The sequence below is a fragment of the Ambystoma mexicanum genome, chromosome 13, assembly GCF_040938575.1.
Source record: "Ambystoma mexicanum isolate Mex_15411 chromosome 13, UKY_AmexF1_1, whole genome shotgun sequence".
NCBI classification, from domain to species: Eukaryota; Metazoa; Chordata; class Amphibia; order Caudata; family Ambystomatidae; genus Ambystoma; species Ambystoma mexicanum.
This window is the reverse complement of record NC_090938.1, coordinates 273,908,819-273,980,437: the sequence shown is the minus strand read 5'-3', so window position 1 is coordinate 273,980,437 and position 71,619 is coordinate 273,908,819. Positions and strand designations below refer to the sequence as shown.

Sequence of the window (71,619 nt, the reverse complement as noted above, 5' to 3'; positions counted from 1 at the left end):
ATTTTTTTTTTTGGGGCCCTCTTTTGGTTGGGAGGTATTAGAATTCGCTTTTGAGTCTTTGTTAGGCTGTTTCCACTCATCCTTTTTCTGAGTTGCCCCAGAATCCTTATGAGTAGCCCGGTTGGCAACCCATAAGTCAGCAGCCTTAGCTAGATCCCGGGAATCCAATTCCTTCGAATCAGCCAAGTGCTGTCTGAGCTCAGGAGAACAGGCATCATAAATAGACTCCAACATAAAAAGATTCCTCATACCCTCATAAGTGTTCACTTTGTAACCCTTAATCCATCCCTCTAAGTTCTTCAACCCTTCACTCACCCAGGTAGCCCAAGGGGTACCATCATGCTTTTTGAGGGTTCTAAACCTCTTAAGATACTGGGAAGGGGTCTTCCCGAATCTAGCTATTAAAGCTAGTTTCACACTTTCGTAATCCATCTTATCTGCCTCCCCCAACTCCATTACCACATCAGTCGCAACAGGAGGGAGCCTAGAGAACAACCAGGGAAGTAAAGCATTCCCGGTGATGTCCTGGAGCCCATGATTGTATTCAAACAGTTTCAAGCAATCCACCACATCCAATCTCGGTTCATACATACCCACTAATTCCTTCGGCATCCGGGGTCTTTTGGGACTGGAGCTCCTAGAGGAACCAGAGGAGAGAGAAGCATTTTCCATAGACAACTTTTTCATCTCTAACTCGTGATTAAGTTCTATTTCCCTGAGTCTTAACTCAGCTTGCTTCTGCTCAGCCTGGGCATTCATCCGTCTGAACTTGAGCTCTTGGTTTCGTTCAGATTGAGCCAAGAACTGTTTGTATTCTAATTCGAGCTTCATTTTTTCAAGTTCAAAATAAGCAGGGTTACTCGTGGGACCTGGTATGGGCCCCGTAGGCACAGCTGGTAAGGCGGGTAGAGGAGCAGGGGAGACATTTTCGTTAGCCTCGCCGTCCTCATCAGCCTCTTCATCGCTATCATCAGAATTATGATTTAGATCAACACCATTACTGTTATCTACATTTGCTGGAGAGTTTGGTTCCTCTGAACCAGTACCCAGACTTTGGTTCGCCAGCAATCTCTCGATTAATTCTAACTTCTTGCCTCTTACAGGAAGATTCTCTTGAATACAGAGAGCTCGCAAACTCTCAGTATTTTCACCTGACAAGGACTCTTGACTGTAAGTTTCCATCGTAGACATGTTTTTTGAAAGTTGCTTTTTGTGCAAAGTTTTGTGGTTAGTTATCCTACAGTGTCGAAAAGCACTCTAAACTGTATACTCGATACAAATCCCACCGCTGTACACCAATGTTAGGCGGAAACCTGTGCAGTTCCCTCTGGGACCACTGCAAAAGATTTAGGACTACAGGTGTTTGGCGGTGAACCCACTTGGTAGCAGTCTGTACCACACAGATTCACTTGGTAGCTGTGGCTGAGCAGTCAGACTTCCCTCAAGAAGAGTTGAGCAGTATGTGGAGTATACAAAATAGGGCAATTCTTCCCAGCAAGACAAGCAAACACGCAACGAGGCTTAGTGTAAAGATATTAAGGTATTTATTTATAACGAAACATCTATGGAAAACGCTATGGCACTTTCACGGCAAACAAATCAAACACAATTACTCTACGAAGAAGAAACGATCAATCCCCCTAGCAATATTTCGACAAGTCTAGGTTCTACCGGTACCACTTATTTACAGACAGAGGTGTATACCTCAACCTAGATGACACTCTAATATTGGTTAGGACGGGAGAGAAAAAGATAGGCAGGTTACGAAATCAACACAGTTCCCTGCTGCACGGGCAAAATGTACGGTAAGAAGGCAAGAACCACAATAGATCATAAAGTTCAGAGGCCAGGCCCACTCGGAGAGAGGCAAGGCGATATGTCCCAAAAAGTCTCTAGTGGAGATGCATTCAAGTCATTGTAGCAAATTGTTATCGGCAGATTGAACCAGTTCAGAACAATAAATGAGAAAAGCTTGGAGGCGACCCAACAGAACGGAGAGGATTAAGACACCTCACTCGAACCGATCGAAAGGGAAGCCAGGCGGACAAGGTACCTTGTTGTGGAGGGCAGCTCCGGCGGGGGCAGTTGTTCCTGGTGGTGGATGCACGTCGGGTCTTTGCCAAGAGTAGAGAGGTTCTCGTCGTCGAAGAAAAGTAAAGTCCGGTGCACCACCAGGGAAGAGACCAGCCGCGGAGTGCTCCGTCACAAGGCACCACCTTTTGGTCACGGTAAACGGGTAGTGGCTATCCGGTTGCCGGGGTGCGTTGCACGGGCAATTCGACCACTGCGTCCTGAGGCGAATAAAAAGCAAAGGGGACTGGTTGTTCCCACCAGTCAGGGGAAGAGACTCTCCGCAGGGAGATCTCCTCTGTCGTCGGGAAGTGGTGAGTCGGTTCCGCAGGGCTCCACCGGAGGTGTCGTCGTGCAGGTCGGCTCAATGTTACCCTCGTTGGATTCTTAGGTCCTGTGGCGACTTCTGAAGATCCAGACCCAAAAGCCCTGCTTTTATGCAGAAAACCCCCATTCATTCAGCCTAGCTGTCAATCAACACATGCTAAGTGGTGAGCCGGAAAGGCTCACCACTTGGGCCAATCACTCCAGAGTGCGACCTGAGTTGGCAAGGCAACTCGGTCCAGGGTGCCTAAACCCCCTCCCACACCCCTGTGGTAACCAGACAGAATGGCACCACTTTGGAGGGTCTCTGTACAGAGCCCGCCAAAAGTGGAACAAAGGGCTCAACCTTTGGTTTAGGAGTCACAGAGACGAACACAGACGCCATTTTAAAAACCGAGTTCTGGCAGAAAATACCATCCGATAAACTTATTTACGATAAGTAGACCGGTGGTACGTTAGAGATTAACGAGGAAAAGTATCAATCTCCAACAATGGGACGAATCCCATAGGGTTATGTCCGTGGTCGAACATAACAAGTAGTTTCCATTGCCACCAGCCAAAACTCGACGAGGGGGGACGGGACAGTGCCCCCTCGAGTAACAGATCCAGGAGTAATCGAATTACCCCTACTAGTACGTCCACAATAAGATGGTTGGTACTAGTCCTGTTAGTAAATTTAGGTCTAGTAAAGCCAATGGTGACTTTACATGCCCGGGGAGACAGTAGTCAGTCCCCGGGTATGGAGTCTATGGTGGGGGTCCGCTAGGACGCCCCAGTGCTACGGCACATAGGGTGCGGTGTAACACACATAGAAAAACATATGAGACCCTATGGAGTAAAAGACCCCATAGCCCATAGAACACATTGACATTCAAAGGAATTACAAACATACATGTCCAAGAGTGGGAGGAAAAGAGTCTCACTCTTGGCAGGATGGAAAAAAACAAACTTCCGAAATCCAGCAAAGCTGCTGGGGGACTCACTAGGTTAGGAAATTCAGCCTAAACAGAGAATTCTCCCTAACACCCTGCACTGCTGGGGGGTGGGGGTGATGGGAGACATGAGTGGGGGCCTGGTGGAGGGTGCCCCTGGATGCTGGGGGGTGGGGGTGCTGGGAGACCTGAGTGGGGGCCTGGTGGAGGGTGCCCTGCACTGCTGGGGGGTGGGGTGATGGGAGACATGATTGGGGGCCTGGAGGAGGGTGCCCCTGCACTGCTGGGGGGTGGGGGTGGTGGGAGACATGAGTGGGGGCCTGGTGGAGGGTGCCCCTGCACTGCTGGGGGGTGTGTGTGGTGGGAGACATGAGTGGGGGCCTGGTGGAGGCTGCCCCTGCACTGCACGGGGGTGGGGGTGCAGGGAGACATGAGTGGGGGCCTGGTAGAGGCTGCCCCTGGATGCTGGGGGGTGGGGTGCAGGGAGACATGAGTTGGACATGAGTGCGGGCCTGGTGGAGGCTGCCCTGCACTGCTGGGGGGTGGGAGTGGTGGTAGGCATGAGTGGGGGCCTGGTGGAGGCTGCCCCTGCACTGCTGGAGGGTGGGGGTGGTGGGAGACATGAGTGGGGGCCTGGTGGAGGGTGCCCCTGCACTGCTGGGGGGTGGGGGTGATGGGAGACATGAGTGGGGGCCTGGTGGAGGGTGCCCCTGGATGCTGGGGGGTGGGGGTGCTGGGAGACATGAGTGGGGGCCTGGTGGAGGGTGCCCTGCACTGCTGGGGATTGGGGGTGATGGGAGACAAGAGTGGGCCCTGGTGGAGGGTGCCCCTGCACTGCTGGGGGGTGGGGGTGGTGGGAGACATGAGTGGGGGCCTGGTGGAGGGTGCCCCTGCACTGCTGGGTGGTGGGGGGGTGGGAGACATGAGTGGGGGCCTGGTGGAGGGTGCCCCTGTACTGCTGGGGGGTGGGGGGTTGGGAGACATGAGTGGGGGCCTGGTGGAGGGTGCCCCTGCACTGCTGGGGGGTGGGGGTGATGGGACACATGAGTGGGGGCCTGGTGGAGGGTGCCCCTGGATGCTGGGGGCTGGGGGTGCTGGGAGACATGAGTGGGGGCCTGGTGGAGGGTGCCCTGCACTGCGGGGGGTGGGGGTGATGGGAGACATGAGTGGGGGCCTGGTAGAGGGTGCCCCTGCACTGCTGGGGGTGGGGGTGGTGGGAGACATGAGTGGGGGCCTGGCGGAGGGTGCCCCTGCACTGCTGGGGGGTGGGGGGGTGGGAGACATGAGTGGGGGCCTGGTGGAGGGTGCCCCTGCACTGCTGGGGGGGGGGAGACATGAGTGGGGGCCTGGTGGAGGGTGCCCCTGAACTGCTGGGGGGTGGGGGTGATGGGAGACATGAGTGGGGGCCTGGTGGAGGGTGCCCCCGGATGCTGGGGGTGGGGGTGCTGGGAGACATGAGTGGGGGCCTGGTGGAGGGTGCCCCTGCACTGCTGGGGGGTGGGGTTGATGGGAGACATGAGTGGGGGCCTGGTGGAGGGTTCCCCTGGATGCTGGGGGCTGGGGGTGCTGGGAGACATGAGTGGGGGCCTGGTGGAGGGTGCCCTGCACTGCTGGGGGGTGGGGGTGATGGGAGACATGAGTGGGGGCCTGGTGGAGGGTGCCCCTGCACTGCTGGGGGGTGGGGGTGGTGGGAGACATGAGTGGGGGCCTGGTGGAGGGTGCCCCTGCACTGCTGGAGGGTCGGGGGGGTGGGAGACATGAGTGGGGGCCTGGTGGAGGGTCCCCCTGCACTGCTGGGGGGTGGGGGTGATGGGAGACATGAGTGGGGGCCTGGTGGAGGGTGCCCCTGGATTCTGGGTGGTGGGGGTGCTGGGAGACATGAGTGGGGGCCTGGTGGAGGGTGCCCTGCACTGCTGGGGGGTGGGGGTGATGGGAGACATGAGTGGGGCCTGGTGGAGGCTGACCTGCACTGCTGGGGGGTGGGGGTGGTGGGAGACATGAGTGGGGGCCTGGTGGAGGCTGCCCCTGCACTTCTGGGGGGTGGGGGGGTAGGGAGACATGAGTGGGGGCCTGGTGGAGGGTGCCCCTGGATGCTGGGGGTGGGGGTGGTGGGAGACATGAGTGGGGGCCTGGTCGAGGCTGCCCCTGCACTGCTGGGGGGTGGGGGTGCAGGGAGACATGAGTGGGGGCCTGGTGGAGGCTGCCCCTGGATGCTGTGGGGTGGGGGTGCAGGGAGACATGAGTTGGACATGAGTGGGGGCCTGGTGGAGGGTGCCCGGCACTGCTGGGGGGTGGGGATGGTGGAAGACATGAGTGGGGGTCTGGTGGAGGCTGGCCCTGCACTGCTGGGGGGTGAAGGTGGTGGGAGACATGAGTGGGGGCCTGGTGGAGGGTGCCCCTGCACTGCTGGGGGGTGGGGGTGATGGGAGACATGAGTGGGGGCCTGGTGGAGGGTGCCCCTGGATGCTGGGGGGTGGGGGTGCTGGGAGACATGAGTGGGGGCCTGGTGGAGGGTGCCCCTGCACTGCTGGGGGGTGGGGGTGATGGGAGACATGAGTGGGGGACTGGTGGAGGGTGCCCCTGGATGCTGGGGGGTGGGGGTGCTGGGAGACATGAGTGGGGGCCTGGTGGAGGGTGCCCTGCACTGCTGGGGGGTGGGGGTGATGGGAGACATGAGTGGGGGCCTGGTGGAGGGTGCCCCGGCACTGCTGGGGGGTGGGGGTGGTGGGAGACATGGGTGGGGGCCTGGTGGAGGGTGCCACTGCACTGCTGGGGGGTGGGGGTGCAGGGAGACATGAGTGGGGGCCTGGTGGAGGGTGCCCCTGGATGCTGGGGGTGGGGGTGGTGGGAGACATGAGTGGGGGCCTGGTCGAGGCTGCCCCTGCACTGCTGGGGGGTGGGGGTGCAGGGAGACATGAGTGGCGGCCTGGTGGAGGCTGCCCCTGGATGCTGTGGGGTGGGGGTGCAGGGAGACATGAGTTGGACATGAGTCGGGGCCTGGTGGAGGGTGCCCTGCACTGCTGGAGGGTGGGGGTGGTGGTAGACATGAATGGGGGCCTGGTGGAGGCTGGCCCTGCACTGCTGGGGGGTGGGGGTGGTGGGAGACATGAGTGGGGGCCTGGTGGAGGGTGCCCCTGCACTGCTGGGGGTGGGGGTGATGGGAGACATGAGTGGGGGCCTGGTGGAGGGTGCCTCTGGATTCTGGGGGGTGCTGGAAGACATGAGTGGGGGCCTGGTGGAGGGTGCCCTGTACCGCTGGGGGGTGGGGGTGCTGGGAGACATGAGTGGGGGCCTGGTGGAGGGTGCCCCTGCACGGCTGGGGGGTGGGGGTGATGGGAGACATGAGTTGGACATGAGTGGGGGCCTGGTGGAGGCTGCCCCTGCACTGCTGGGGGGTGGGGGTGCAGGGAGACATGAGTTGGACATGAGTGGGGGCCTGGTGGAGGGTGCCCCTGGATGCTGGGGGGTAGGGGTGCTGGGAGACATGAGTGGGGGCCTGGTGGAGGGTGCCCCTGGATGCTGAGTGGTGGGGGTGCAGGGAGACATGGGTTGGACATGAGTGGGGGCCTGGTGGAGGGTGCCCTGCACTGCTGGGGGGTGGGGTGATGGGAGACATGAGTGGGGGCCTGGTGGAGGGTACCCCTGCACTGCTGGGGGGTGGGGGTGCAGGGAGACATGAGTGGGGGCCTGGTGGAGGGTGCCCCTGGATGCTGGGCGTGGGTGTGGTGGGAGACATGAGTGGGGGCCTGGTCGAGGCTGCCCCTGCACTGCTGGGGGGTGGGGGTGCAGGGAGACATGAGTGGGGGCCTGGTGGAGGCTGCCCCTTGATGCTATGGGGTGGGGGTGCAGGGAGACATGAGTTGGACATGAGTGGGGGCCTGGTGGAGGGTGCCCTGCACTGCTGGGGGGTGGGGGTGGTGGTAGACATGAGTGGGGGCCTGGTGGAGGCTGGCCCTGCACTGCTGGGTGGTGGGGGTGGTGGGAGACATGAGTGGGGGCCTAGTGGAGGGTGTCCCTGCACTGCTGGGGGGTGGGGGTGCTGGGAGACATGAGTGGGGGCCTGGTGGAGTGTGCCCCTGGATGCTGGGGGGTGGGGATGCAGGGAGACATGAGTTGGACATGAGTGGGGGCCTGGTGGAGGGTGCCCAGCACTGCTGGGGGGTGGGGGTGGTGGTAGACATGAGTGGGGGCCGGGTGGAGGCTGCCCCTGCACTGCTGGGTGGTGGGGGTGGTGGGAGACATGAATGGGGCCTGGTGGAGGCTGCCCCGGCACTGCTGGGGTGTGGGTGTGCAGGGAGACATGAGTGGGGGCCTTGTGGAGGCTGCCCCTGGATGCTGGAGGGTGGGGGTGCAGGGAGACATGAGTTGGACATGAGTGGAGGCCTGTTGGAGGGTGCCCTGCACTGCTGGGGGGTGGGTGTGGTGGGAGACATGAGTGGGGGCCTAGTGGAGGGTGCCCCTGCACTGCTGGGGTGTGGGGGTGGTGGTAGACATGAGTGGGGGCCTGGTGGAGGCTGCCCCTGCACTGCTGGGGGGTGGGGGTGGTGGGAGACATGAGTGGGGGCCTGGTGGAGGGTGCCCCTGCACTGCTGGGGGGTGGGGGTGATGGGAGACATGGGTGGGGGCCTGGTGGAGGGTGCCCCTTGATGCTGGGGGGTGGGGGTGCTGGGAGACATGAGTGGGGGCCTGGTGGAGGGTGCCCTGCACTGCTGGGGGGTGGGGGTGATGGGAGACATGAGTGGGGGCCTGGTGGAGGGTGCCCCTGAACTGCTGGGGGGCGAGGGGGGTGGGAGACATGAGTAGGGGCCTGGTGGAGGGTGCCCCTGCACCCCTGGGGGGTGGGGGGTGGGAGACATGAGTGGGGGCCTGGTGGAGGGTGCCCCTGCACTGCTGGGGGGTGGGGGGGCGGGAGACATGAGTGGGGGCCTGGTGGAGGGTGCCCCTGCACTGCTGGAGGGTGGGGGTGATGGGACACATGAGTGGGGGTCTGGTGGAGGGTACCCCTGGATGCTGGGGGGTGGGGGTGCTGGGAGACATGAGTGGGGGCCTGGTGGAGGGTGCCGTGCACTTCTGGGGGGTGGGCGTGATGGGACACATGAGTGGGGGCCTGGTGGAGGGTACCCCTGGATGCTGGGGGGTGGGGGTGCTGGGAGACATGAGTGGGGGCCTGGTGGAGGGTGCCCTGCACTGCTGGGGGTGGGGGTGATGGGAGACATGAGTGGGGGCCTGGTAGAGGGTGCCCCTGCACTGCTGGGGGTGGGAGTGGTGGGAGACATGAGTGGGGGCCTGGCGGAGGGTGCCCCTGCACTGCTGGGGGGTGGGGGGGTGGGAGACATGAGTGGGGGCCTGGTGGAGGGTGCCCCGGTACTGCTGGGGGGTGGGGGTGGTGGGAGACATGAGTGGGGGCCTGGTGGAGGGTGCCCTTGCACTGCTGGGGGGTGGGGGTGCAGGGAGACAGGAGTGGGGGCCTGGTGGAGGGTGCCCCTGGATGCTGGGGGTGGGGGTGGTGGGAGACATGAGTGGGGGCCTGGTCGAGGCTGCCCCTGCACTGCTGGGGGGTGGGGGTGCAGGGATACATGAGTTCCGGCCTGGTGGAGGCTGCCCCTGGATGCTGTGGGGTGGGGGTGCAGGGAGACATGAGTTGGACATGAGTGGGGGCCCGGTGGAGGGTGCCCTGCACTGCTGGGGGGTGGGGTGATGGGAGACATGAGTGGGGGCCTGGTGGAGGGTACCCCTGCACTGCTGGGGGGTGGGGGTGCAGGGAGACATGAGTGGGGGCCTGGTGGAGGGTGCCCCTGGATGCTGGGCGTGGGTGTGGTGGGAGACATGAGTGGGGGCCTGGTCGAGGCTGCCCCTGCACTGCTGGGGGGTGGGGGTGCAGGGAGACATGAGTGGGGGCCTGGTGGAGGCTGCCCCTGGATGCTGTGGGGTGGGGGTGCAGGGAGACATGAGTTGGACATGAGTGGGGGCCTGGTGGAGGGTGCCCTGCACTGCTGGGGGGTGGGGGTGGTGGTAGACATGAGTGGGGGCCTGGTGGAGGCTGGCCCTGCACTGCTGGGTGGTGGGAGACATGAGTGGGGGCCTAGTGGAGGGTGTCTATGCACTGCTGGGGGGTGGGGGTGCTGGGAGACATGAGTGGGGGCCTGGTGGAGTGTGCCCCTGGATGCTGGGGGGTGGGGATGCAGGGAGACATGAGTTGGACATGAGTGGGGGCCTGGTGGAGGGTGCCCTGCACTGCTGGGGGGTGGGGGTGGTGGTAGACATGAGTGGGGGCCGGGTGGAGGCTGCCCCTGCACTGCTGGGGGGTGGGGGTGGTGGGAGACATGAATGGGGCCTGGTGGAGGCTGCCCCGGCACTGCTGGGGGGTGGGTGTGCAGGGAGACATGAGTGGGGGCCTTGTGGAGGCTGCCCCTGGATGCTGGAGGGTGGGGGTGCAGGGAGACATGAGTTGGACATGAGTGGAGGCCTGGTGGAGGGTGCCCTGCACTGCTGGGGGGTGGGTGTGGTGGGAGACATGAGTGGGGGCCTGGTGGAGGGTGCCCCTGCACTGCTGGGGTGTGGGGGTGGTGGTAGACATGAGTGGGGGCCTGGTGGAGGCTGCCCCTGCACTGCTGGGGGGTGGGGGTGGTGGGAGACATGAGTTGGGGCCTGGTGGAGGGTGCCCCTGCACTGCTGGGGGGTGGGGGTGATGGGAGACATGGGTGGGGGCCTGGTGGAGGGTGCCCCTTGATGCTGCGGGGTGGGGGTGCTGGGAGACATGAGTGGGGGCCTGGTGGAGGGTGCCCTGCACTGCTGGGGGGTGGGGGTGATGGGAGACATGAGTGGGGGCCTGGTGGAGGGTGCCCCTGAACTGCTGGGGGGCGAGGGGGGTGGGAGACATGAGTGGGGGCCTGGTGGAGGGTGCCCCTGCACCCCTGGGGGGTGGGGGGTGGGAGACATGAGTGGGGGCCTGGTGGAGGGTGCCCCTGCACTGCTGGGGGGTGGGGGGGCGGGAGACATGAGTGGGGGCCTGGTGGAGGGTGCCCCTGCACTGCTGGAGGGTGGGGGTGATGGGACACATGAGTGGGGGTCTGGTGGAGGGTACCCCTGGATGCTGGGGGGGGGTGCTGGGAGACATGAGTGGGGGCCTTGTGGAGGGTGCCGTGCACTTCTGGGGGGTGGGGGTGATGGGACACATGAGTGGGGGCCTGGTGGAGGGTACCCCTGGATGCTGGGGGGTGGGGGTGCTGGGAGACATGAGTGGGGGCCTGGTGGAAGGTGCCCTGCACTGCTGGGGGTGGGGGTGATGGGAGACATGAGTGGGGGCCTGGTAGAGGGTGCCCCTGCACTGCTGGGGGTGGGAGTGGTGGGAGACATGAGTGGGGGCCTGGCGGAGGGTGCCCCTGCACTGCTGGGGGGTGGGGGAGTGGGAGACATGAGTGGGGGCCTGGTGGAGGGTGCCCCGGTACTGCTGGGGGGTGGGGGTGGTGGGAGACATGAGTGGGGGCCTGGTGGAGGGTGCCCTTGCACTGCTGGGGGGTGGGGGTGCAGGGAGACAGGAGTGGGGGCCTGGTGGAGGGTGCCCCTGGATGCTGGGGGTGGGGGTGGTGGGAGACATGAGTGGGGGCCTGGTCGAGGCTGCCCCTGCACTGCTGGGGGGTGGGGTCGCAGGGATACATGAGTTCCGGCCTGGTGGAGGCTGCCCCTGGATGCTGTGGGGTGGGGGTGCAGGGAGACATGAGTTGGACATGAGTGGGGGCCCGGTGGAGGGTGCCCTGCACTGCGGGGGGGTGGGGGTGGGGGTAGACATGAGTGGGGGCCTTGTGGAGGCTGGCCCTGCACTGCTGGGGGTTGGGGGTGGTGGGAGACATGAATGGGGGCCTGGTGAAGGGTGCCCCTGCACTGCTGGGGGGTGGGGGTGATGGGAAACATGAGTGGGGGCCTGTTGGAGGGTGCCCCTGGATGCTGGGGGTGGGGGTGCTGGGAGACATGAGTGGGGGCCTGGTGGAGGGTGCCCTGCACTGCTGGAGGGTGGGGGTGATGGGAGACATGAGTGGGGGCCTGGTGGAGGGTGCCCCTGCACTGCTGGGGGGTGGGGGTGGTGGGAGACATGAGTGGGGGCCTGGTGGAGGGTGCCCCTGCACTGCTGGGGGGTGGGGGTGGTGGGAGACATGAGTGGGGGCCTGGTGGAGGGTGCCCATGCACTGCTGGGGGGTGGGGGTGATGGGAGACATGAGTTGGACATGAGTGGGGGCCTGGTGGAGGCTGCCCCTGCACTGCTGGGGGGTGGGGGTGCAGGGAGACATGAGTTGGACATGCGTGGGGGCCTGGTGGAGGCTGCCCCTGCATTCTGGGGGGTGGGGGTGCAGGGAGACATGAGCTGGACATGAGTGGGGACCTGGTGGAGGCTGCCCCTGGATGCTGGGGATGGGGGTGCAGGGAGACATGAGTGGGGGCCTGGTGGAGGGCGCCCCTGGATGCTGAGGGGTGGGGGTGCAGGGAGACATGGGTTGGACATGAGTGGGGGCCTGGTGGAGGCTGCCCCTGGATGTTGGGGGGTGGGGGTGCAGGGAGACATGAGTTGGACATGAGTGGGGGCCTGGTGGAGGGTGCCCCTGGATGCTGGGGGGTGGGGGTGCTGGGAAACATGAGTGGGGGCCTGGTGGAGTGTGCCCCTGGATGCTGGTGGGTGGGGGTGATGGGAGACATGAGTTGGACATGAGTGGGGGCCTGGTGGAGGCTGCCCCTGCACTGCTGGGGGGTGGGGGTGCAGGGAGACATGAGTTGGACATGCGTGGGGGCCTGGTGGAGGCTGCCCCTGCATTCTGGGGGGTGGGGGTGCAGGGAGACATGAGCTGGACATGAGTGGGGGCCTGGTGGAGGGTGCCCCTGGATGCTGGGGGGTGGGGGTGCTGGGAGACATGAGTGGGGGCCTGGTGGAGGGCGCCCCTGGATGCTGAGGGGTGGGGGTGCAGGGAGACATGGGTTGGACATGAGTGGGGGCCTGGTGGAGGCTGCCCCTGGATGTTGGGGGGTGGGGGTGCAGGGAGACATGAGTTGGACATGAGTGGGGGCCTGGTGGAGGGTGCCCCTGGATGCTGGGGGGTGGGGGTGCTGGGAAACATGAGTGGGGGCCTGGTGGAGTGTGCCCCTGGATGCTGGTGGGTGGGGGTGCAGGGAGACATGAGTTGGATATGAGTGGGGGCCTGGTGGAGGGTGCCCTGCACTGCTGGGGGGTGGGGGTGGTGGTAGACATGAGTGGGGGCCTGGTGGAGGCTGCCCCAGGATGCTGGGGGGTGGGGTGCAGGGAGACATGAGTTGGACATGAGTGGGGGCCTGGTGGAGGCTGCCCTGCACTGCTGGGGGGTGGGGGTGGTGGTAGACATGAGTGGGGGCCTGGTGGAGGCTGCCCCTGCACTGCTGGGGGGTGGGGGTGGTAGGAGACATGAGTGGGGGCCTGGTGGAGGGTGCCCCTGCACTGCTGGGGGGTGGGGGTGATGGGAGACATGAGTGGGGGCCTGGTGGAGGGTGCCCTGCACTGCTGGGGGGTGGGGGTGATGGGAGACATGAGTGGGGGCCTGGTGGAGGGTGCCCCTGCACTGCTGGGGGGTGGGGGTGCTGGGAGACATGAGTGGGGGCCTGGTAGAGGGTGCCCCTGCACTGCTGGGGGTGGGGGTGATGGGAGACATGAGTGGGGGCCTGGCAGAGGGTGCCCCTGCACTGCTGGGGGTGGGGGTGGTGGGAGACATGAGTGGGGGCCTGGCGGAGGGTGCCCCTGCACTGCTGGGGGGTGGGGGGGAGGGAGACATGAGTGGGGGCCTGGTGGAGGCTGCCCCTGCACTGCTGGGGGGTGGGGGTGATGGGAGACATGAGTGGGGGCCTGGTGGAGGGTGCCCCTGGATGCTGGGGGGTGGGGGTGCTGGGATACATGAGTGGGGGCCTGGTGGAGGGTGCCCCTGCACTGCTGGGGGGTGGGCGTGATGGGAGAAATGAGTGTGAGACTGGTGGAGGGTGCCCCTGGATGCTGGGGGGTGGGGGTGTTAGGAGACATGAGTGGGGGCCTGGTGGAGGGTGACCTGCACTGCTGGGGGGTGGGGGTGATGGGAGACATGAGTGGGGGCCTGGTGGAGGGTGCCCCTGCACTGCTGGGGGGTGGGGGGTGGGAGACATGAGTGGGTGCCTGGTGGAGGGTGCCCCCTGCACTGATGGGGGGTGGGGGTGATGGGAGACATGAGTGGGGGCCTGGTGGAGGGTGCCCCTGGATGCTGGGGGGTGGGGATGCTGGGAGACATGAGTGGGGGCCTGGTGGAGGGTGCCCTGCACTGCTGGGGGGTGGGGTGATGGGAGACATGAGTGGGGGCCTGGTGGAGGCTGCCCCTGCACTGCTGGGGGTGGGGGTGGTGGGAGACATGAGTGGGGGCCTGGTGGAGGCTGCCCCTGCACTGCTGGGGGGTGGGGGTGCAGGGAGACATGAGTGGGGGCCTGGTGGAGGGTGCCCCTGGATGCTGGGGATGGGGGTGGTGGGAGACATGAGTGGGGGCCTGGTCGAGGCTGCCCCTGCACTGCTGGGGGTTGGGGGTGCAGGGAGACATGAGTGGGGGCCTGGTGGAGGGTGCCCCTGGATGCTGGGGGGGTGGGGGTGGTGGTAGACATGAGTCGGGGCCTGGTGGAGGCTGCCCCTGGATGCTGTGGGGTGGGGGTGATGGGAAACATGAGTGGGGGCCTGGTGGAGGGTGCCCCTGGATGCTGGGGGGTGGGGGTGCTGGGAGACGTGAGTGGGGGCCTGGTGGAGGCTGGCCCTGCACTGCTGGGGGGTGGGGGTGGTGGGAGACATGAGTGGGGGCCTGGTGGACTGTGCCCCTGCACTGCTGGGGGGTGGGGGTGATGGGAGACATGAGTGGGGGCCTGGTGGAGGGTGCCCCTGGATGCTGGGGGCTGGGGGTGCAGGGAGAAATGAGTTGGACATGAGTGGGGGCCTGGTGGAGGGTGCCCTGCACTGCTGGGGGGTGGGGTGATGGGAGACATGAGTGGGGGCCTGGTGGAGGCTGCCCCTGCACTGCTGGGGGTGGGGGTGGTGGGAGACATGAGTGGGGGCCTGGTGGAGGCTGCCCCTGCACTGCTGGGGGGTGGGGGTGCAGGGAGACATGAGTGGGGGCCTGGTGGAGGGTGCCCCTGGATGCTGGGGATGGGGGGGTGGGAGACATGAGTGGGGGCCTGGTCGAGGCTGCCCCTGCACTGCTGGGGGTTGGGGGTGCAGGGAGACATGAGTGGGGGCCTGGTGGAGGGTGCCCCTGGATGCTGGGGGGGTGGGGGTGGTGGGAGACATGAGTCGGGGCCTGGTGGAGGCTGCCCCTGGATGCTGTGGGGTGGGGGTGATGGGAAACATGAGTGGGGGCCTGGTGGAGGGTGCCCCTGGATGCTGGGGGGTGGGGGTGCTGGGAGACGTGAGTGGGGGCCTGGTGGAGGCTGGCCCTGCACTGCTGGGGGGTGGGGGTGGTGGGAGACATGAGTGGGGGCCTGGTGGACTGTGCCCCTGCACTGCTGGGGGGTGGGGGTGATGGGAGACATGAGTGGGGGCCTGGTGGAGGGTGCCCCTGGATGCTGGGGGCTGGGGGTGCAGGGATAAATGAGTTGGACATGAGTGGGGGCCTGGTGGAGGGTGCCCTGCACTGCTGGGGGGTGGGGGTGGTGGTAGACATGAGTGGGGGCTTGGTGGAGGCTGGCCCTGCACTGCTGAGGGGTGGGGGTGGTGGGAGACATGAGTGGGGGCCTGGTGGACGGTGCCCCTGCACTGCTGAGGGGTGGGGGTGATGGGAGACATGAGTGGGGGCCTGGTGGAGGGTGCCCCTGGATGCTGGGGGGTGGGGGTGCTGGGAGACGTGAGTGGGGGCCTGATGGAGGGTGCCCTGCACTTCTGGAGGGTGGGGGGTGGAGGGAGACATGTGTGGGGGCCTGGTGGAGGGTGCCCCTGCACTGCTGGGGGGTGGGGGTGGTGGGAGACATGAGTGGGGGCCTGGTGGAGGGTGCCCCTGGACTGCTGGGGGTGGGGGTGATGGGAGACATGAGTTGGACATGAGTGGGGGCCTGGTGGAGGCTGCCCCTGCACTGCTGGGGGCTGGGGGTGCAGGGAGACATGAGTTGGACATGAGTGGGGGCCTGGTGGAGGCTGCCCCTGCATGCTGGGGGGTGGGGGTGCAGGGAGACATGAGTTGGACATGAGTGGGGGCCTGGTGGAGGCTGCCCATGGATGCTGGGGGTGGGATGCAGGGAGACATGAGTTGGACATGAGTGGGGGCCTGGTGGAGGGTGCCCCTGTATGCTGGGGGGTGGGGGTGCTGGGAGACATGAGTGGGGGCCTGGTGGAGGGTGCCCCTGGATGCTGAGAGGTGGGGGTGCAGGAAGACATGGGTTGGACATGAGTGGGGGCCTGGTGGAGGCTGCCCCTGGATGCTGGGGGGTGGGGGTGCAGGGAGACATGAGTTGGACATGAGTGGGGGCCTGGTGGAGGGTGCCCCTGGATGCTGGGGGGTGGGGGTGCTGGGAGACATGAGTGGGGGCCTGGTGAGTGTGCCCCTGGATGCTGGGGGGTGGGGGTGCAGGGAGACATGAGTTGGACATGAGTGGGGGCCTGGTGGAGGGTGCCCTGCACTGCTGGGGGGTGGGGGTGGTGGTAGACATGAGTGAGGGCCTGGTGGAGGCTGCCCCTGCACTGCTGGGGGGTGGGGGTGGTGGGAGACATGAGTGGGGGCCTGGTGGAGGGTGCCCTGCACTGCTGGGGGGTGGGGGTGATGGGAGACATAAGTGGGGGCCTGGTGGAGGGTGCCCCTGGATGCTGGGGGGTGGGGGTGCTGTGAGACATGAGTGGGGGCCTGGTGGAGGGTGCCCTGCACTGCTGGGGGGTGGGGGTGATGGGAGACATGAGTGGGGGCCTGGTGGAGGGTGCCCCTGCACTGCTGGGGGGTGGGGGTGGTGGGAGACATGAGTGGGGGCCTGGTGGACGGTGCCCCTGCACTGCTGGGTGGTGGGGGGGTGGGAGACATGAGTGGGGGCCTGGTGGAGGGTGCCCCTGTACTGCTGGGGGGTGGGGGGTTGGGAGACATGAGTGGGGGCCTGGTGGAGGGTGCCCCTGGATGCTGGGGGTTGGGGGTGCTGGGAGACATGAGTGGGGGCCTGGTGGAGGGTGCCCTGCACTGCGGGGGGTGGGGGTGATGGGAGACATGAGTGGGGGCCTGGTAGAGGGTGCCCCTGCACTGCTGGGGGTGGGGGTGGTGGGAGACATGAGTGGGCGCCTGGCGGAGGGTGCCCCTGCACTGCTGGGGGGTGGGGGGGTGGGAGACATGAGTGGGGGCCTGGTGGAGGGTGCCCCTGCACTGCTGGGGGGTGGGGGGGAGACATGAGTGGGGGCCTGGTGGAGGGTGCCTCTGCACTGCTGGGGGGTGGGGGTGATGGGAGACATGAGTGGGGGCCTGGTGGAGGGTGCCCCTGGATGCTGGGGGGTGGGGGTGCTGGGAGACATGAGTGGGGGCCTGGTGGAGGGTGCCCCTGCACTGCTGGGGGGTGGGGTTGATGGGAGACATGAGTGGGGGCCTGGTGGAGGGTTCCCCTGGATGCTGGGGGCTGGGGGTGCTGGGAGACATGAGTGGGGGCCTGGTGGAGGGTGCCCTGCACTGCTGGGGGGTGGGGGTGATGGGAGACATGAGTGGGGCCTGGTGGAGGGTGCCCCTGCACTGCTGGGGGGTGGGGGTGGTGGGAGACATGAGTGGGGGCCTGGTGGAGGGTGCCCCTGCACTGCTGGAGGGTCGGGGGGGTGGGAGACATGAGTGGGGGCCTGTTGGAGGGTCCCCCTGCACTGCTGGGGGGTGGGGGTGATGGGAGACATGAATGGGGGCCTGGTGGAGGGTGCCCCTGGATTCTGGGTGGTGGGGGTGACGGGAGACATGAGTGGGGCCTGGTGGAGGCTGACCTGCACTGCTGGGGGGTGGGGGTGGTGGGAGACATGAGTGGGGGCCTGGTGGAGGGTGCCCCTGGATGCTGGGGGTGGGGTGGTGGGATACATGAGTTCCGGCCTGGTGGAGGCTGCCCCTGGATGCTGTGGGGTGGGGGTGCAGGGAGACATGAGTTGGACATGAGTGGGGGCCCGGTGGAGGGTGCCCTGCACTGCGGGGGGTGGGGGTGGTGGTAGACATGAGTGGGGGCCTTGTGGAGGCTGGCCCTGCACTGCTGGGGGGTGGGGGTGGTGGGAGACATGAGTGGGGGCCTGGTGGAGGGTGCCCCTACACTGCTGGGGGGTGGGGGTGATGGGAAACATGAGTGGGGGCCTGGTGGAGGGTGCCCCTGGATGCTGGGGGGTGGGGGTGCTGGGAGACATGAGTGGGGGCCTGGTGGAGGGTGCCCTGCACTGCTGGAGGGTGGGGGTGATGGGAGACATGAGTGGGGGCCTGGTGGAGGGTGCCCCTGCACTGCTGGGGGGTGGGGGTGGTGGGAGACATGAGTGGGGGCCTGGTGGAGGGTGCCCCTGCACTGCTGGGGGGTGGGGGTGGTGGGAGACATGAGTGGGGGCCTGGTGGAGGGTGCCCATGCACTGCTGGGGGGTGGGGGTGATGGGAGACATGAGTTGGACATGAGTGGGGGCCTGGTGGAGGCTGCCCATGCACTGCTGGGGGGTGGGGGTGCAGGGAGACATGAGTTGGACATGCGTGGGGGCCTGGTGGAGGCTGCCCCTGCATGCTGGGGGTGGGGGTGCAGGGAGACATGAGCTGGACATGAGTGGGGACCTGGTGGAGGCTGCCCCTGGATGCTGGGGTGGGGTGCAGGAGACATGAGTTGGACATGAGTGGGGGCCTGGTGGAGGGTGCCCCTGGATGCTGGGGGGTGGGGGTGCTGGAGACATGAGTGGGGGCCTGGTGGAGGGCGCCCCTGGATGCTGAGGGGTGGGGGTGCAGGGAGACATGGGTTGGACATGAGTGGGGGCCTGGTGGAGGCTGCCCCTGGATGTTGGGGGGTGGGGGTGCAGGAGATATGAGTTGGACATGAGTGGGGGCCTGGTGGAGGGTGCCCCTGGATGCTGGGGGGTGGGGGTGCTGGGAAACATCAGTGGGGGCCTGGTGGAGTGTGCCCCTGGATGCTGGTGGGTGGGGGTGCAGGGAGACATGAGTTGGATATGAGTGGGGGCCTGGTGGAGGGTGCCCTGCACTGCTGGGGGGTGGGGTTGGTGGTAGACATGAGTGGGGGCCTGGTGGAGGCTGCCCCAGGATGCTGGGGGGTGGGGTGCAGGGAGACATGAGTTGGACATGAGTGGGGGCCTGGTGGAGGCTGCCCTGCACTGCTGGGGGGTGGGGGTGGTGGTAGACATGAGTGGGGGCCTGGTGGAGGCTGCCCCTGCACTGCTGGGGGGTGGGGTGGTAGCAGACATGAGTGGGGCCTGGTGGAGGGTGCCCCTGCACTGCTGGGGGGGTGGGGGTGATGGGAGACATGTGTGGGGGCCTGGTGGAGGGTGCCCCTGGATGCTGGGGGTGGGGGTGCTGGGAGACATGAGTGGGGGCCTTGGTGGAGGGTGCCCTGCACTGCTGGGGGGTGGGGGTGATGGGAGACATGAGTGGGGGCCTGGTGGAGGGTGCCCCTGCACTGCTGGGGGGTGGGGGTGGTGGGAGACATGAGTGGGGGCCTGGTGGAGGGTGCCCCTGCACTGCTGGGGGGTGGGGGGTGGGAGACATGAGTGGGGGCCTGGTGGAGGGTGCCCCTGGATGCTGGGGGGTGGGGGTGGTAGCAGACATGAGTGGGGGCCTGGTGGAGGGTGCCCCTGCACTGCTGGGGGTGGGGGCGCAGGGATACATGAGTTCCGGCCTGGTGGAGGCTGCCCCTGGATGCTGTGGGGTGGGGGTGGTGGGAGACATGAGTGGGGGCCTGGTCGAGGCTGCCCCTGCACTGCTGGGGGGTGGGGGTGCAGGGATACATGAGTTCCGGCCTGGTGGAGGCTGCCCCTGGATGCTGTGGGGTGGGGGTGCAGGGAGACATGAGTTGGACATGAGTGGGGCCCGGTGGAGGGTGCCCTGCACTGCGGGGGGGTGGGGGTGGTGGTAGACATGAGTGGGGGCCTTGTGGAGGCTGGCCCTGCACTGCTGGGGGTTGGGAGTGGTGGGAGACATGAGTGGGGGCCTGGTGGAGGGTGCCCCTGCACTGCTGGGGGGTGGGGGTGATGGGAAACATGAGTGGGGGCCTGGTGGAGGGTGCCCCTGGATGCTGGGGGTGGGGGTGCTGGGAGACATGAGTGGGGGCCTGGTGGAGGGTGCCCTGCACTGCTGGAGGGTGGGGGTGATGGGAGACATGAGTGGGGGCCTGGTGGAGGGTGCCCCTGCACTGCTGGGGGGTGGGGGTGGGTGGAGACATGAGTGGGGGCCTGGTGGAGGGTGCCCCTGCACTGCTGGGGGTGGGGGTGGTGGGAGACATGAGTGGGGGCCTGGTGGAGGGTGCCCATGCACTGCTGGGGGGTGGGGGTGATGGGAGACATGAGTTGGACATGAGTGGGGGCCTGGTGGAGGCTGCCCCTGCACTGCTGGGGGGTGGGGGTGCAGGGAGACATGAGTTGGACATGCGTGGGGGCCTGGTGGAGGCTGCCCCTGCATTCTGGGGGGTGGGGGTGCAGGGAGACATGAGCTGGACATGAGTGGGGACCTGGTGGAGGCTGCCCCTGGATGCTGGGGGTGGGGGTGCAGGGAGACATGAGTTGGACATGAGTGGGGGCCTGGTGGAGGGTGCCCCTGGATGCTGGGGGGTGGGGGTGCTGGGAGACATGAGTGGGGGCCTGGTGGAGGGCGCCCCTGGATGCTGAGGGGTGGGGTGCAGGGAGACATGGGTTGGACATGAGTGGGGGCCTGGTGGAGGCTGCCCCTGGATGTTGGGGGGTGGGGGTGCAGGGAGACATGAGTTGGACATGAGTGGGGACCTGGTGGAGGGTGCCCCTGGATGCTGGGGGGTGGGGGTGCTGTGAAACATGAGTGGGGGCCTGGTGGAGTGTGCCCCTGGATGCTGGTGGGTGGGGGTGCAGGGAGACATGAGTTGGATATGAGTGGGGGCCTGGTGGAGGGTGCCCTGCACTGCTGGGGGGTGGGGGTGGTGGTAGACATGAGTGGGGGCCTGGTGGAGGCTGCCCCAGGATGCTGGGGGGTGGGTGCAGGGAGACATGAGTTGGACATGAGTGGGGCCTGGTGGAGGCTGCCCTGCACTGCTGGGGGGTGGGGGTGGTGGTAGACATGAGTGGGGGCCTGGTGGAGGCTGCCCCTGCACTGCTGGGGGGTGGGGGTGGTAGGAGACATGAGTGGGGGCCTGGTGGAGGGTGCCCCTGCACTGCTGGGGGGTGGGGGTGATGGGAGACATGAGTGGGGGCCTGGTGGAGGGTGCCCTGCACTGCTGGGGGGTGGGGGTGATGGGAGACATGAGTGGGGGCCTGGTGGAGGGTGCCCCTGCACTGCTGGGGGGTGGGGGTGCTGGGAGACATGAGTGGGGGCCTGGTGGAGGGTGCCCTGCACTGCTGGGGGGTGGGGGTGATGGGAGACATGAGTGGGGGCCTGGTAGAGGGTGCCCCTGCACTGCTGGGGGTGGGGGTGGTGGGAGACATGAGTGGGGGCCTGGCGGAGGGTGCCCCTGCACTGCTGGGGGGTGGGGGGGAGGGAGACATGAGTGGGGGCCTGGTGGAGGCTGCCCCTGCACTGCTGGGGGGTGGGGGTGATGGGAGACATGAGTGGGGGCCTGGTGGAGGGTGCCCCTGGATGCTGGGGGGTGGGGGTGTTAGGAGACATGAGTGGGGGCCTGGTGGAGGGTGACCTGCACTGCTGGGGGGTGGGGGTGATGGGAGACATGAGTGGGGGCCTGGTGGAGGGTGCCCCTGCACTGCTGGGGGGTGGGGGGCGGGAGACATGAGTGGGTGCCTGGTGGAGGGTGCCCCCTGCACTGATGGGGGGTGGGGGTGATGGGAGACATGAGTGGGGGCCTGGTGGAGGGTGCCCCTGGATGCTGGGGGGTGGGGATGGCTGGGAGACATGAGTGGGGGCCTGGTGGAGGGTGCCCTGCACTGCTGGGGGGTGGGGTGATGGGAGACATGAGTGGGGGCCTGGTGGAGGCTGCCCCTGCACTGCTGGGGGTGGGGGTGGTGGGAGACATGAGTGGGGGCCTGGTGGAGGCTGCCCCTGCACTGCTGGGGGGTGGGGGTGCAGGGCGACATGAGTGGGGGGCCTGGTGGAGGGTGCCCCTGGATGCTGGGGATGGGGGTGGTGGGAGACATGAGTGGGGGCCTGGTCGAGGCTGCCCCTGCACTGCTGGGGGTTGGGGGTGCAGGGAGACATGAGTGGGGGCCTGGGGGAGGGTGCCCTGGATGCTGGGGGGGTGGGGGTGGTGGGAGACATGAGTCGGGCCTGGTGGAGGCTGCCCCTGGATGCTGTGGGGTGGGGGTGATGGGAAACATGAGTGGGGGCCTGGTGGAGGGTGCCCCTGGATGCTGGGGGGTGGGGGTGCTGGGAGACGTGAGTGGGGGCCTGGTGGAGGCTGGCCCTGCACTGCTGGGGGGTGGGGGTGGTGGGAGACATGAGTGGGGGCCTGGTGGACTGTGCCCCTGCACTGCTGGGGGGTGGGGGTGATGGAGACATGAGTGGGGGCCTGGTGGAGGGTGCCCCTGGATGCTGGGGGCTGGGGGTGCAGGGAGAAAATGAGTTGGACATGAGTGGGGGCCTGGTGGAGGGTGCCCTGCACTGCTGGGGGGTGGGGTGATGGGAGACATGAGTGGGGGCCTGGTGGAGGCTGCCCCTGCACTGCTGGGGGTGGGGGTGGTGGGAGACATGAGTGGGGGCCTGGTGGAGGCTGCCCCTGCACTGCTGGGGGGTGGGGGTGCAGGGAGACATGAGTGGGGGCCTGGTGGAGGGTGCCCCTGGATGCTGGGGATGGGGGTGGTGGGAGACATGAGTGGGGGCCTGGTCGAGGCTGCCCCTGCACTGCTGGGGGTTGGGGTGCAGGGAGACATGAGTGGGGGCCTGGTGGAGGGTGCCCCTGGATGCTGGGGGGTGGGGGTGGTGGGAGACATGAGTCGGGGCCTGGTGGAGGCTGCCCCTGGATGCTGTGGGGTGGGGGTGATGGGAAACATGAGTGGGGGCCTGGTGGAGGGTGCCCCTGGATGCTGGGGGGTGGGGGTGCTGGGAGACGTGAGTGGGGGCCTGGTGGAGGCTGGCCCTGCACTGCTGGGGGGTGGGGGTGGTGGGAGACATGAGTGGGGGCCTGGTGGACTGTGCCCCTGCACTGCTGGGGGGTGGGGGTGATGGGAGACATGAGTGGGGGCCTGGTGGAGGGTGCCCCTGGATGCTGGGGGCTGGGGGTGCAGGGAGAAATGAGTTGGACATGTGTGGGGCCTGGTGGAGGGTGCCCTGCACTGCTGGGGGGTGGGGGTGGTGGTAGACATGAGTGGGGGCTTGGTGGAGGCTGGCCCTGCACTGCTGAGGGGTGGGGGTGGTGGGAGACATGAGTGGGGGCCTGGTGGACGGTGCCCCTGCACTGCTGAGGGGTGGGGGTGATGGGAGACATGAGTGGGGGCCTGGTGGAGGGTGCCCCTGGATGCTGGGGGGTGGGGGTGCTGGGAGACGTGAGTGGGGGCCTGATGGAGGGTGCCCTGCACTTCTGGAGGGTGGGGGTGGAGGGAGACATGTGTGGGGGCCTGGTGGAGGGTGCCCCTGCACTGCTGGGGGGTGGGGGTGGTGGGAGACATGAGTGGGGGCCTGGTGGAGGGTGCCCCTGCACTGCTGGGGGGTGGGGGTGATGGGAGACATGAGTTGGACATGAGTGGGGGCCTGGTGGAGGCTGCCCCTGCACTGCTGGGGGCTGGGGGTGCAGGGAGACATGAGTTGGACATGAGTGGGGGCCTGGTGGAGGCTGCCCCTGCATGCTGGGGGGTGGGGGTGCAGGGAGACATGAGTTGGACATGAGTGGGGGCCTGGTGGAGGCTGCCCATGGATGCTGGGGGTGGGATGCAGGGAGACATGAGTTGGACATGAGTGGGGGCCTGGTGGAGGGTGCCCCTGTATGCTGGGGGGTGGGGGTGCTGGGAGACATGAGTGGGGGCCTGGTGGAGGGTGCCCCTGGATGCTGAGAGGTGGGGGTGCAGGGAGACATGGGTTGGACATGAGTGGGGGCCTGGTGGAGGCTGCCCCTGGATGCTGGGGGGTGGGGGTGCAGGGAGACATGAGTTGGACATGAGTGGGGGCCTGGTGGAGGGTGCCCCTGGATGCTGGGGGGTGGGGGTGCTGGGAGACATGAGTGGGGGCCTGGTGGAGTGTGCCCCTGGATGCTGGGGGGTGGGGGTGCAGGGAGACATGAGTTGGACATGAGTGGGGGCCTGGTGGAGGGTGCCCTGCACTGCTGGGGGGTGGGGGTGGTGGTAGACATGAGTGAGGGCCTGGTGGAGGCTGCCCCTGCACTGCTGGGGGGTGGGGGTGGTGGGAGACATGAGTGGGGACCTGGTGGAGGGTGCCCCTGCACTGCTGGGGGGTGGGGGTGATGGGAGACATAAGTGGGGGCCTGGTGGAGGTTGCCCCTGGATGCTGGGCGGTGGAGGTGCTGTGAGACATGAGTGGGGGCCTGGTGGAGGGTGCCCTGCACTGCTGGGGGGTGGGGGTGATGGGAGACATGAGTGGGGGCCTGGTGGAGGGTGCCCCTGCACTGCTGGGGGGTGGGGGTGGTGGGAGACATGAGTGGGGGCCTGGTGGACGGTGCCCCTGCACTGCTGGGTGGTGGGGGGGGTGGGAGACATGAGTGGGGGCCTGGTGGAGGGTGCCCCTGTACTGCTGGGGGGTGGGGGGTTGGGAGACATGAGTGGGGGCCTGGTGGAGGGTGCCCCTGGATGCAGGGGGTTGGGGGTGCTGGGAGACATGAGTGGGGGCCTGGTGGAGGGTGCCCTGCACTGCGGGGGGTGGGGGTGATGGGAGACATGAGTGGGGGCCTGGTAGAGGGTGCCCCTGCACTGCTGGGGGTGGGGGTGGTGGGAGACATGAGTGGGCGCCTGGCGGAGGGTGCCCCTGCACTGCTGGGGGGTGGGAGACATGAGTGGGGGCCTGGTGGAGGGTGCCCCTGCACTGCTGGGGGGTGGGGGGGAGACATGAGTGGGGGCCTGGTGGAGGGTGCCCCTGCACTGCTGGGGGGTGGGGGTGATGGGATACATGAGTGGGGGCCTGGTGGAGGGTGCCCCTGGATGCTGGGGGGTGGGGGTGCTGGGAGACATGAGTGGGGGCCTGGTGGAGGGTGCCCCTGCACTGCTGGGGGGTGGGGTTGATGGGAGACATGAGTGGGGGCCTGGTGGAGGGTTCCCCTGGATGCTGGGGGCTGGGGGTGCTGGGAGACATGAGTGGGGGCCTGGTGGAGGGTGCCCTGCACTGCTGGGGGGTGGGGGTGATGGGAGACATGAGTGGGGGCCTGGTGGAGGGTGCCCCTGCACTGCTGGGGGGTGGGGGTGGTGGGAGACATGAGTGGGGGCCTGGTGGAGGGTGCCCCTGCACTGCTGGAGGGTCGGGGGGGTGGGAGACATGAGTGGGGGCCTGTTGGAGGGTCCCCCTGCACTGCTGGGGGGTGGGGGTGATGGGAGACATGAGTGGGGGCCTGGTGGAGGGTGCCCCTGGATTCTGGGTGGTGGGGGTGACGGGAGACATGAGTGGGGCCTGGTGGAGGCTGACCTGCACTGCTGGGGGGTGGGGGTGGTGGGAGACATGAGTGGGGGCCTGGTGGAGGGTGCCCCTGGATGCTGGGGGTGGGGTGGTGGGATACATGAGTTCCGGCCTGGTGGAGGCTGCCCCTGGATGCTGTGGGGTGGGGGTGCAGGGAGACATGAGTTGGACATGAGTGGGGGCCCGGTGGAGGGTGCCCTGCACTGCGGGGGGTGGGGGTGGTGGTAGACATGAGTGGGGGCCTTGTGGAGGCTGGCCCTGCACTGCTGGGGGGTGGGGGTGGTGGGAGACATGAGTGGGGGCCTGGTGGAGGGTACCCCTGCACTGCTGGGGGGTGGGGGTGATGGGAAACATGAGTGGGGGCCTGGTGGAGGGTGCCCCTGGATGCTGGGGGGTGGGGGTGCTGGGAGACATGAGTGGGGGCCTGGTGGAGGGTGCCCTGCACTGCTGGAGGGTGGGGGTGATGGGAGACATGAGTGGGGGCCTGGTGGAGGGTGCCCCTGCACTGCTGGGGGGTGGGGGTGGTGGGAGACATGAGTGGGGGCCTGGTGGAGGGTGCCCCTGCACTGCTGGGGGGTGGGGGTGGTGGGAGACATGAGTGGGGGCCTGGTGGAGGGTGCCCATGCACTGCTGGGGGGTGGGGGTGATGGGAGACATGAGTTGGACATGAGTGGGGGCCTGGTGGAGGCTGCCCATGCACTGCTGGGGGGTGGGGGTGCAGGGAGACATGAGTTGGACATGCGTGGGGGCCTGGTGGAGGCTGCCCCTGCATGCTGGGGGGTGGGGGTGCAGGGAGACATGAGCTGGACATGAGTGGGGACCTGGTGGAGGCTGCCCCTGGATGCTGGGGGTGGGGTGCAGGGAGACATGAGTTGGACATGAGTGGGGGCCTGGTGGAGGGTGCCCCTGGATGCTGGGGGGTGGGGGTGCTGGGAGACATGAGTGGGGGCCTGGTGGAGGGCGCCCCTGGATGCTGAGGGGTGGGGGAGCAGGGAGACATGGGTTGGACATGAGTGGGGGCCTGGTGGAGGCTGCCCCTGGATGTTGGGGGGTGGGGGTGCAGGGAGACATAAGTTGGACATGAGTGGGGGCCTGGTGGAGGGTGCCCCTGGATGCTGGGGGGTGGGGGTGCTGGGAAACATCAGTGGGGGCCTGGTGGAGTGTGCCCCTGGATGCTGGTGGGTGGGGGTGCAGGGAGACATGAGTTGGATATGAGTGGGGGCCTGGTGGAGGGTGCCCTGCACTGCTGGGGGGTGGGGTTGGTGGTAGACATGAGTGGGGGCCTGGTGGAGGCTGCCCCAGGATGCTGGGGGGTGGGGTGCAGGGAGACATGAGTTGGACATGAGTGGGGGCCTGGTGGAGGCTGCCCTGCACTGCTGGGGGGTGGGGGTGGTGGTAGACATGAGTGGGGGCCTGGTGGAGGCTGCCCCTGCACTGCTGGGGGGTGGGGGTGGTAGCAGACATGAGTGGGGGCCTGGTGGAGGGTGCCCCTGCACTGCTGGGGGGGTGGGGTTGATGGGAGACATGTGTGGGGGCCTGGTGGAGGGTGCCCCTGGATGCTGGGGGTGGGGGTGCTGGGAGACATGAGTGGGGGCCTGGTGGAGGGAGCCCTGCACTGCTGGGGGGTGGGGGTGATGGGAGACATGAGTGGGGGCCTGGTGGAGGGTGCCCCTGCACTGCTGGGGGGTGGGGGTGGTGGGAGACATGAGTGGGGGCCTGGTGGAGGGTGCCCCTGCACTGCTGGGGGGTGGGGGGTGGGAGACATGAGTGGGGGCCTGGTGGAGGGTGCCCCTGCACTGCTTGGGGGTGGGGAGGTGGGAGACGTGAGTGGGGGCCTGGTGGAGGGTGCCCCTGCACTGCTGGGGGTGGGGGGTGATGGGACACATGAGTGGGGGCCTGGTGGAGGGTGCCCCTGGATGCTGGGGGGTGGGGGTGCTGGGAGACATGAGTGGGGGCCTGGTGGAGGGTGCCCCTGCACTGCTGGGGGGTGGGGGTGATGGGAGACATGAGTGGGGGCCTGGTGGACGGTGCCCCTGGATGCTGGGGGGTGGGGGTGGTGGGAGACATGAGTGGGGGCCTGGTGGAGGGTGCCCTGCACTGCTGGGGGGTGGGGGTGGAGGGAGACATGAGTGGGGGCCTGGTGGAGGGTGCCCCTGCACTGCTGGGGGGTGGGGGTGGTGGGAGACATGAGTGGGGGCCTGGTGGAGGGTGCCCCTGCACTGCTGGGGGGTGGGGGGTTGGGAGACATGAGTGGGGGCCTGGTGGAGGGTGCCCCTGCACTGCTGGGGGGTGGGGGTGCTGGGAGACATGAGTGGGGGCCTGGTGGAAGGTGCCCTGCACTGCTGGGGGGTGGGGATGATGGGAGACATGAGTGGGGTCCTGGTGGAAGCTGCCCCTGCACTGCTGGGGGGTGGGGGTGGTGGGAGACATGAGTGGGGGCCTGGTGGAGGCTGCCCCTGCACTGCTGGGGGGTGGGGGTGCAGGGAGACATGAGTGGGGCCTGGTGGAGGGTGCCCCTGGATGCTGGGGTGTGGGGGTGGTGGGAGACATGAGTGGGGGCCTGGTGGAGGCTGCCCCTGCACTGCTGGGGAGTGGGGGTGCAGGGAGACATGAGTGGGGGCCTGGTGGAGGCTGCCTCTGGATGCTGGGGGGTGGGGGTGCAGGGAGACATGAGTTGGACATGAGTGGGGGCCTGGTGGAGGGTGCCCTGCACTGCTGGGGGTGGGGGTGGTGGTAGACATGAGTGTGGGCCTGGTGGAGGCTGGCCCTGCACTGCTGGGGGGTGGGGGTGGTGGGAGACATGAGTGGGGGCCTGGTGGAGGGTGCCCCTGCACTGCTGTGGGTGATGGGAGACATGAGTGGGGGCCTGGTGGAGGTTGCCCCTAGATGCTGGGGGTGGGGGTGCTGGGAGACATGAGTGGGGGCCTGGTGGAGGGTGCCCTGCAGTGCTGGGTGGTGGGGGTGATGGGAGACATCAATGGGGGCCTGGTGGAGGGTCCCCCTGCACTGCTGGGGGGTGGGGGTGGTGGGGGACATGAGTGGGGGTCTGGTGAAGGGTGCCCCTGCACTGCTGGGGGGTGGGGGTGGTGGGAGACATGAGTGGGAGCCTGGTGGAGGGTGCCCCTGCACTGCTGGGTGGTGGGAGTGATGGGAGACATGAGTGGGGGCCTGGTGGAGGGTGCCCCTGGATGCTGGGGGTGCTGGGAGAAATGAGTGGGGGCCTGGTGGAGGCTGCCCCTGCACTGCTGGGGGGTGGGGGTGATGGGAGACATGTGTGGGGGGCTGGTGGAGGCTGCCCCTGGATGCTGGGGGGTGGGGGTGCAGGGAGACATGAATTGGACATGAGTGGGGGCCTTGTGGAGTGTGTCCTGCACTGCTGAGGGGTGGGGGTGGTGGTAGACATGAGTGGGGGCCTGGTGGAGGCTGCCCCTGCACTGCTGGGGGGTGGGGGTGGTAGCAGACATGAGTGGGGGCCTGGTGGAGGGTGCCCCTGCACTGCTGGGGGGGTGGGGGTGATGGGAGACATGAGTGGGGGCCTGGTGGAGGGTGCCCCTGGATGCTGGGGGGTGGGGGTGCTGGGAGACATGAGTGGGGGCCTGGTGGAGGGTGCCCTGCACTGCTGGGGGGTGGGGGTGATGGGAGACATGAGTGGGGGCCTGGTGGAGGGTGCCCCTGCACTGCTGGGGGGTGGGGGTGGTGGGAGACATGAGTGGGGGCCTGGTGGAGGGTGCCCCTGCACTGCTGGGGGGTGGGGGGTGGGAGACATGAGTGGGGGCCTGGTGGAGGGTGCCCCTGCACTGCTTGGGGGTGGGGAGGTGGGAGACATGAGTGGGGGCCTGGTGGAGGGTGCCCCTGCACTGCTGGGGGTGGGGGTGATGGGACACATGAGTGGGGGCCTGGTGGAGGGTGCCCCTGGATGCTGGGTGGTGGGGGTGCTGGGAGACATGAGGGGGGGCCTGGTGGAGGGTGCCCCTGCACTGCTGGGGGGTGAGGGTGATGGGAGACATGAGTGGGGGCCTGGTGGAGGGTGCCCCTGGATGCTGGGGGGTGGGGGTGCTGGGAGACATGAGTGGGAGCCTGGTGGAGGGTGCCCTGCACTGCTGGGGGGTGGGGGTGGAGGGAGACATGAGTGGGGGCCTGGTGGAGGGTGCCCCTGCACTTCTGGGGGGTGGGGGTGGTGGGAGACATGAGTGGGGGCCTGGTGGAGGGTGCCCCTGCACTGCTGGGGGGTGGGGGGTTGGGAGACATGAGTGGGGGCCTGGTGGAGGGTGCCCCTGCACTGCTGGGGGGTGTGGGTGCTGGGAGACATGAGTGGGGGCCTGGTGGAAGGTGCCCTGCACTGCTGGGGGGTGGGGATGATGGGAGACATGAGTAGGGTCCTGGTGGAAGCTGCCCCTGCACTGCTGGGGGGTGGGGGTGGTGGGAGACATGAGTGGGGGCCTGGTGGAGGCTGCCCCTGCACTGCTGGGGGGTGGGGGTGCAGGGAGACATGAGTGGGGGCCTGGTGGAGGGTGCCCCTGGATGCTGGGGTGTGGGGGTGGTGGGAGACATGAGTGGGGGCCTGGTGGAGGCTGCCCCTGCACTGCTGGGGAGTGGGGGTGCAGGGAGACATGAGTGGGGGCCTGGTGGAGGCTGCCTCTGGATGCTGGGGAGTGGGGGTGCAGGGAGACATGAGTTGGACATGAGTGGGGGCCTGGTGGAGGGTGCCCTGCACTGCTGGGGGTGGGGGTGGTGGTAGACATGAGTGTGGGCCTGGTGGAGGCTGGCCCTGCACTGCTGGGGGGTGGGGGTGGTGGGAGACATGAGTGGGGGCCTGGTGGAGGGTGCCCCTGCACTGCTGTGGGTGATGGGAGACATGAGTGGGGGCCTGGTGGAGGTTGCCCCTAGATGCTGGGGGGTGGGGGTGCTGGGAGACATGAGTGGGGGCCTGGTGGAGGGTGCCCTGCAGTGCTGGGGGGTGGGGGTGATGGGAGACATCAATGGGGGCCTGGTGGAGGGTCCCCCTGCACTGCTGGGGGGTGGGGGTGGTGGGAGACATGAGTGGGGGCCTGGTGAAGGGTGCCCCTGCACTGCTGGGGGGTGGGGGTGGTGGGAGACATGAGTGGGAGCCTGGTGGAGGGTGCCCCTGCACTGCTGGGTGGTGGGAGTGATGGGAGACATGAGTGGGGGCCTGGTGGAGGGTGCCCCTGGATGCTGGGGGTGCTGGGAGAAATGAGTGGGGGCTTGGTGGAGGCTGCCCCTGCACTGCTGGGGGGTGGGGGTGATGGGAGACATGTGTGGGGGCCTGGTGGAGGCTGCCCCTGGATGCTGGGGGGTGGGGGTGCAGGGAGACATGAATTGGACATGAGTGGGGGCCTGGTGGAGGGTGTCCTGCACTGCTGAGGGGTGGGGGTGGTGGTAGACATGAGTGGGGGCCTGGTGGAGGCTGCCCCTGCACTGCTGGGGGGGGTGGTGGGAGACATGAGTTGGGGCCTGGTGGAGGCTGCCCCTGCACTGCTGGGGGGTGGGGGTGCAGGGAGACATGAGTGGGGGCCTGGTGGAGGCTGCCCCTGGATGCTGTGGGGTGGGGGTGCAGGGAGACATGAGTTGGACATGAGTGGGGGCCTGGTGGAGGGTGCCCTGCACTGCTGGGGGGTGGGGGTGGTGGTAGACATGAGTGGGGGCCTGGTGGAGGCTGCCCCTGCACTGCTGGGGGGGTGGTGGGAGACATGAGTTGGGGCCTGGTGGAGGCTGCCCCTGCACTGCTGGGGGGGTGGGGGTGCAGGGAGACATGAGTGGGGGCCTGGTGGAGGCTGCCCCTGGATGCTGGGGGGTGGGGGTGCAGGGAGACATGAGATGGACATGAGTGGGGCCTGGTGGAGGGTGCCCTGCACTGCTGGGGGGTGGGGGTGATGGGACACATGAGTGGGGGCCTGGTAGAGGGTGCCCCTGGATGCTGGGGGGTGGGGGTGCTGGGAGACATGAGTGGGGGCCTGGTGGAGGGTGCCCCTGCACTGCTGGGGGGTGGGGGTGGTGGGAGACATGAGTGGGGGCCTGGTGGAGGGTGCCCCTGCACTGCTGGGGGGTGGGGGTGATGGGAGACATGAGTGGGTGCCTGGTGGAGGGTGCCACTGGATGCTGGGGGGTGGGGGTGGTGGGAGACATGAGTGGGGGCCTGGTGGAGGGGTCCAAAGTTACACCCGTAACTCCACCTCCAGCCGAGGCTGAGAGGGAGGTACAACCCTGCGTGGTAGAATTAGACTCTGAGGAAGAGCTAATGGAAGGCCAGGAACTCATTGGAGATCTGGATCCTGTTGACCATCCTGAGCTGCAGTCTTTACTGGCAGAAGGTGGACCCAGCAGGGCAGACTTCAGTAAGGGACAGAGAGAATGTCCAACTCTGGAAGGTCTTCGCCACCAGGCAGAAGCTCAGGCTGAAGGGCAAGAGCCTGGGAAATACAGGTTGCACTGGGAAGATGGCCTCTTCTACAGGGAACCGACCGAGTCTGCACCTGGAGACTACAAACGACTTGTAGTACCCCAAGAGAACAGACCACAGTTCTTGCAGTTAGCCCACAAGATTCCTTTGGCTGGTCACTTGAGTTTCAAGAAGACTAAGGAAAGGCTCTCTCTCTACTTCTATTGGCCGAAGATGGGGGCCGAAGTAGAAAAACACTGCAGGAGCTGCCACACCTGCCAGATCTCTGGTAAGGTTGGCTCCAAGAATGTGGCACCTTTAGTGCCTCTCCCAGTTGTGGGAGTCCCATTTGAGAGAGTAGGGATTGACATTTTTGGTCCCCTTGATCCTCCAACCTCCTCAGGCAACAGGTTTATCCTTGTTGTAGTAGACCATGCTACTAGGTATCCTGAGGCAATTCCTATGAAGACTGTTACAGCTCCGGCTGTGGCTAAGGCCCTCCTTGGTATTTTTACTAGGGTCGGGTTTCCTAAGGAAGTAATCTCTGACAGGGGGTCAAACTTTATGTCCCACTACATGAAAGCCTTCTACTAGTCCATGGTCTAGCCCAGTTGTGTTAGTACCAAAGGCCGGATCTAAAGAACTTAGATTCTGCGTGGATTATAGAGCTCTGAATGCAGTCACCAAGACTGATGCCCACCCTTTGCCAAGAACAGATGAGTTGGTGGATAAACTTGGCGCCGCCAAGTTCCTCAGCACATTTGACTTGACGTCAGGCTATTGGCAAATAGCCCTGACAGACCATGCCAAGGAGAAAACTGCATTTTATACCCCCGTTGGCTTATACCGGTTTAAGGTAATGCCTTTCGGATTGAAGAATGCACCTGCTACGTTTCAACGGATGGTAAACCAAGTTATGAATGGGATGGAGGACTTCTGCATGGCATACTTGGATGACATCGCAGTGTTCAGCAATTCCTGGGAAGAACATGTAACCCACCTGAGAGATGTTTTGCAGGCACTTGGACGAGCCAATCTGACCATAAAGGTGAGTAAATGCCAAATTGGACAGAGTAAGGTAGTCTATCTTGGGCATGAGATAGGCGGTGGAGAAATAAGGCCTTTGCTCAGTAAAATTGAAGCTGTGCAAAATTGGACAACACCGACTACTCAGACCCAGGTGAGAGCCTTCCTAGGCCTCACTGGGTATTACAGGAATTTCATAGAGAACTATGGGACCATAGCTTCTCCACTGAATGTCATCTCCTCGCCCAAATTTCCTAAGAAGGTTAGATGGAACGAGGAGTGCAATCAGGCTTTTGAAAACCTGAAAAAGGCTCTTTGCCTAGCCCCAGTACTCAGAGCTCCTGATTACCGGCAACACTTCATTGTGCAGACAGATGCTTCAAATGTAGGAATAGGTGCCGTACTCAGTCAACTGGATGGGAAAGGTAGGGAGCACCCCGTTTGCTTCATCAGCCGCAAGCTGAAGGATCCTGAAACAAGGTGGGCAACAATCGAAAGAGAGTGCTTTGCTATCGTGTGGGCTCTGAAGAAGTTTAGGCCGTACTTGTATGGTTCTACTTTCGTCATTCAGACTGACCACCAACCCTTGAGATGGTTAATGCAAATGAAAGGGGAAAACACAAAACTATTGAGATGGTCGATCTGCCTGCAAGGGTTTGATTTCACCATTGAGCACAGGTCAGGATGTCACCACCAAAATGCTGATGGTCTCTCTAGGATGTATGTCATCGACTAGAGGTATGAGATTCATCCAGGAGTGGATTAAATCCTCCTGTCCCTTAGTCTGGGGGGGGGCGAGTGTTAGGGAGAATTCTCTGTTTAGGCTGAATTTCCTAACCTAGTGAGTCCCCCAGCAGCTTTGCTGGATTTCGGGATTTTTTTTTTTTCCATCCTGCCAAGAGTGAGACTCTTTCCCTCCCACTCTTGGACATGTATGTGTGTAATTCCTTTGAGTGTCAATGTGTTCTATGGGCTATGTGGTCTTTTACTCCATAGGGTCTCATATGTTTTTCTATGTGTGTTACACCACACCCTACGTGCCGTAACACTGGGGCGTCCTAGCGGACCTCCACCATAGACTCCATACCCGGGGACTGACTACTGTCTCCCCGGGCATGTAAAGTCACCATTGGCTTTACTAGACCTAAATTTACTAACAGGACTAGTACAAACCATCTTATTGTGGACGTACTAGTAGGGGTAATTCGATTACTCCTGGACCTGTTACTCGAGGGGGCACTGTCCCGTCCCCCCTCGTCGAGTTTTGGCTGGTGGCAGTGGAAACTACTTGTTATGTTCGAATCCCTATGGGATTCGTCCCATTATTGGAGATTGATACTTTTTCTCGTTAATCTCTAACGTACCACCGATCTACTTATCTTAAATAGGTTTATCGGAGGGTATTTTCTGCTAGAACTCGGTTTGTAAAATGGCGTCTGTGTTCGTCTCTGTGACTCCTAAACCAAAGGTTGAGCCCTTTGTTCCACTTTTGGCGGGCTCTGTACAGAGACCCTCCAAAGTGGTGCCATTCTGTCTGGGTTACCACCGGGGTGTGGGAGGGGGTTTAGGCACCCTGGACCGAGTTGCCTTGCCAACTCCGGTCGCACTCTGGAGTGATTGGCCCAAGTGGTGAGCCTTCCCGCTCACCACTTAGCATGTGTTGATTGACAGCTAGGCTGAATGAATGGGGGTTTTCTGCATAAAAGCAGGGCTTTTGGGACTGGATCTTCAGAAGTCGCCACAGGACCAAGAATCCGACGAGGGTAACGCTGAGCCGACCTGCAACGACGACACCTCCGGTGGAGCCCTGCTGAGCTGACTCACCACTTTCCGACAACAGAAGAGATCTCCCTGCCGGAGAGTCTCTTCCCCTGGCTGGTGGGAACAACCAGCCCCCTTTGCTTTTTATTCGCCTCAGGACGCAGTGGTCGAATTGCCCGTGCAGATCACCTCGGCAACCGGATAGCCACTACCCCTGTACCGTGACCAAAAGGTGGTGCCGTGTGACGGAGCACTCCACGGCTGGTCTCTTCCCTGGTGGTGCACCGGACTTCCCTTTTCTTCGACGACGAGAACCTCTCTACTCTTGGCAAAGACCCGATGTGCATCCACCACCAGGAACAACTGCCCCCACCGGAGCTGCCCTCCACAATAAGGTACCATGTCCACCTGGCTTCCCTTTCGATCGGATTGAGTGAGGTGTCTTAATCCTCTCCTTTCCGTTGGGTCGCCTCCAAGCTTTTCTCATTTATAGTTCTGAACTGGTTCAATCTGCCGATAACGATTTGCTACAAAGACTTGAATGCATCTCCACTAGAGACTTTTTGGGACATCGCGCCTTGCCTCTCTCCGAGTGGGCCTGGCCTCTGAACTTTACGATCTATTGTGATTCTTGCCTTCCTGCCTTGCATTTTATCCGCGAAGGATTGAACTGTGTTGATTTCATAACCTGCCTATCTTTTTCTCTCCCGTCCTAACTAATATTCGAGTGCCATCTAGGTTGAGGTATACACCTCTGTCTGAAAATAAGTGGTACCGGTAGAACCTAGAGTTGTCAAAATATTGCTAGGGGGATTGATCGTTTTTCTCCTTCGTAGAGTAATTGTGTTTGATTTGTTTGCCGTGATAGTGCCATAGTGTTTTTCATAGATGTTCTGTTATAAATAAATACCTTAATATCTTTACGCTAAGCCTTGTTGCGTGTTTGCTTGTCTTGCTGTGAAGAATTGCCCTATTTTGTATACTCCACATACTGCTCAACTTTTCTTGAGAGAAGTCTGACTGCTCAGCCACAGCTACCAAGTGAATCTGTGTGGTGCAGACTGCTACCAAGTGGGTTCACCGCCAAACGCCTGTAGTCCTAAATCTTTTGCAGTGGTCCCAGAGGGAACTGCACAGGTTTCCGCCTAACACACATGATGACGGAAGCAAGCGATAACTTGAAAGCTGGACAAGCATTGGTCAAGCACTGGCACGATCAAAAAGCTAACATGGTTGAGTTCGCTCAAGACCAGCTCGTTCTCGTTATGATCCCAACAAGGCAGAGGGCTTTGCAAGATAAGTGGATGGGACCCTTCCGAGTCGTGGGTAAGCTCGGAGAGGTTAACTATCTGGTGGACTTGGGCAATACCAAGGAGGCTCCGACAGTCTTTCACACCAACCGACTTAAAGCGTATGTCTCGCGACCTGATGTAGGAGCGTTGCTTCTAGCGTCATCCGAGGAAGAAGAAGAGAGTGAAGCTCTTCCGGATCTCCTCAGAGGCTTACCTTTAGATGAAAAAATTGAAGGAGTAAATCTCTCCTCCAATCTGACACCCGAGCAACAAGAAGAGTGCAAATCTATGTTCAATCAGTTTGCCTCTCTGTTCTCGCTTTCACCAGGCTTGACCCCTTGGGGCCAGCACGACATACTCACTGGTGACTGTCTGCCAGTCAAAAGCAGAGGATACCGCATGTCAGAAAACGTACAAACCCACATCAAAGGTGAGGTCAGCAAGATGCTTGATCTCGGGGTAATAGAGCCCTCTACTAGTCCATGGTCTAGCCCAGTTGTGTTAGTACCAAAGGCCGGATCTAAAGAACTTAGATTCTGCGTGGATTATAGAGCTCTTAATGCAGTCACCAAGACTGATGCCCACCCTTTGCCAAGAACAGATGAGTTGGTGGATAAACTTGGCGCCGCCAAGTTCATCAGCACATTTGACTTGACGTCAGGCTATTGGCAAATAGCCCTGACAGACCATGCCAAGGAGAAAACTGCATTTTCTACCCCCGTTGGCTTATACCAGTTTAAGGTAATGCCTTTCGGATTGAAGAATGCACCTGCTACGTTTCAACGGATGGTAAACCAGGTTCTGAATGGGATGGAGGACTTCTGCATGGCATACTTGGATGACATCGCAGTGTTCAGCAATTCCTGGGAAGAACATGTAACCCACCTGAGAGATGTTTTGCAGGCTCTTGGACGAGCCAATCTGACCATAAAGGCGAGCAAATGCCAAATTGGACAGAGTAAGGTAGTCTATCTTGGGCATGAGGTAGGCGGTGGATAAATAAGGCCTTTGCTCAGTAAAATTGAAGCTGTGCAAAATTGGACAACACCGACTACTCAAACCCAGGTGAGAGCCTTCCTAGGCCTCACTGGGTATTACAGGAATTTCATAGAGAACTATGGGACCATAGCTTCTCCACTGAATGTCATCTCCTCGCCCAAATTTCCTAAAAAGGTTAGATGGAACGAGGAGTGCAATCAGGCTTTTGAAAACCTGAAAAAGGCTCTTTGCCAAGCCCCAGTACTCAGAGCTCCTGATTACCGGCAACACTTCATTGTGCAGACAGATGCTTCAAATGTAGGAATAGGTGCCGTACTCAGTCAACTGGATGGGAAAGGTAGGGAGCACCCCGTTTGCTTCATCAGCCGCAAGCTGAAGGATCCTGAAACAAGGTGGGCAACAATCGAAAGAGAGTGCTTTGCTATCGTGTGGGCTCTGAAGAAGTTTAGGCCGTACTTGTATGGTTCTACTTTTGTCATTCAGACTGACCACCAACCCTTCAGATGGTTAATGCAAATGAAAGGGGAAAACCCAAAGCTATTGAGATGGTCGATCTGCCTGCAAGGGTTTGATTTCACCATTGAGCACAGGTCAGGATGTCACCAACAAAATGCTGAGGGTCTCTCTAGGATGTATGTCATCGACTAGAGGTATGAGATTCATCCAGGAGTGGATTAAATCCTCCTGTCCCTTAGTCTGGGGGGGGCGAGTGTTAGGGAGAATTCTCTGTTTAGGCTGAATTTCCTAACCTAGTGAGTCCCCCAGCAGCTTTGCTGGATTTCGGGAGTCTGTTTTTTTTCCATCCTGCCAAGAGTGAGACTCTTTTTCTCCCACTCTTGGACATGTATGTGTGTAATTCCTTTGAATGTTAATGTGTTCGATGGGCTATGGGGTCTTTTACTCCATAGGGTCTCATATGTTTTTCTATGTGTGTTACACCGCACCCTATGTGCCGTAGCACTGGGGCGTCCTAGCGGACCTCCGCCATAGACTCCATACCCGGGGACTGACTACTGTCTCCCCAGGCATGTAAAGTCACCATTGGCTTTACTAGAACTAAATTTACTAACAGAACTAGTACCAACCATCTTATTGTGGACGTACTAGTAGGGGTAATTCGATTACTCCTGGATCTGTTACTCGAGGGGGCACTGTCCCGTCCCCCCTCGTCGAGTTTTGGCTGGTGGCAGTGGAAACTACTTGTTATGTTCGACCCCAAACCTAACCCTATGGGATTCGTCCCATTGTTGGAGATTGATACTTTTCCTCGTTAATCTCTAACGTACCACCGGTCTACTTATCGTAAATAAGTTTATCGGATGGTATTTTCTGCCAGAACTCGGTTTTTAAATGGCGTCTGTGTTCGTCTCTGTGACTCCTAAACCAAAGGTTGAGCCCTTTGTTCCACTTTTGACGGGCTCTGTACAGAGACCCTCCATAGTGGTGCCATTCTGTCTGGGTTACCACAGGAGTGTGGGAGGGGGTTTAGGCACCCTGGACCGAGTTTCCTTGCCAACTCCTGTCGCACTCTGGAGTGATTGGCCCAAGTGGTGAGCCTTCCCGCTCACCACTTAGCATGTGTTGATTGACAGCTAGGCTGAATGAATGGGGGTTTTCTGCATAAAAGCAGGGCTTTTGGGACTGGATCTTCAGAAGTCGCCACAGGACCTAAGAATCCGACGAGGGTAACGCTGAGCCGACCTGCACGACGACACCTCCGGTGGAGCCCTGTGGAACCGACTCACCACTTCCCGACGACAGAGGAGATCTCCCTGCCGGAGAGTCTCTTCCCCTGACTGATGGGAACAACCAGTCCCCTTTGCTTTTTATTTGCCTCAGGACGCAGTGGTCGAATTGCCCGTGCAACGCACCCCGGCAACCGGATAGCCACTACCCCTGTACCGCGACCAAAAGGTGGTGCCTTGTGACGGAGCACTATGCGGCTGGTCTCTTCCCTGGTGGTGCACCGGACTTCACTTTTCTTCGACAACGAGAACCTCTCTACTCTTGGCAAAGACCCGACGTGCACCAACCACCAGGAACAACTGCCCCCGCCGGAGCTGCCCTCCACAACAAGGTACCGTGTCCGCCTGGCTTCCCTTTTGATCGGTTCGAGTGAGGTGTCTTAATCCTCTCCGTTCCGTTGGGTCGCCTCCAAGCTTTTCTCATTTATTGTTCTGAACTGGTTCAATCTGCCGATAACAATTTGCTACAAAGACTTGAATGCATCTCCACTAGAGACTTTTTTGGACATATCGCCTTGCCTCTCTCCGAGTGGGCCTGTCCTCTGAACTTTATGATCTTTTGTGGTTCTTGCCTTCTTACCGTACATTTTGCCCCTGCAGCAGTGAACTGTGTTGATTTCGTAACCTGCCTATCTTTTTCTCTCCCATCCTAACCAATATTAGAGTGTCATCTAGGTTGAGGTATACACCTCTGTCTTTAAATAAGTGGTGCCGGTAGAACCTAGACTTGTCGAAATATTGCTAGGGAGATTGATCGTTTCTTCTTCGTAGAGTAATTGTGTTTGATTTGTTTGCCGTGAAAGTGCCATAGTTTTTTTCATAGATGTTTCGTTATAAATAAATACCTTAATATCTTTACACTAAGCCTCGTTGCGTGTTTGCTTGTCTTGCTGGGAAGAATTGCCCTATTTTGTATACTCCACATACTGCTCAACTCTTCTTGAGGGAAGTCTGACTGCTCAGCCACAGCTACCAAGTGAATCTGTGTGGTACAGACTGCTACCAAGTGGGTTCACCGCCAAACACCTGTAGTCCTAAATCTTTTGCAGTGGTCCCAGAGGGAACTGCACAGGTTTCTGCCTAACAGAGACATGAGTGGGGGCCTGGTGGAGGCTGCCCCTGGATGCTGGAGGGTAGGGGTGCATGGAGACATGAGTTGGACATGAGTGGGGGCCTGGTGGAGGGTGCCCTGCACTGCTGGGGGGTGGGTGTGGTGGGAGACATGAGTGGGGGCCTGGTGGAGGGTGCCCCTGCACTGTTGGGGGGTGGGGGTGGTGGTAGACATGAGTGGGGGCCTGGTGGAGGCTGCCCCTGCACTGCTGGGGGGTGGGTGTGGTGGGAGACATGAGTGGTGGCCTGGTGGAGGGTGCCCCTGCACTGCTGGGGAGTGGGGGTGGTGGGAGACATGAGTGGGGGCCTGGTGGAGGGTGCCCTGCACTGCTGGGGGGTGGGGTGATGGGAGACATGAATCGGGGCCTGGTGGAGGGTGCCCCTGCACTGCTGGGGGGTGGGGGTGATGGGAGACATGAGTGGGGGCCTGGTGGAAGGTGCCCCTGCACTGCTTGGGGGTGGGGGTGCAGGGAGACATGAGTGGGGGCCTGGTGGAGGCTGCCCCTGCACTGCTGGGGGGTGGGGGTGGAGGGAGACATGAGTGGGGGCCTGGTGGAGGCTGCCCCTGGATGCCGGGGGGGTGGGGTGCAGGGAGACATGAGTTGGACATGAGTGGGGGCCTGGTGGAGGCTGCCCTGCACTGCTGGGGGGTGGGGGTGGTGGTAGACATGAGTGGGGGCCTGGTGGAGGCTGCCCCTGCACTGCTGGGGGGTGGGGGTGGTGGGAGACATGAGTGGGGGCCTGGTGGAGGGTGCCCCTGCACTGCTGGGGGGTGGGGGTGATGGGAGACATGAGTGGGGGCCTGGTGGAGTGTGCCCCTGGATGCTGGGGGGTGGGGGTGCTGGGAGACATGAGTGGGGGCCTGGTGGAGGGTGCCCTGCACTGCTGGGGGGTGGGGGTGATGGGAGACATGAGTGGGGGCCTGGTGGAGGGTGCCCCTGCACTGCTGGGGGGTGGGGGTGGTGGGAGACATGAGTGGGGGCCTGGTGGAGGGTGCCCCAGCACTGCTGGGGGCTGGGGGGGTGGGAGACATAAGTGGGGGCCTGGTGGAGGGTGCCCCTGCACTGCTGGGGGGTGGGGAGGTGGGAGACATGAGTGGGGGCCTGGTGGAGGGTGCCCCTGCACTGCTGGGGGGTGGGGGTGATGGGACACATGAGTGGGGGCCTGGTGGAGGGTGCCCCTGGATGCTGGGGGGTGGGGGTGCTGGGAGACATGAGTGGGGGCCTGGTGGAGGGTGCCCTGCACTGCTGGGGGTGGGGGTGCTGGGAGACATGAGTGGGGGCCTGGTGGAGGGTGCCCCTGGATGCTGAGGGGTGGGGGTGCAGGGAGACATGGGTTGGACATGAGTGGATCGCCGTGTTAACTTAGGGTGAAACCCAAAGTTAATTCATGCAAAACAAAAAGGGGGTCTGGGAATCCAGACGTGGACCCCTTGCTCACTGTTCTTAGAGAGGCAACAGTTTCACCTCACTGATGATGCCCAACAAGGCTGAAACACGTGTATGGGGTTACTGATGGTACTCTTGTTCAGAGGAGAATTGCCTAGCATTTCGGCGCTGGACTGCCCCTGGGCAGGACAAAGGCTGATATGTGGGGAAATGTCTTCTCTGTGAAAAGGACAGTGAGCTAAAGACTTGGTAGAGTCTCTCCCAGGGGTTATTCACCCAAGAACAGGTCATTGGGCTGTGTTCGTGCTGGTAGAGAGATTCCCAGACCCCCCTTTGTTTGCATACATTAACTTTGGGTTTCACCCTAAGTTAACAGGGCAATCCAGACGTGGACCCCTTGCTCACTGTTCTTAGAGAGGCAACAGTTTCAGGAGCCACAACCAATTCAGGGCACTACACTGCATACATAAAAAAGAAATGTGGATGGTTTGAATGTAATGATAGTACCATTACTCTAAAGCAGAGATTACCAGCAAATCTTACAAACGCTTATTTGATGTTCTTAAAACCAAAATTTGATAAATAAACTGTATTTAAACCTTTAAGTAAATTTGTGTTACAAAAATATAAACTGTTAGAATACTCCAAAAGCTATCTAGCTGCTCAAAGATTCTACAACAACTAATCAGATAAATGAATACCACTAAATTAGACCAAAAAATACACAGTTAGAATACGCCAATTGGTATCTAACTGTTTTAAAATTATAAATGTGTGTTAAAATAATATAAACTGTTAGAATACTCCAAAAGCTATCTAACAGCTCAAAGATTCTACAACAACTAATCAGATAAATGAATACCACTAAATTAGGCCAAAAAATAGACAGTTAGAATACGCCAATTGGTATCTAACTTCTCCAAAATTTTATAATATCAAAACAAATGAAGAATCTGTTACTGTTCCAAAAAAAATACAACAAAGCAAAGTATAAAGCATTAGCCACAAACAACAAGTGAGCACTGAAAACAAACAAACAAATAAACTGTAGCATAACAGAAAAAGGTTTTTATTTAAATCCAACATGGATTTTTTTTTCTCCCACAGACCCAATGATTTTAGCAACAAATACAGAAACTGAGCAAATTGCACAGTACTCTGATTTGTACTCTACTAAATATGAGGGTCGAAAAAAAATAAAAGTATATTGCTTATACAATGTAATAAGTCATTACAAAATACTAATACTAACATGCTATTTTCTTTTGTCACAAAAATGAAGAAGAAAAACATGGACTCCCATTACTAGACCAAACAGTAAGTATACAATAATAAGGACAACCATAGCAGCACATCACATCCATAGTATCTAATACCTTTGATCCTTATACATTTGTTTTTCACCCAAAGTTATAAACAAATATGAATGTGATATGCTGCGGTGGTTGTTGCCAGGGCATAGAGTCTTGGGTGCATGGCCAAATGGCCATGCACCCAAGACTCTATGCCCTGGCAACAACCACCGCAGCATATCACATCCATAGAGTCAAACATTTCAACTATGATCTATGGGAAACTTTTAATGTCCGCGAACAATCTGAGTGTTCTTAGAACACTTTGAACTTGCCAGCGAACAATACGGACACCGTTTTCAGGACACCCCCTACGAACATTTCAGAACAACGCGATAGTTCTTAGAACACTTTCAACTTAACAACGAACAATACGGACAGCGTCCTAAGGACACCTCCTACGAACATTCCAGGACACCGGGAGTGTTCTCAAAAACGTCTTCAGAACACCCCCATCTTGTTTATTTGCGAACATTTCAGGACACCGCGAGTGTTCTTAGGACACATTCAATTTGACAGAGAACAATACGGACAGCGTCCTCAGTACACCCCCTACGAACATTCCAGGACACCGGGAGTGTTCTCAAAAACGTCTTCAGAACACCCCCATCTTGTTTATTTGCGAACATTTCAGGACACTGCGAGTGTTCTTAGGACACATTCAACTTGACAAAGAACAATACGGACAGCGTCCTCAGGACACTTCTACGAACACTTCCCGGACACCGGGAGTGTTCTTAGAAGCGTCTTCAGAACACCACCATCTTGTTTATTTGCGAAAATTTCAGGACACCGCGAGTGTTCTTAGGACACATTCAACTTGACAAAGAACAATACGTTCAGCGTCCTCAGGACACCCCCTACGAACACTCCCCGGACACCGCGAGTGTTCTTAGAAGCGTCTTCAGAACACCCCGATTTTGTTTATTTGCGAACATTTCAGGACACCGCGAGTGTTCTTAGGACAGACTCAACTTGACAGAGAACAATATGGACAGCGACCTCAGGACACCCACTACGAACACTCCCCGGACACCGCGAGTGTTCTTAGAAGCGTCTTCAGAACACCCCCATTTTGTTTATTTGTGAACATTTCAGGACACCGCGCGTGTTCTTAGAACACATTCAACTTGACAGAGAACAATACGGACAGCGTCCTCAGGACACCACCTACGAACACTCCCCGGATACCGCGAGTGTTCTTAGAACAGTTTCACTTTGCTTGCGAACAAAACGGACACATATTGACTCCTTAGAACACCCCCTAGTCAGTTTATTTAGAAAATTTCAGAACACCCGTGATGTCCGCAAACAAATCGAACACAAAAAGAATGTCTAACACATAAAAAACACAACTTTCATCCTATCTCACACACTCCCACCCTCCCCAAACACTCCTACAAACCAACACACTCTACAAAATACACATTTTGAACAAAGTTTCACCGCGCTGTCCGGGGACGTCCGCGAATCCAATATGGCGGGCGCTACCGAAAAATCTGACGCGCTTCACGCTCCACGCCGTCCAATCAGCAAACACTTTGCATGTCCGCGAACATCACGCAAGACGATTGGCCAATCAGGACACTTTCCGCTGAGCGAACAGGGAAGTGTATCCGCAAACCGAACACAGATATCACTAATTTTTTTTGACCTACTTTTTGGTCATTTTTAAAAAAAACTACTGGACGAATTTTCACCAAATTTGCAAAAGCACGCTTTCGGGACCAAGCCGCTGCTCCTGGTCCAAATTTGGTGGAAATCCATCCAGCGGTTTGGGCTGTAGACGCAAGCAACATTTTTTTCCCATTCACTCTATGGAGAGTGAGTATAATGTATACAAATATGAGCATATAGAGGGAAGGTAGAGTAATAAAAATAAAACTATGACAAAGTGCTGATAACCATAATGATTATCTTCATGCACAGAAAGGATTGCTCTCTTTCAAGCCTGTATCTTCCGCTATGTACATGTTTCATATATGATGTGACAGGACCCCAAGTCTACAAATATAGTACCTTTTCAATTTTTACTTCCTGACTGTTACTGTAGAAAACTATGTGGCTTCGATATGTCAGTAAAGGATAAAAAGGGAGAGCCAGCCATGTGATGTCATCAGTTATGTCATCAATGACATTTGTGATGTCATCTTTGATGTCCTGGGTGTTAGTGTTAGCAGTGCACGGTGGCGCGAGTTATGGTTGCTTATGTTACCATAAATGGCGAATTTCAAGGGTTTTTCGGTTTTACTTGGAACCATAACGTCCCTTTAACAAAGTTTTTTCACTGAATTTCATAGGTTTTTAGTAGCACAACTTAACCATAATATCCCTGACATGTAACATAGAACATACTAACCCCCTCGTAGTGATTTTCATGTCCGCGGACTACCGCCATGTCCGCGGACACATAGAAAATCTGAGCGTGGTGAATGTAAATTTAAATAGTGTGCCCCATTTCCCCTTTGAAGTTATCTCTGAAAAGAGCCGTTTTTTTTTTTTTTTTACAGATGCTTGACAGACACCTGTTATTTTATATTTTTTTTCTTGTTTTTTTTTCTTACTTTACTCCTAAAATCTTCACATAACCTTCTCCAAAGCAACCCTTACATTCCAAAATAAAAAGGCATTTCCGGTAAAAGATAAACAAATGCCATCTTCTTTAAAATTAACAGCATTACTGGCATCAATATTCTCATTGTTAAAGAAGAACATACCAGCTCTAAGCATGAATGCACACATGCCTCGGTTGATGACACACCTAGCAATGTTTTGCTGAGGACAAAAAACTGAACTATTGTCCCATATTGCCCTAGGTAGTAATCCAGAAAAAATTACTTTCGCATTTGGAAGGATCTTCACTACGGCTTGAACCAAGCGTTCCAAATCAGCCAACAAAGTAGGGGCACTGACGTTGCCCAAATGGAAAGCACCATAGTGCAAAACTACCACATGCAGACTGTTCATCGTGGCCATATCCGCACAAACTTGTACAATTCCCTGTACATTGCAATCAGGCACAGTGCTCCACACCACCTCCACTCCTTTGACATCAAAGTTCTTTGCAACATGCCTGCATTCAGCGTACTGCTGTAAACCATGCACAAACATATCTCCGAGCACCAACACCCTGACTTTCTCCACTTCTGCCATCTTCACCACACACAGTCTTTTTCAACACAAATCCACAACCTCGACATCTGATTGGCTGATCCGTACAGTCTTCTTTCCATGTTGGATTTCCTGGAAAAACCCGGATTTACCACGCCCTGTCCACGAACAGCCGCGGTGTCCGCGGACTGCGTACGCTTTACTCTCTGTACCATTCCCTCATTGCATACAGCTAAGCAATCACACAATACGAATAACGTCCTCAGAACACCCCCATTTTGTGAATTTTCGAACATTTCAGGACAATTATCATTTCATTATTCTACATATTAACATTACAAATATTATACTTTTATCTTGTACTCTGCACACAATGCTATCTTTCTCCATTAGTAGCTCAGTATACTACATAGAATCCCATAATACAATGCTATTTATTGATATAAATGCATCGTTCAAAGCACTAATAACGGTATGATATTTATTGCAATATCCTTGACACTTTTTTCGGAACATTATAATGAAAATCCCTAGTACACAAATTCCATGAAAAGTACATACACATGTGATGTCATCAGTGATTTCATCAATGACATTTGCGATGTCATCTTTGATGTCCTGGGTGTTAGTCTTAGCAGTGCATGGTGTTGGCGCGAGTTATTTTTCATAGCTTACCATAACTTGCTATTTTCAGGGGTCTTTCGGCTGTACTTAGAACCATAACGTCCTTTAAACAAACTTTTTTTAATATCACGCAAACAATATACAAACATGGCGTGCAAAAACCAACTTCTACAGACGGCTTTACACAGAATGTTGCAAAGTAAGAATTTATGCTCGTTCACAGTGAAGGTCAGTGCTTCCATTTTTTTCTCGGGCCCCGGAGTGGCTCACGAAGCAGACTATAAGGTTGTATTGTGTTTTAACTTTGACAGACAGAGATTGTGATGAAACACTTCTCTTGAAGGAGTGTTGCTAAAACGTAAGAGAAGATAAAGATGAAATTTCTGAAACGAAACCACTTTTACATATTATATCACTATGCGAAAGATCGTTGGCACACGCGGAGTCGTATTTTGGGACTGCACCACTCGTAGACAATGGAAATTGCAATTGTACTGTAAGTAACCCTTTAGATTACTTTATACCAAATATAATTACAATAGCGTAGCATTAAAGACCGCTGAAGTTGAACTTGTTCGTTGAAAGTGGCATAATGTTTTCTACCGCGCACTATCACCGCCGAATTGATCCCCTGTCGTTTAGAGGGCTCTGAAAAAGGCAGACGACACAGAGTGGGTTAATATAAATAATTTAACCGGTCTATAGGCGGTCAAGCGCTCTACTCGCTGTGCCACTTCACTGTAGCCTGTCAAGTGGCACACCGAGTACAGCGCTCGCTTTGACATCCGTGCACAGCTTGCTAACGCAAGTTCGAATCCCGGCAAGGCGAAACTCAGCCTTTCATCCTTCCGTGGTCGATAAATGAGCACCACACACTGTGGTTAATAATAAGCACCGCTTACATACCTCACAGTTCTTAGCGCTATATGAATGGGAAAATATTATTATTTTATTATTAACATACTCTGTTGCACTATCTTCGATAGCAAATAGTTTCACGCCCTAATAAATAAAATGATGATTTTTAATGAAGATCGGCTGGTGAGACTAATTTATGTTTTTTAAAACAGGTACGTGGCCCCGTTTTGTCTATGTCACGATTTACAGACTCCAGCGGATGGGGTCTTCAACTGCCAGGTGCAAGTCCAAATATGCAACTTCATGACCCTCACCATTTTATGGGACAATCGCCAAGGACCAATATGCCCTTACGCAGTACTAGCGGCTACAAACAACATACCAACCAATACGGTGGTCTAATGGCTCGTTGTTGGAGCAACCTTCCGATTATCAGAGAGACCATTTACTGCTTTTATCATAAACCAACAGCCTATCTACCGCAAAGGAACAACGCGTAGCTCCAAATAAACTTTTGCTGATCGACAGCAGAGACAATAGCAAATCGCTGAATATTCACTAAACATTTCATGTGAAATAAATGTACTTTACCAAATGTACAATCCTGCTGTTTACTTTTAAACCACAGTTTCATATTCCGAATTGTGGCGCACTGAGTTGTAACCTGATCTAACACTCTCTGTACCGCAAAGGAACATCGCGTGTCTCAACATGAACTTTTGCGGATCGACAACAAAGACAAATGCAAATTGCTGAATATTCTCTAAACATTTGATGTCAAATAAATGTACTTTACAACATTTACAATCTTGCTCTTTGCTTTTAAATCACAGTTTCATATTCTGAATTGTGGCGCGCTGTGTTGTGACATAATGTGTGTTGTCTTCCGGGTTCTGTGTAAAGTCGCGTAGTACTGGAGACGACTGGGCGCGTTTCATTACGCACCCTGTAACGTCACGGAGAAAGGCGGGGAATATGAATGCTTTGATAATATCAGGCTTAGTGGCAGGAGATATGATTTAGTGTTGCAAAAGCAAGTCAGCCAGGTCAATAGCGCCAGTCATAGGATTATCACATAATGTCGACGCACACCAGCCGGATTTATTGTTTCTTTAGTGGACAAAAAGTCGGTTGACGCCACTAGGAAATTGTACTATTAGCGAACAAAAGGAGTGCTCTTAAAACACTTTCACCCTGACAACGAACTATACAAACAACGTTCTCAGAACACCCCCATTTTGTGTAATTGCAACCATTTCGGGACACTGCGAGTGTTCTTAGAACACATTCAACTAGACAGATTACAATACGGACAGCGTCCTGAGGACACCCCCAGTTTGTGTATTTACGAACAATTAAGTACACCGCAAGTGTTCATAGCTCATTTTTACCATCCTTGCGAACAAAAATGACACATTCTCCGTCCTCTAAACACCCCACCATTTAGTTTATTTACAAAATATCAGAACAGCCGTGTTCTCCGCGGACAAATCGAACGCAACAAAAAGGTCTAGCACATAAAAAAACAAAGCATTGAACCTATCTCATACTCCCCAACCCTCCCCAAACACTCTTACACACCAACACACGGCACTAAATACAATTTTTTATCCACGTTTCACTGCGCTGTACGCGGTCGACTGCGAATACAAGATGATGGGCGCCACAGAAAATCTGACACGCTCCACGCCCCTCGCCGTCCAATCAGCGAACACGTTGCATGTCCGCGGACATGACGCAAGCCCATGGGCCAATCGGGGTGCTGTCCGCGGAGCGAACAGGGAAGTCCGTCCGCGAAGCGAACGCAGATATCACTAATTTTTTTGCCTTACATTTTGGTCATTTTTAAAAAAACTACTGGACAGATTTACACCAAATTTACATAAGCACGCTTTTGGGACCAGGCCGCCGCTCCTGCCGCAAATTTGGTGTAAATCCGTCCAGCGGTTCGGGCTGTAGCCGTGCGCAAAGTTTTTTCCCATTCAGTCTATGAGGAAAAAAAAAGTTTTGGGACCCCCCCTATAACTTTTCCCCCCTGGACGAATCCTCACCAAACTTTGCAAAAAAATTCAGAGTGACCCAACTACTTTTTTTGCAAAGTTTGGTGAGGATCCGTCCAGGGAGAGCGAAGTTATAAGCCACCCAAAAAGTGCTCTTCCTATGGAAACAGCAACTTAACCATAACTACATGGCCACTACGGTGGCCATGTAATATATATATATATATATATATATATATATATATATATGTATTGAAGAGTAACATTTCTTTCTTTTTTGAATTGCAGAAAACAGCAGATAAAGTTGACGGTGCTGAAAGTCAGCGGTCTTCATTTAATACCGTCAATTGTTACTGTGTGTGCTGTTCAAAAATGATCGAAAGTCCAGCAACACAAGCCCGTAATATGTGTAAGAAGTGTGTTTGTTTAAAGCGCTTTGAAAATTCTGACGAAGAAGAAGAGGAAGCTATGACTTTTTTGGAAACCTCAGCTGTTCAGGCTTTTGCGGCCTGTGTAGTGAAAGTGTGTTTGAAGCGTGATTATTACCGCTGGTGTTATGGACATAAAAGCGATGACCCGCAACAGGATGCTCCTGACTGTTTACTTCTGAATTATTACGCTAGAGCAATACGTCGGATATGTTTTCTGTTGAATTCATATAAAGGTTTTCAGCTGCTTAAAGCTGGATATAAAGGCATGGGCATGCGTGTACATGCTAGTATGGAGAGTGTTCTATCTAAAACATGGACCCCCGACCAGAGCCATTTTGTAAAAGTTTGATGTGTATAGGTAACATATGTACCAACACATGGCTCCCGGTATTGGATGAATACTGGCATTTGTACAAATATGAAGTGGGTTCTTTATATTTACACCCTAGAGAGGTGTTACATCAGCTGTTGGAGCAATTGTATGAACATTACTTTAGCATTAAAGGATACGTTTTACAGGACAGCGAATTGTATGAACTTTTAAATGCCTCAAGTGTTTTATGTATACAGAGTTATATGCGGGGGGAACGGGGAGTTTTGTATAATGCTATTTATAAGGCTTCAGAAAAAATATCAAAAAGGGTCACGTTGTGCCAGACGCTATATGTATAAGAGTTGTAGTAAAATCATCTTTCACCCATTATGCCTTTGTTTATTTTTTGAAGTGTTTCAGCGGTGAACATCTCTTATTGAAGCATGCATGAAAGCTATTATGATGAAAGCGGTGTTGGCAGTTATGGGGGTGTTGATGCTCTTTATAAAAAACTACAACATGACAAGAAACCTATCTCACGCGGAGCTGTTAAGGAATGGTTATCTGGTGAAGAGGCATATAGTCTTCATAAAAATGCTAGAAAATGTTTTAACAGAAGAAGAACAGTGGTTTCCCAAATAGACGAACAATGGCAGGGTGATATAGTAGATATGCGGACCTATGGGAAGCAGAATGACGGGGCGCAGTACATCTTGACGGTTATTGATATTTTATCAAAATACGCCTTTGCCGAAGTTTTGAAGGATAAGACTGGATCAAGAATGACGGCAGCTTTTAAATATGTTTTTAGCAAAGGCCGGGTGCCTGTAAAATTACAAACGGATGCCGGTAAGGAGTTTTTAAATAGACCCTTCCAAAATCTTTTAAAACATCATAACGTGTATCATTTTGTAACGTATAACGAAGTTAAGGCGGCTGTTGTTGAGCGCTTTAATAGAACCTTAAAATCTAAGATTTGGCGATATTTTACAGCAAAGAATACACATCGTTATGTGGACGTATTACAACGTTTCATAGAGGCGTACAACCATAGCTATCATCGCTCTATAAAAATGACTCCAAATTCTGTAACGTCTGAAAATTCTCTAACTGTTTGGAAAAACTTGTACGCTGACATGGTAACGAAGAAGGTCAAGAAACCATCCTTTCGCGTGGGGGACCATGTCCGGGTTTCTAAGCTTAAGGTGTCTTTACAAAGGGGTATCAGCAATCATTTACGGATGAAATATTTATAGTGACCAAAGTAACTGTGAAAGAGGGGGTTTACATCTATCAGCTGGTTGATTATGACGGTGATGGTGTGAGCGGTATTTTTTTTACCGAAGAGTTACAGAAGGTCAGCAATGAGCCCCAACGCTTTTATAGGGTTGAGAAAATTCTTCAGAGTAAAGGTAAAGGAAATAAAAAACAAAGTCTGGTAAAATGGACAGGGTGGCCTGAGAAATTTAACAGTTGGGTTAGCGCTTCATCTCTAAAGGATCTACAAAGCAAAGGCGCTCCCTGAGAAGATGGAAAGCAGTGGATTTTATATCACCTTACCCAGTAACGCTTCTCACGATACATTCCCAAACAATGAAATATCAAATTATTGTGTTAAAATGGCTAAACCCGTTGATTTACAAGGATTGTGGGAAGCGGGTCTAATGGAGATTCAATACCCCCATACCTGGGACACTGTGTCTAGAAGAGAGGCCAAATTTACCATCAAACGTGAAGGTCCTATTGAACTGTTACACGCTGGTTTTCCTCATGGATTTTACAGCAGTATACAAGTTTTGTTAGAGGCTATCAATAAAAGTCTCGCAAACATTGAACGCTATTCTGATATACAATTGTTTCTGGATAAGGTGCAGAGAAAAGCATTTCTAAAATCGACAGATCTTACCACCGAGTTTATATGTACTGGGAAACTTTTTCCTGTTTTGGGAACCGTTCAACATGTAAAAAGTACTAAAGATTTGGACAAAACACGTGCTGATATTGATGGGGGAGTTTACAGTCTTATGATCTACAGTGATATAGTAGAATATCAAAGGGTCGATGACTCGTACGCCCCGCTAATGAGAACAGCCCAGGTGAAAGGTGAAAATAATGGCATTGTTAATATACAATATATTAAACCTGATTATATACCAGTTTCTAAGAGTCATTTTGACACCATCAATATACAGATAAGGGATGATCAGGGGGAGTTGGTGTCATTTAAATACGGGAAGGTCCTAGTGAAACTACACCTCCGTCCTAGGCGAGAAAAAGACTATTAAAAAACATGGTATTTATGAAAAACTATGGGGAGCCGTACGTTTATAGGGATTATTACCGCCGACAAGCTGGTTATGGCAATCAACCTTACTTTCAAGGGGCACCCGTTATGTATGGTGCGGGTTTCGGACGTATTTTTAGAAGCCTCTTTCGAAGGGCTATGCCGTTTCTACGAAAGGGGTTTGAATTAGCCAAACCACATGTGAAAACAGCAGCCACAAATATTGCTAAGGATGTGGTGTCTACGGCTACAACATCCATCGCAAACCGTTTTAACCAACCACTGCAAGAGGGTTCTGGGGTGGTTTATGTGAAAAAAAACACAAACAAAAGAAAAAGGAAATCACTGCACAGATGGGGCCCTCCAGGGATGCATAAAAAACCAGGATCAGCAACGAAAACGGCTCAGAAGAGAAAAAGAACTCGCAAGAACAGATCGGCCAAGAAAAAAAAAAACAGCCCCGGCATTAATATTTTCTAAAAGATGGCGTTTATCCATTGTGCGTCGGGGGAATGTGTGAAATCTGAACTCGATCTGTTTGCTGTACCCCCGACACAAACTAGCATTGAAAACAGCTTTTTCATGGAAGTGGCTCTCCTTGCTGCACTATCTCCGCTAGCGCCTATAGAGTTTTATATATCAGGCTCATCAGAGATGTATCTGGATTTAAATGACACGTTACTTTACCTCACTTGTAAAATAACAAAAGCTGATGGATCAGCTATCCCAGCAACGGCTAAAGTGCTGCGATTGCTTACCCTGTGGCTACCCTCTTTAATCAAGTGGATATTACTCTAGGCGACCGGCTGATTACACAGAGTGACAACATGTATGCATACAGGGCCTATATAGAAAGCATTTTGAACTACAGCAATGACGCTTTGGACACTCAGTTTACAGCGGGGCTTTTCTATAAGGACACAGCAGGCCATATGGAGGATTATGCTCTAGATGGGGCTAATGCAGGTTTTATAAAAAGAGCTACACATGCCAGAGGGAGCAGAAATTTTGATTTACTAGACCGTCTACACTCCGATCTATTTTTCCAGGAGAAACTAATGGTAAACGGCGTTGATCTGAAAATTAAACTTTCTAGAAATAAAGATGCTTTTTGCCTCAACAGCGATGATGCTGAAGCCTACAAGCTGATTATAGTATCAGCTAGTTTATTTATTAAAAGGGTGAATGTGTCACCCACGGTCAGATTAGCTCATGCTGATGCTCTACAAGTATCAAACTTAAAATATCCGGTGGAGCGGACATCTTTGAACATTTTCAGTGTTCCAGCGGGTAGCCGTGTCGCCAGTCAAGATAACTTATTCCTTGGACAGTTACCGAAAATAATCATCATTGGTTTTGTGGACAACACAGCTTTTTCTGGGGCTTACGCCAGCAGCCCTTTTAATTTTAAACATTACAACATCAACTACGCAGCTCTTTTTAAAGACGGGGTCGTTATACCGTCTAAAGCCTACAGTCCCAGTTTTCAACAAAAAAATACAATTAGGGAGTATTTGGGACTTGTCTCCATCAGCGGTAAACATCTGCATGATAAAGGTTTTGTGATACCCCGGGACGATTATGATGGGGGTTATACTCTCTTAGCTTTTGATTTGAGACCTGATAATACATCAACCGGCCATTATAATCTTATTAGAAATGGTAATCTACGCATAGAGGTACGCTTTGCTGCAAATTTACCCAACACGGTGAATCTAATTATTATGGCTCTATTTGACTCGGTTATGGAACTCAACAATCAACGACAAGTCCTGTACGACATGTAATGGATACTTACCAGATCAAGCGTTTTCTAAGTAAAGACAAACACGCTAAGAAAACATTCAAGGGTGTGTATTCATGTGATAACCTTCCAAGAGACATAAGTAATGAGCGACCCATTAGTCTTGTGGCGAACACCCATCCCCAAGATCAGGAAGGCACCCATTGGATAGGTATGTTTATAAACAAGGATACAATAACAGTCTTTGACAGCATGGGGTGTTTCCCAAGCCACCCCATATACAGAGGCACTATCCTGGACTATGTGAAGGATATAGCACCCGTTATACATTATAATAAAACACCTGTGCAACATCCTGAAGACATTACGTGTGGCCAGCACTCCTGTTACTTTGTATCTAACATGTCTGAGAAACACTCGCTGATAAGGGTTATGCAGACCTATTTACTGGACCTCCGGCAAAATGATGTCATGGTTACTGCTTTTGTGAATAAGAGATCCCCTGTAAATGTTTTTGATCGTTGGCAAAAATGTACTCTTATTACTAAACCTTAAATTGTGTACACATATAAATAAACACATTTTCTTTTTAATTGAAACAGCCTTTTTTGTCTTATTTTTTAATTTATTTAATATTTTATAAACATGTTAGACATGATCAAAATGATTAGACATAACGCATTTGAAAGTATGAATAATATTTTTATTGCAATGAACTTATTTTTTTTTTTTTTTTGCAGATTGGAAAAGTAATAATAGTAAAAAAAAAAGATATACATGTATATACATATTTTACAACGGTTAAAGATTTTGTTAAAGAAAAAAAAAATGAGGTTACACGTTAAACCAAGAGGCTCGTTTACTGGCTTTAATTTTTTTTCTTTTTTCTTTTTTTTATTGACATTTCAGATGATTCAATAGCTGGTGTTAAAGGTTTGATCTCAGAGTCTTTTAAATTTTCCAACAGTTCGCGATGTCCCATATTTCCAATTAAGGTTGCAGGCAGGTTCACATCGGCAACTGCTTGCATAAACAGGTCCCAACCTCGAGGTTTTGTGTGTCTTCCAAAAGCCTGAGGGTTGGTAATGCTGCGAACTAAATCGTGAACATTTGATCCTTTAACAACTGTTTCTTTATAGATAAATTCTCCCTTGTTGTTCCATGTTGCCACGTTTTTTTCACTTCCCATTTTGTTCATCAAAAGTTCTGCATTTTTCCGATAACGGGGGTTAATAGTGTCCAAAGCCTCCATTACGATAGGATCCGGGGCAGTGGTTGATAGGGAGGGTTTAGAGCTAATTGCAGGGTCTTCGAGGGGCATGTACAACATCAGTTTGTTTTTCTCATTTTCGACCTGTCTAAAGTATGTTAAGTATTTTTGCAGAATAGTTGAATAGAGCCCCACTTTATCATAGTCTGATAAATCATGCGGCTTTAAAACCTCTTGCATTTCAGAGTCAAGCCTTAAAGTGGCTGATTTTCGGATATCTGTTTCTTCCCGCTTCGGGGTACTTATACCCTCCAACTGACGTTTGTCAACCAAATACATCTTTTGGGCATGCTTCATTAACCACCCCCTAAAAGCCTAGTAATTAGAGGCAATGCCAAACCTAGGAGTGCCCCTATAAAACCCCCAGATTGTTTTAGAAGCTTTCTTTTGGTTTTTATAGACAACCTCTTGTTACTCAGCTTTTTAAGGAGGGTTTCTTTCTTTTTTAAAACGCCTAGTTGCCGGGTGGATAATGGAACGTTACCTTTTATAGTGTTGAAGGCAATCTCTGCTATAGCCGATACTAGATCATCAGAGGCTGAGCACAAAATGGCCTTCCGTTGTTGGGGTGGAGCTGTTACTAGCATTTTAAGAAGAGCAAAATTCCTACGTATACGGGCCGTCATGGTAGCTGGTCGTCGTCACTAATGAGGAAAGATTGTTTTTCACCGTGGTTTTCTAGACGTCTTTTGTACGTAAACCACGGGTATATCAGGAGGGAAAACACCGGTCCTCCATCTGTAGTCTTCCAAAGTGTTTGTTTTTAGATCCACCAAGAGGTAACCGTAAGGTTTTAAGGTAGCGTCTTCAAAAGCCTCCATAAAAAAACGGGTATTACCCGGGTACATCTGTCTCACTAGGACGGTTAGTTGGTGTTTATCTCTAGGGTTTTTAAACAACACTATATAGCTGGCATTTAATGTTATGGAGCGGTTGCCCTTTCCGCGGTAGAATACATTTTGAACAATGTAGCAAATGCTAAGGTTCCTGTGATGTGAGTATTGTGTAAAAGCTTTCTTGATTTCCGAGCTATGCCCTCCTTCCATCATAAGATTATCTACAATAATCATATTAACAAGATTTGGTGGTAGCAAGCGGTCGTTATTCAAAGAATTTGGTAAGCCCTCCACAAACTTCAGATGTGGTATTTTAGATGCCAATTCATTATACAAGGGCTGCCAGCAAGAAAAAAACCAGATAACATTTTCAGGAATGGTATTCATAACAGAGGGTGCATTTTCTAATAGCTGCTTAATAAAATAGCTTTTACCACAGCTAGAAGGTCCCGCTAACACGCATGAAAAAGGGTGTTGTAACCGGGTATCCATCGTATACGTTGTTCCCTTTTCAATAACCATAGGGTAATGTTTTGTAATTAGCAGTAAGCACACGCTTATCAAATACTACCCTCAAGGTTTTTTGCAGCGTTTTAATCTCCCATTGTTTCTTTTTACGCACTATTGAAGGTTGATGAACTGTGATATTTCTGGTTATTTTGTTTAAAGAGTATTCCTGCACCAGCTCCTTTAAACTGTCAAAATTAATCTTTATACTATTGCTAACATTTAAAGTGATACCCTTTACTTTCATACAGACAACACCGTTGGATGTCCTATAGGAATAGGTTTTGGGACCTGCAGAAACAAATTCTACAATGTGCTCTCCCGGAGCTAGTTCGCTTGTTAAATTACCTAGATAATCACCCAGGGGCGGGTCCTCGTCACCGGGTGAGCTGACAAAAATAACAGTCAGTATTGTGGTACAAACAACGGTCTTGGAGTGCATCCATGACTTTATAAAGCTCCAAACGGGCGTGGGCTGTTGTAAAACATGCAATAAAAATGTTTATGTTGTTGGAGCACGTTGGGAACTCTTTGGCATACTTCCAGCAAAGACACGCTGTTTCCTCGTCTATAAACTGTAAGCTTAAAATGTCATAGCCCAAGTCAAAAAGATAAGCGGTCAACTCTTCGGGGTCCGTTATAATGGTTGTGTTTGGAAGGTTGGTTCTTTGCGCAAATTTACCCCATAAGCAATTTAAACACAGTTTAGCTAACTGACGTCTAGAGGGATTGTTTTCAATGAACTCGGGTCTTAACCGTATCCCTTAGTGTTCATAGTACTCGTCTATATACCGCTGTCGGGATTCATCATCCTTGCAACTTTCGGGATAACCCAACGCTTCCTGTTTGCCTCGAAGAAAAAGACAAATGTATTTTGTGAACAGCTCTACTGTAGCTTTCCCAAAGTGCCATATTTCATAAATCCTACCCAGCCGGTATCCTTTCTGCAAGGCCACTTGTAGCTCAACAGTACACCAGGTACCAGTAATAGAGCTTTCCTCGTCACTGTGTGTGCATTTTTCAGTTTGTTTTGTAGTGGCACAAGTCATACAAAGTGGGAACATTAGTTTTCCAGAAACTCTTTGAGGGAGCACTGGAAAATAAAGTTTTTTAGGGGGGTACACCTGACATTTAATCAGTCCAAAATATTGTTTAACATCTCCAAAATCTTCATAGATAATTTGGGGGTGTCCTAGCGGGTATGGTTTTGAATTGTTAACAAAGGGATAGAGACTGGTGTAGTCAAAGTAATGTATCTTTTCACCAGGAGCTATCGCATGGTAAAGTTTAACAGCATTAGTCCTTCCCCCAAAGAGAGCATCACGGGGTTCTAAGGGTTCTGGTAGATTTGTTTGTTTCAAAACAATGTTTAGCCCCTCATCATTTTTTAGCATATCTGTCCATTCATGCTCCCAAAGTGTAATAACGCGCAAACCCTTGTTTTCAAGAAAATTATTTTTTAAAAGTGTTCTTCTATGTAAATGGTCATTAGTACAGCCCATCATGGTGTTATAGTCATTTTCCTTATAGCATCGGGGGCACCCGTGAAAAAAACAACCATTAAATTCGTAGGCCAATTCCTCCCCATTTAGACATGCATAACCATCTAAAAAATAGGGACCAATCTTTTTTTCCCCTCCACGCAGGGCATATTGTATAGGTATACCATCTTGATGGGACAAGTACATCAACCACTGTATAGAAGGGGTAGAAAAAGTTTTTGTTTTCCATGATACAAGTCGATTGGCACTAGGGCTATTGTTTCAGGCTCAAGAAACAGTTGTTTATATATATGCATACACATGCTAGCTAGCGTGATAAAAGTGAATGGATCAACATATGTCACATATTTTAACTCCTCAGGAGTATTGGGTTTCAAAATGTGCTCCTTTTGGGTTAGCTCAATGATACCGTTTCTAAAAATGTTACAGGCTGTTCTCAAAATCTTAACATCTTCGCGAAAATACCTTTTTAGCGCCCTCTGAAAAACAAAAACATCTTTACGGGCCTCTGAGTACCATTTTAGAAATGCCTCCTTCTCTTCAGACATCATAAATTCTGAACCATAGCACTCCACAGGAGGAATAGGACCCACATAGTTTTGATTCTGCTGGGTATTAAAAAAATGCGGAAAATAACCTTTCGACCCTGGAAATACAAAAGCTTTAGGCAACTTACTTAACTTCATAGGCAAAAAATTCAAGCTGTCAATAAAACAAATTTTAAAGGGTATTACCTCTAGAAGTTTTAGCTTTGCACCATGCATTACCAGTTTGACTGCTACTCGTTCTTTAATCATTTCATGTATCAAAAAGAAAGAATCATACCCCTGACTGTTGTGTGCCAGAAAGCTATACCCCCTAAATTTTTGATCCAAGAAATTAGTAATAAAACGCTCAATGCAGTCTATACCATAAAAGGACCACGTCTTATCACCCGTCAAATGTTTGGCATAAACATAGTTTGGGACGTGTATGCCTGTCTATTGCATACACTCTATATCAAACACAATGTAATCCTCAGTTTTAGCCACATCTTTTGGAACGGTCATGTAACACAAATGGTCCTCCAATGAAACAACTTCAATTTTACATCTAGGGCAAATTTTACCACGGCATTCATGATTAGCATTTATAAAGCGACCGCATGAAACACAGTCCGTTTTCAAATAACATTGGGCTAAACCCTGCGCTGCTTTCTCAATGTGTTTTTTAGGGCATTGTTCAGACCGGGCAAAAGTTTTACATTTGGGACATTTAAACTTTGATTCATCCAACACAAGACACCCATCTCTTTGACACATGTGACAATGTAATCTACATTTGTGAGCCATTCGATTGTTGTATATCTGACAACAAAAAGGACATACATTCTTTACCCCTAGAAAACCTTGTAGGTTTAAAATACCGTAATAGTGTTTCTCATGATGTAAAAGGTAGACAGTGTTTTTATTAGAAGTGTCACCCTGGGGAAAATATTTCCAAATCCGGTCTTCATTATACAAAATTTTGATCGGCACCTCAAAGTAATCTTCAAATAGGCACACTTCATTAAAACCAACCATGACGTCAGGGGGTATACCCAGAGTCTGGTGGACCTCTAAAGCCTTTCTTTGTATGTAACCGTCAGTAACAGTTCTAGGCTCCAGCAGACCTATGATACTGGCAGCCATACATATATTTAAGTCCCCATAGTTAAAATCCAAAAGCCAACGCTTCTTCTTAGCCACAATTATACTGTAGAGTGTTTTCTTTAAAGGCCTGTACACGCCACTCTCTCTAGATCTAACAATCACAGTTACAATTCTTAAGGGTTCCGTTACAAGAAGCTCAGCCTTACTTTGTAGCAAACGGCCAATGTTTTCTAAAAACTTTAAAACATCAAACACCTGTCGGTGGGATCGTCTGGTAAAAAGAGGTCTATTTAAAGTAGAACTGTCTAAACGGATCTGGACAAAGTCATTAGGACCAGCAGATTCCAAAATGTGGGAAACAAGCCTCTCAACCGATTCTGTTATCAGTAATAGTGCGTGACCTGTTGAGGTTATCCTATCTAGATTCATAAAACGAAAAACTTCATAGTATTCAACACTTTTATATTTTGGTATATCATGATGGTATGTTCCCAAACTCTGTAAAAAAACAGTTTCTGTATCAGACGTGTCAGGTGTATCTGGAGAGTGAAGCTCTAAATCTTTCTTTGCATGGCGTGTAATGATAGCTTTTGCTTTTTTTAAGCGTTTCAAAAAATGTTCCTCTGTCTCCTCGAGCGAAGCCATTTTAAACGCAAGGCCTTTGTACCTTTTACAGGTAAATGTGGTATGTCTACAGGCTTAGGGGGTGTATGCACATCTTCCAAACCATACCCTATGGTGCTAGGGGGTGTCATTACATCTATACCATTTGTGGACTTCCCAGGACCTAACCCAGTCCTTAATGCTGTTATGGGGATTGTCAACTGATTTGGAGCAGCCCTAGCTTTATTTTTTAAAGACTGTTTTTTTATAGTCTTGAGCCAGTACATTGGTTTTAGATTTCATGTTGAACAAAAGGTGTTTGGCCTTACAAATACCTCGACGTGTACGACGTGTATCAATTAAAGCTTTTTTAGTACCCTTTCGCTTTAATCTATACTTCTGGCAGCCTAAGTTTACTTTCTTATGTATACCTGGTAGATGTTTTCCTTTTTTACTATTTAATACATTTACCTCAAATAACCGCTTAGCAGTGTCACCCCTTTTATAACAGGGAACCGTCACCCTGGCGGCTGATGTGTTAACATGTTTAAAGGTATGTCGGGGAGACAACGGTTTATTATCAGGCTTGTGAAAATTGTTCACTGCACACACCCGTTTGTTTACACCATTTGGCCCTGTGCTTGAAAGATCTAACGGCTTAGGTGGGTCATTTAACCTACAAATAACAGAGGCATATACAAATTCTTCACAAGCTAATTTTATGTGGGAGTCTGAGTTAACTATAATAGGCTCTTTTATATGGGGGTTTACAATAGGCTCTTTTATAGGTGGATTTACAATAGGCTCTTTTACAGGTGAGTCTATAATTATTATAACAGGTTCAGAAGCACGGGCTGTTGGTATATCTGGTACAAAAGGGACCTGTTTGAAATTCTGGAAAATATCAGCACACCGTTCACTGTTGGGGCTTGTACGTAAACACGTATGGGGTATTGAATAATCTCCACAATCCAGAGACCGTTGCCTAGTGGTATCCTGTATTGGGTCTAAAGCAGGAAAATCTCCAAGAGGTTCTTTTATAGGGGAGTCTATAATTATTATAACATTTTCAGAATCAGGGGCTATTGGTACACCTGGTACCACCAACGCTGGTTCTAAATTTTGGGGAATATCAACATACCTCTCACTGCTGGTGATTGTGGGTGAATAGGTATGGGGCGGTGTACAGTATCCATAATCAGGAGACCGTGCCCTAACGACGGCCTGTATTGGGTCTAAAGGGGCTACTACCTTTAAAGATGAAAGCACATTAGACGGGGTAATCTCGCCACAACCTATACTCTCCAGCTGCGATCTATTAGCTGATGGGTCTATAGGTGGTATAACCTTTACACGGGACCTTGTTTTTTTATCACAGCTAACAGACCGGGCCTGAGGGGGATCCGCTGGAGTTACCTGAATACTTTGATCTTCCACAGCTTCAGAGTTAGTCACATTTAAAACAGGTTGAACCCCTGTAAACCGTACATCTTTTTTCAAACTTAGTTTAGAGTTCTTTAAACATTTTTGGAGCCCCAAACACTCCTGATAACCCCCCTCGCTTGTTGTGCTAAAGTGTTCTGTGTAGGGCTGACCTGTTTTCTTCACACGAGTCGTTGGTGGGACCGCAAAGGGCGTAAGCGCAACACTAGACCCTAAAAATAAACATAATTAAAAGAACATTACAAACTCGAAGCAAAAGCCTATTCCTTATAAACATACACCATCCTATAACCTAATACATGCTTCCTTTTAAAATCATGAAATCACATAAACACCTATAATAATATATGCCCTAGATACCTTTATAAACCTTTAATCTATAAAGCTAGCAAGCATAAATAACATACCTTGCGTGCTGTCCCCTGAATAGGTCCTTTTCAAAATCCCCTTAAAATGCTCTAAGGTCTGGCCTGTTTTTTTCACACGATCGGCGGCCTGCCATCCAGAGGCCTGCTAATCCTTTAGACTTCTTCACAACACTAGATCCTAAAAAAATTGACCATAACATAATCAGATACATGTTTACAAAACTAAAACATAAGTGTGATTCCTTATAACCAAAGAAGCTCATAAATCCTTATAATTGTTTCCTTCTAAAGCATACAAAACCCATAAAAAATAAAAAAATAAACTATAATAACCCTTAAAGCTGCTAAGCAAACATAAACCACGTACCATGCGTATCCACCTCTAAGCGCTTCCTTTTCGGCTGACCCGCAACATGTTCTGCTTTTCCCAACAATTGTAAATCTATATAAAAACATTATAACATTAATCCTTACATACTGCAGCCAAACACACACACACACACACACACCCCACTATAAAATTAAAATTAATTGGATTACCTTTCGTACACGCCGGTGTGTCTTTCACAAGTTTAGAATTTGCAGCATTTACATGCTTCCTCTTTCGGGAAGCCTTTTTCCCATAGACACGGTCTACTATAATGTTAATACAAAAGCATACATTTTTAATTCATATGTGATTACACCTTGAACACTAATATCCTAAGACTTCAGGTGTTCAAATAAAAAACACTCTAAAATATCATTTACAAAACACACGTGTCTAAATACATAAGCCGCCTCGTGTCTTTACACAGTGTAACAAACGCACGACAACCAAATACAAACTCAAAATACCGTTTAAAGGCTGCACCCTCCACTTTAAAACTTCATGTTTCTATTACAGCTTTAAACTAAACACATATTTTTCATAAAAGCCATTAACTTGTAACCCAAATGATTCATTTTAAAAAGTTACGCAGGCCGTGTCCATTTATACACTGCTGTTCAATATTTATCCACGGTGTCCTGGTCAGAGAAAAAAATCAATATTATAGAAACACACGTGTCTAAATACATGTCGCATCGTGTCTTTACACAGTGTAACAATCGCACCACAGCCAAATACAAACTGAAAATACCGTTTAAAGGTTGCACCCTCCACTTATAAGCAAACCATGTTAAAATTCCTGCTTGTATTACTGTTTTAACTAAACACATAATTTTCATAAAAGCCATTAACTTGTAACCCAAATGATTCATTTAAAAAAAGTTACGATGGCCATGTCCATTTATACACTGCTGTTCAATATTTATCCACGGTGTCCTGGTCAGAGAAAAAATCAATATTATAGATTGGCTAGTCAAATACAGCTTCTTTTTTTTTTTTACATTGCACGAGTCCCATACGCATCTGAAACATCTTTATTTTATCTAAAATAGCATGTGGCCGCTGTTTTCTTTTGTTCATTCATTTCTAGAATAAAAATATATTTTATTTGAATAGGCTCAAATAATCATCTGTCCACCCTGCATTTAAAACTCTCAAATTCACAAGTCTAAAACAATTACTGCCTGAAACCTTTCAAAAACTCAAAGTCCTTCGCTCTCCACCGCGTGTCTAACTAATCAATATTAGAGATTACCTATACATATATCCTGCACAGAGCGGCAAACAACAAACAAGTTTTAAGCATCCAGATTACCTTGTAAAGCGCCTATGTTCTCATCTTTAGTCGTATCTATTATAAATAAAACACACAGTATAGCTTTATTAGCCTCATACACAAACCCTAAATACAATTCTTTTGGTTTTGCAGAACCTCCTACGTTTACATTGCCTTTTGTTTTATTCACGGGACTCTTTTTCAAACAATTTAACCTTTTTCCAAGTATAATATTAATTCTACACTTATAAAACAAAATACACATACCCTTGTCTAATATTTTTTGGCAGTCAAATTCATCGTAAAAGGATGGTGCTTCGTATCTCTAAATAAAAGGAATCAATAATTATACACCTTGAATCATTTTTTAAACATTAACAAAAAAAAAACAAAAAAATGCATTTACTTCGTTTCCAAACTCCATGACTTCAGGCGCAAAAGTGTAAATGAAAAGGCAGCTTTCCTGTTACTGGTATATTTATAACCTAGACTGTTTAATGTTTAGCTAGTCAGCCCACTTTATATCAATTTACATAGAAACGTATATCGTCAGAGACAGGACCCTAACCTCTTACATCTGCGGACGTGGCCTTTTCCAAATGGTACACGTACACTCTACAAATACATACAATGACACGGCTTAAAACTCCATGCTCCATACAAAACGAAAGTAAGAATTGTTTTACAAACATGAGCCAACGCTACACATCAGAGTGCAACCGAAATATTGATCGTTCCCTCAGCGTCACAAAGCTTCTTTAAAGACTCCAGTTAACTCTACAATGCCTGGATGATTCATCCATAAAAAAACAAAGATTTTTTTTTTTTTGCACCACATTTTACCACAACACAGCTCAACATTTATAACTGTTAATCTTTTCTTATTTTCTAAGCACACAGACACACACACACACACACACACACACACACACACACACCCCAAACACACACAGACACACACACAAACACACACCCCAAACACACACAGACACACACCCAAACACACAGCCACACACACACACACACACACAGACACCCACAAACACACACACACACACCTATACCTAAACTTACAGGTTTTGGAAATCTATTTATCAATTAAAAAAGATCCATAGCCCACCTAAACATAGGGTCAGACCATGCATACTAGCGCAGACTCCAAGAGCGCTGTCTACCTCTCTCCAGAGCTCCTTCTGTATATATAGACCATACTCCACCCCTAGGGGAGGACCCACAACTACATCACCCCCACAACGCCCCCCAGCCTGCCCCCTGACATCACAACTTCATACCTACATCATCTCATCAAAGCCCTGGACCTTGACCCCAGAGGGATGTCATCATCCCTGCTGGACCACGCCTAGCCCCCAAAATATTACCTCATCCACGACATCACCACCGGGAAACGCCCTTATCTACACCTGCACAACCACATCGCAATGCATGACGTCAATGTTAGTTTAGGCCTTAGAAAAAACTTCAGGAACACGCCCGTGATGTCACCATCCCTGCTGGACCACGCCTAGCCCCCAAAATATTACCTCATGCACAACATCACCACCGGGAAACACCCTTATCTACGCCAACACGCCCTAAACACAAGCCATGACATCACTGTTAGGTTAGGCCTTACAAAAACAAATCAGGGACACGCCCGTGATGTCACCATCCCTGCTGGGACACGCCTAGCCCCCAAAATATTACATCACCCACGACATCACCCCCCGCCCCCCGGGAAACACCCTTTCCTACACCACCACGCCCCTCAACACAACGCATGACGTCACTATTGGGTTAGGCCTTAGGGGAAACTTCAGGGACACACCTGTGATGTCACGACACCTGCTGGACCACGCCTAGCCCCCAAAATATTACATCACCCACAACATTACCCCCGGGAAACGCCCTTTCCTACACCACCACGCCCCTCAACACAACACATGACGTCACTACAGCACAGGGAGATCCGCTAAGGCGGGACATGCGTTGCCATGGACACCCCAAGGGGGCGGGACATCTGGTTAGGGCGTGGTTAAGACCTGTCAGTTGATGAAAGGGGGGTTACTGCACTACTAATGTTTTTAATCCAGCTATTGAGTAACCGCCTTTGCTAGAGATAAACATTTTTATGACCCTCGCTTTCTTTAAAATAAGTTCTTCATTTCTACGCAAAGTGACCATATTTAATCTATAGTTAACTGGGACTCGCAGGTAGATATAATGCTGAACTACATCAACAGGAGAACTATCGATCTTCCAAGTAAACTTACTATATCTTTTGTCCCTATCCCCAATTACCATAATTCGTTTTTAGACACTTTAATAACAAGACCGTTGATTCTTGAATAATTACTTAGAGCATCTATACTTCCCTGTAGTCAGATGGGAGTCCTGTCAATAAGCAAATTGTCATCCGCGTAGGCGAGCCAAGCCAAAGGCTTATTAGCAAGCTTTGGGGGAACATTTCTGTAGTCCTTTAATGACTCTTGCATATCGGAATTGTAAAGCAGTGGTGCCAGGATGCATCCCTGCTTTACCCCAAGGCTAGTTTTAATATCATTTTAATATCATCCAACATTTTTCCTTCTGCATCTAGCCTTATGCATACCAATGTCCCTGAATATAACTACATAATCAGGCATAATGAAAACATATTGTACCCTTTGGCTTGGGGTTTATGACAAAGTTGCACTCAAGATATCTTGTTGAATGCTTTCAAATAATTGTCATAGCACATATAGTCTGTTACTTTTAGAGTACAGTGTGATTCTTATCAAAGTATAAATATTAAACATTGAATTCATGTTTTTTCTAAAGACCTATTTGTTGATATGGGATGAGCGTATTAGTCTGTAGCCAAGCATTTAGTTTTTTTAAGTATACAACAAGAGAACATATTTTGGCATCACGTATGTAAGGGCTAACAATCAGTAATCATTTGGGCCAGAGTGTGAGCCTTTTTTAAGAATAGGTACAATATTAGCCTTTTTCAAGGAGGGTGAAATTACCGCAGTAAAACAGATATAATTGAACAATCTGTATTGGGAATTAAATCAGGCCCAGGGGCTCGGGACGATTTCTGTTTAGTTATAATTTCACATATATTGTCCAGCCCAAACCAAGGTCTATTACAATTTCTAGAATAACTGTGAGGAATCACCCTGATCATCCATCATACAGCCTTGCTTATAGTTAGTAACGTGTTTTTATGTATTCCACCCTGCTAGATTCAGACACAGCATTTATCACTGCTTTCTCTCTAGATTTGGTATATGTGTCCACATAATGCCAACATTTCTGGCTCACACATAATTGCCCACTTTGCATTATATTGCGACTATTCATGTCGTTTAATCCAATTTTTGTATTTGCATTTGATAATCGCCATTGTTCTAGATTTAGCAAGAGCACCATTATTATATTGTTTGTCTACTAACCTGAGATTTATTTTAAAGGCCTTTCTCCTAACAACAATTTGTTCATCATATAAATTGTTATGACGGCTTTTAAGATATATCCTATTTCTTCTTTCGCTGTGAATGCTTTGCAGAGCCCTATTGATTGTATCCAACATAATATTTGTGATTTCAAATTTAGAGCATTTTATCATGTTCTTAAGATTGTGTGTTTCAAATATTTCCCTGAGAAGGTCATTAAATGTGGCTACATTTTTTCCTGACCAACATTTTGTCTGAGAATGATGCTCAACTGCTTTCAACAATACGTTATATCTGGAACATTTCACAAGACAGTGCAATTTGATCGCTCAAGTTAGTAAGAATTCGGATATATTCTTCAACAATCGTCTTCAAAGAGCGAGAAATGCACAGATAATCAATACGAGAGGATTGAACATTTCAAAACCATGTGTAGGTTGGCCATATGTTATCCTCAGATGTCTTTTTTAGTGCGTCCAGCAATGCACAGTTCCAACCCTCCAGAAATGTGGACCAAGAGCTCGAATCTATGTTCATATGCTCAGAATGAACCAAAAAGCTATCATCAATGGTTTGGCAACTTGTATTGAAATCGGCAACAATCAAAAAGGACTGCCCCGTCTGTATCTGTGACCAAGAATGAAGGATTTTGTCAATATATTCTTGGATGGTTGAAGTATGAAATCCTCCAGGAGCGCCATATAAATGAATAAGTAATATTTGAGATATCAGAACTCTTAAAACCGGAAATAGACACATCCATAACATTCGCAGTACACAGCTGAGGTAGATATTCAACCATACACACTTCAGAGCTAACACCAATTAGAAGGCCACCTATGGGTCTGCCCGTCTTTTTTAAATAGCTGCCCAGAAGATAAGAGAATAACTATCAATATAACAAGGCCAAGTATGCCATGTTTCTTGTAAACAATATATATTAGCTCCGAGTAAAATATCCTGGCCCCCTTGACAGCTTAGAAATTGATGAAAGCACAGGGAATTCCAAGAAACTAAAAGGATAGATCTATTCAAAACAGAGCATCCACTATGTCTTTCATGTTTTGTTATGTGAGGTGGCGGGTAGCCAGCTCGAGTCATCTCTCGTTGTATGAAACTTGACATTCTCGATATGTGACTGGAGGTGTTGCACATTTTTACATGCACCAGTAGTGACTATTCTAAGATTATTCAACCCCTTAAGGTACCAAGACGGGTCAGCTTCCAGGGTGCTAGTTCAAAGCCCATATTTTTAAAAACAGGGGCATAAAATGACAAATAGCCCAGTTAGTAGCGCTATCTGCTTCGGGTAATTCAATAGCAGAAATGTCCTTTATGCGGGGACTTGTAAAGGCGGAATTCAGTGTAAAATATGCAACACTCTGCACGTATTTAAAACGAGCTGTCGTTCATGGCAAGTGATTCAAATATCTTGATTTTATAAACATTATTGTGGCAATAAGCCACGAGGTGGCGGGCCAATACCACCCCAGGTAATGCCCCCAGGGCGAGTTATAACTTAACGGTGCCCGGGGGGCATTACATCGGGGCGGTATTGGCCCGCCACCGAGTGGCTTATTGCCATTAGTACCCCGGCCCGTTAGACCGGGGTACTAATTGCTTTTTTTTCTGTTCCGAAAAAAAAAAATGGGAAAAAAATGGCCACAGCCATGGAAAGGGAAAACGTAGTCCGTTCTTCCGAGACCAGAAGAAAAAAGAAGATAAGTGGGGTAGGGAGGGCGGAAGGGAGGGGATGGGGAGGAACAAAAAAAAAAACAAAAAAAAACCTACCGCGGTCTCCGGCGGGGGACGATGGAAGACTCCAGCCGTGTGGAGGCTTGGAGCGGGGATGGCCCCGCTCCGAGTCTCCACACGGCTGGAGGTTTCCATCGTCCCCCGCCGGAGGCCGCGGGATAGAAGGTAAGTGGGGTGGGGAGGGGGGAGGGAGGAGGGAGGAAAGGTTGGGAAAAAAAAATCTTACCTGTGTCCCCAGCGGGGGACGAAGTAAGCCTCCAGCCATGGGGAGGCTCGGAGCGGGGATTGCGCCGTTTTGAGCCTCCTCATTGGCTGAGGGGCTGCCACGCCCCTCGCCGGGAACAGAGTAGCTGGCACGCACGGCGTGGACGGGAATACCGTGTGGTATGGCTCGCAAATGAGCCAATCACCACACAGTATTCCTGTTCATCCACGCGTGCCAGGTAGTAATGTTGTTTAAACGTGCCGATTGGCCAGGTCGAGACACATTAGTAACACATTTAACTGAGCCATTAACTTCAGCCTGGATGTGCATGGTTTGTTTCCACATTAGCCTCTAGTTGAGGTTGAGGCTTCTCACAAAAGTGCTGGAACAAGTTCGATGGTTCACTGCCCGACTTATTTTTCAAGTTGGGAGCAGGATTCATTCTGTTTAACCACTGATCCATAGGGCCTCTGGTGAAGTCTGAAGTTTAAACTACACTGCGAGTGCCCATCTCACTCGGGCCCACTTCGGCTCTTTCAACTGGGATTTACTCCTAATGACTTCCTTAGCAGCTCCATTGTTATTCGGGGGGCTCACTATATTTACAGGTTGTACATTTCGTTCAAGGGAGACTGTTCTGCAGCCTTTTCCTTTTTCGTTGTAATCGTTGTTTCGATCTCTTAAGTTTATGAGCTATTATTTCCATTCCTTCAGGTGAAGCGATATTCAAAGTACAGGAGTCATCGATTGAATTTGCAGCATAGGACAAACGCTGGCCTGCACAATTTTCCACTGGCGCCAAAACTATTAAGTCCTCTTCCTGTATATAAATAGATTGTAGAGCTTTGGGGGTGGGCGTATGCAAAATGCCGATAAGCTCACCCTGGGAGTACATACTGCTTATTTAACAGAACTACACCAACTAAGCGACTTAAAGCAAACAGCTGCTCTTTTTGAGAGCTCCCTATACTAGTACACAAATTAAAAGTCGTTTTAATCAGAACAGAGATCTCAGTTATTTCCGTTGGCCAAATGTGGGATGTTGGAAATAGGTTCAAACGGGCAGGCGAAGAACTAGCACTGCTCATTAGCAAGTCCGGAGTTTTCGATAACCTTGGCTCAGGTGAGCTAAAGCTATTTAACCAGAGTCAACAAGAGGTAGGAGTCCAGCCTCTCTTCCACCAAGCGAATCACGTTGTAGAGGATAACACATATTCAATAATCAATAGTTATTATCGATGAAAGATGCCCAAGGGGAGCTCGATGCATTCAGAGGCCCAGACGATGCCACTAATGGATTACTGGCCACAGGTGCAGAATCCTTAGCAATCATTTGTTTTTGTGCAGAAAACAAAGAAATATTGTACCTATATTGGTCGGGCCGGCCACGGAAGGCTCCATTGCAGGCTGTGCCTCTAAAACAATTGGTTGGCTAATATCAATAATAGGAAGATTGGCCTCCTTCGTTTTAGCATAAGGTTTTGCAGCTTCCTGCTATGATGAATGTTTGTACGTGTGCGTACTTGCAACTTTGCTGCAAGTAATCTAATGATCTCTAGGACACATAACTAATTAGTGAGCTAGATAGCCTATAAGCACTGGCTAGCTGGCTATAGCGATTCCAAAGCACCTCCGTGCCACAAGGTGTAAGGCCAATACAGTGATTTAGAATGATCGCTAGAAAACAACAAGGACTAAATGGACTGCGTTCGCTGTTTGGCAGTCAATAAAAGTGAGCACTCCGGTGTGAATTCACGTGTAGTGCAAAGTTATTTTCAAATAGTGAGCGTTTTAGTACCGCTCCATGTGCCGATTTTCTCCTCAATCAATCTCAATTCGTGATTTGCAGGTTAAAGGTGTTCCAGGAAGCCATTTAAGGGACATTCAGTAAAATAGCCAAAGTTCCTCGTAATATGCGGGACGTCATTTCACCAAAAGGCCAGGGGTAGTGGAAGTGGCATCACATGACCCTTGACCTCTGATGAAATCACAGGACGTGATGTAATTTGACTCCACCCCAAAATGGCATCACTGGAAGCGATGGAACATGACCATTTACCCCTTGACAAAACAGAAAGTGGCATCACATAGCATTGTTTCTAAGTGCACTATGAAAAATATGGTTACATACAAGAATGGATCACCATATGTACAGGCAGAAAAAAACATGCTATTACTGCAACTTGCGAAAAGCAAAATACATAGGCCGGAATGGATGCTTAGTCTACTCTTTTTGGAGGATTTTGTCTGCAGTGTGAATTTGAGGTGTTTAAGAACAGACTAAATCAGTGACTCACCCCTCATTCCAGAAAAACAAATAGCTCAAATAGCCACATGGCTTTGGCCACAGCCCAGGAGCTTCAATTTCTAAAATAAAACGTTTTTTTGGGGGGGGGGGGTTTGGGTAGCAAGGGAGACCACATGGGGTCGCAAGTGCGACCCCTGGCGACCCCTAAATGATGTCCCTGTTAAAATTACAAACCGCATAAATAGGAAATCTTCACGATGAATGGTAGTTTAACGTAAATTTCTTGCTTATGAAGTGCCAAAGCCAAAAATGAAGTACCTCAAAATGTTGCATTTTCAGGATATAAGGTATCCATCGACCAACCATCAGACCAAACACTTAGCATATTGCACTTCACGCTGTGCAGGTCTTTTTATTCTTCAGCTTGGTCTTAAAGAGGCCAGGTCCTTTTCCCACCAGAACGAAAATCCAAGGTTAACAACTGCAGAGGACTTGACAGGCAGTCCTTCGACACCAAACACTTAGCACTCTGCACTGATTGGTAATCCCCCCCTTGTTGGTAGAAGCCGGGCTGTTGGACACCCTACTGCTGGTCATACTGTGGCTGCAGGTACTCCCTGGTTGTGGCCCTCCCCCCACTGGGAGACACCCATGTTGGACGGGAGCCACTTCTACCGGGCCAGTGTTGAGCACTACCCCTTCCATTGAGAGCTTTGATAGCTTCTTCTGTACTAAC

At 53.6% G+C, this 71,619-nt stretch overlaps 1 protein-coding gene across 1 annotated transcript; it reads left to right on the top strand.

The window, feature by feature from the left end:
* Window positions 1–52,515: 52,515 nt before the first annotated feature.
* On the top strand, window positions 52,516–53,475 carry LOC138520328 (uncharacterized protein F54H12.2-like). Its single transcript, XM_069632759.1, has one exon. The coding sequence runs from the start codon at window positions 52,516–52,518 to the stop codon at window positions 53,473–53,475; it is 960 nt and encodes a 319-aa protein (XP_069488860.1).
* Window positions 53,476–71,619: the final 18,144 nt, after the last annotated feature.

Bases quoted from the DNA above. Each gene is read 5' to 3' on its own strand.
- LOC138520328 (XM_069632759.1), top strand. From the start codon at position 52,516: ATGTATGCATACAGGGCCTATATAGAAAGCATTTTGAACTACAGCAAT.